Here is a 72089-nt window from a genome sequence, read left to right as displayed (position 1 = left end):
ACATTATCGTGACACAGCTGATCTGATCATGTGACCTGTGCACCTACCAGATGGGGGCGAAATCCCAATTTATCCATGACTGATAACAGGTTAAATGCCTGATCAATCAGCATGCACCCCCCAGAAGTGCGGCACTAACCCCGCCCATTGGCGCCCCTGTCACATGACCGCGGAGAGCTGTGGTTGTCACTGCAGATCTGTTATGAGCGCCCCCATGACCGGTGTTCGGCTATACAGGTGGCTTTAGCCCTGTGATCAGACGATCACAGCTTCAAGTCTCCTAACAAGAACATCGAAGGCCATAAAAAGTGTAAAAAAAACGTTTTAAAATATTAAAATATAAAAGTTCCAATCAGCCCACTTTTAAAACATACATACAGATTTGGTATCGCCGCGTTCAGAATCGCCCGCTCAAAATATCAAAATAATTAATCCGATCAATAAATGGCACAACGAGAAAAAAAAAAAAATCAAAATGCCAGAATTACGTTTCTTTTGGTCACCGCAACATGGCAATAAAATACAAGAACGAACGAAGAAAAAGATATAAAAAAACGCCAGCTCTTCATGTTTGATTTGTCAAAAGGTGGCGCCAGTGACGCCAGCGCTGATTGGTCGCCGGAGCCTCGGGGAGAGCGAGTGCCGACACCAGGGAACAGCAGCGGAGGAGCGCACAGGATCTACTGTATTATGGGGCCGGAGACATTTATATCAACAGGGAGAAAAACAATGAGCGAATCCCTGCAGGAAACAGTGAGAGCAGCGGGGCCCCGGGGCCACTACACGCAGGATTACTACTACCGCTATTACTAGTACTACTACCACCATCATTACTACCACCGCTACTACTAGTACTACTACCACCATTATTACTACTACTACCACCATCATTACTACCACCGCTACTACGAGTACTACTACCACCATCATTACTACCACCGCTACTACGAGTACTACCACCGCTATTACTAGTACTACTACCACCATCATTACTACCACCGCTACTACTAGTACTACTACCACCATTATTACTACTACTACCACCATCATTACTACCACCGCTACTACTAGTACTACTACCACCATTATTACTACTACTACCACCATCATTACTACCACCGCTACTACTAGTACTACTACCACCATCATTACTACCACCGCTACTACGAGTACTACTACCATCATTACTACTACCGCTATTACGAGTACTACCACCGCTACTACTAGTACTACTACCACCATCATTACTACAACCGCTACTACTAGTACTACTACCACCATTATTACTACTACCACCGCTACTACTAGTACTACTACCACCATCATTACTACCACCGCTACTACGAGTACTACTACCATCATTACTACTACTACCACCATTATTACTACCACCGCTACTACTAGTACTACTACCACCATCATTACTACTACCGCTATTACGAGTACTACTACCACCGCTATTACTAGTACTACCACCATCATTACTACCACCGCTACTACTACCACCATCATTACTACTACCGCTATTACTAGTACTACCACCACCATCATTACTACCACCGCTACTACTAGTACTACCACCATCATTACTACTACCGCTATTACTAGTACTACTACCACCATCATTACTACCACCGCTACTACTAGTACTACTACCACCATCATTACTACCACCGCTATTACTAGTACTACCACCACCATCATTACTACCACCGCTACTACTAGTACTACTACCACCATCATTATTACCACCGCTACTACTACCACCATCATCATTACTACTACCGCTATTACTAGTACTACTACCATCATTACTACTACCGCTATTACTAGTACTACTACCACCATCATTACTACCACCGCTATTACTAGTACTACTACCACCATCATTACTACTACCGCTACTACAAATACTACTACCACCATCATTACTACCACCATCATTACTACCACCGCTACTACTAGTACTACCATCATTACTACTACCACCATCATTACTACCACCGCTATTACTAGTACTACCACCACCATCATTACTACCACCGCTACTAATAGTACTACTACCACCATCATTACTACCACCGCTACTACTAGTACTACCATCATTACTACTACCACCATCATTATTACCACCGCTACTACTACCACCATCATCATTACTACTACCGCTATTACTAGTACTACTACCACCATCATTATTACCACCGCTACTACTAGTACTACTACCACCGCTATTACCAGTACTACTACCACCATCATTACTACTACCGCTACTACAAATACTACTACCACCATCATTACTACCACCGCTACTACTAGTACTACCATCATTACTACTACCACCATCATTACTACTACCAGTACTACTACCACCATCATTACTACCACCGCTACTACTAGTACTACCATCATTACTACCACCGCTATTACTAGTACTACCATCATTACTACTACCAGTACTACTACCACCATCATTACTACCACCGCTACTACTAGTACTACCATCATTACTACTACCACCATCATTACTACTACCAGTACTACTACCACCATCATTACTACCACCGCTACTACTAGTACTACCATCATTACTACCACCGCTATTACTAGTACTACCACCACCATCATTACTACCACCGCTACTAATAGTACTACTACCACCATCATTACTACCACCGCTACTACTACTACTACCACCATCATTACTACTACCGCTATTACTAGTACTACCATCATTACTACTACCACCATCATTATTACCACCGCTACTACTACCACCATCATCATTACTACTACCGCTATTACTAGTACTACTACCACCGCTATTACCAGTACTACTACCACCATCATTACTACTACCGCTATTACAAATACTACTACCACCATCATTACTACTACCGCTACTACGAGTACCACTACCACCATCATTACTACCACCGCTACTACTAGTACTACCACCATCATTACTACCACCGCTATTACTAGTACTACTACCACCATTATTACTACCACCGCTACTACCACCATCATTACTACTACCGCTATTACGAGTACTACTACCACCATCATTACTACCACCGCTACTACTACCACCATCATTACTACTACCGCTATTACTAGTACTACCACCACCATCATTACTACCACCGCTATTACTAGTACTACTACCACCATCATTACTACCACCGCTACTACTACCACCATCATTACTACCACCGCTACTACTAGTACTACTACCACCATCATTACTACTACCGCTATTACTAGTACTACTACCACCGCTATTACTAGTACTACCACCACCATCATTACTACCACCGCTACTACTAGTACTACTACCATCATCATTACTACCACCGCTACTACTAGTACTACTACCATCATCATTACTACTACCGCTATTACTAGTACTACTACCACCATCATTACTACTACCGCTATTACTAGTACTACTACCACCATCATTACTACCACCGCTACTACTAGTACTACTACCACCATCATTACTACCACCGCTACTACTACCACCATCATTACTACCACCGCTACTACTAGTACTACTACCATCATCATTACTACTACCGCTATTACTAGTACTACCACCATCATTACTACCACCGCTATTACTAGTACTACTACCACCATCATTACTACCACCGCTATTACTAGTACTACTACCACCGCTATTACCAGTACTACTACCACCATCATTACTACTACCGCTATTACTAGTACTACTACCACCATCATTACTACCACCGCTATTACTAGTACTACCATCATTACTACTACCACCATCATTACTACCACCGCTACTACTAGTACTACTACCACCATCATTATTACCACCGCTACTACTACCACCATCATCATTACTACTACCGCTATTACTAGTACTACTACCACCATCATTATTACCACCGCTACTACTAGTACTACTACCACCGCTATTACCAGTACTACTACCACCATCATTACTACTACCGCTACTACAAATACTACTACCACCATCATTACTACCACCATCATTACTACCACCGCTACTACTAGTACTACTACCACCATCATTACTACTACCACCATCATTACTACTACCAGTACTACTACCACCATCATTACTACCACTGCTACTATGAGTACTACTACCACCATCATTACTACTACCAGTACTACTACCACCATCATTACTACCACCGCTACTACTAGTACTACCATCATTACTACTACCACCATCATTACTACCACCGCTATTACTAGTACTACCACCACCATCATTACTACCACCGCTACTAATAGTACTACTACCACCATCATTACTACCACCGCTACTACAAATACTACCACCATCATTACTACCACTGCTACTACTAGTACTACTACCACCACCATCATTACTACTACCGCTATTACTAGTACTACCATCATTACTACTACCACCATCATTATTACCACCGCTACTACTACCACCATCATTACTACTACCGCTATTACTAGTACTACTACCACCATCATTACTACTACCGCTATTACTAGTACTACTACCACCATCATTACTACCACCGCTATTACCAGTACTACTACCACCATCATTACTACTACCGCTACTACAAATACTACTACCACCATCATTACTACTACCGCTACTACGAGTACCACTACCACCATCATTACTACCACCGCTACTACTAGTACTACTACCACCATCATTACTACTACTACCGCTACTACTAGTACTACTACCACCATCATTACTACTACCGCTATTACTAGTACTACTACCACCATCATTATTACCACCGCTATTACTAGTACTACTACCACCGCTATTACCAGTACTACTACCACCATCATTACTACTACCGCTATTACTAGTACTACTACCATCATTACTACTACCGCTATTACGAGTACTACTACCACCATCATTACTACCACCGCTATTACGAGTACTACTACCACCATCATTACTACCACCGCTACTACTAGTACTACTACTACCACCGCTACTACTAGTACTACCATCATTACTACTACCATCATTACTACTACCAGTACTACTACCACCATCATTACTACCACCGCTATTACTAGTACTACCACCACCATCATTACTACCACCGCTACTACAAATACTACTACCACCATCATTACTACCACCGCTACTACTACTACTACCACCACCATCATTACTACCACTGCTACTACTAGTACTACTACCACCATCATTACTACTACCGCTATTACTAGTACTACCATCATTACTACTACCACCATCATTATTACCACCGCTACTACTACCACCATCATCATTACTACTACCGCTATTACTAGTACTACTACCACCATCATTACTACTACAGCTATTACTAGTACTACTACCATCATTACTACTACCGCTATTACTAGTACTACTACCACCATCATTATTACCACCGCTACTACTAGTACTACCACCATCATTACTACTACCACCATCATTACTACCACCGCTATTACCAGTACTACTACCACCATCATTACTACTACCGCTACTACAAATACTACTACCACCATCATTACTACCACCGCTACTACTAGTACTACTACTACCACCATCATTACTACCACCGCTACTACTAGTACTACCATCATTACTACTACCACCATCATTACTACCACCGCTATTACTAGTACTACCACCACCATCATTACTACCACCGCTACTAATAGTACTACTACCATCATTACTACCACCGCTACTACTAGTACTACTACCACCACCATCATTACTATCACCGCTACTACTAGTACTACTATCATTACTACTACCACCATCATTAATACTACCACCATCATTACTACCACCATCATTACTACCACCGCTACTACTAGTACTACTACCACCATCATTACTACCACCGCTATTACTAGTACTACTACCACCATCATTACTACTACCGCTATTACTAGTACTACCACCATCATCATTACTACCACCGCTATTACTAGTACTATTACCACCATCATTACTACTACCGCTACTACCAATACTACTACCACCATCATTACTACTACTACCGCTATTACTAGTACTACTACCACCATCATTACTACCACCGCTACTACTAGTACTACCATCATTACTACCACTGCTACTATGAGTACTACTAACACCATCATTACTACCACCGCTACTACTAGTACTACCACCATCATTACTACTACTACCGCTATTACTAGTACTACTACCACCATCATTACTACCACCGCTACTACTAGTACTACCATCATTACTACCACTGCTACTATGAGTACTACTACCACCATCATTACTACCGCCGCTACTACTAGTACTACTACCACCATCATCATTATTACCACCGCTACTATGAGTACTACTATCACCATTACCATTATTACTATCATTAATAGTAATGTTACTATCAGTATTACTACCAGTATCATTAATATCATTACTACCAGTATTACCACCATTACTACCAGTATTATTACCATTAATATCATTACTACTAGTATTATTACCATTACTACCAGTACCATTAATATCATTACTACCAGTATTATTACCATTACTACCAGTACCATTAATATCATTACTACCAGTATTATTACCATTAATAGCATTACTACCAGTATTATTACCATTACTACCAGTATTACTACCATTACTACCAGTATTACCACCATTACTACCAGTATTATTCCCATTACTACCAGTATTACCACCATTACTACCATTATTACAATTACCATTACTACCAGTATTACCACCATTACTACCAGTATTACCACCATTACTACCAGTATTATTCCCATTACTACCAGTATTACCACCATTACTACCAGTATTACCACCATTACTACCAGTATTACCACCATTACTACCAGTATTATTACCATTACTACCAGTATTACCACCATTACTACCAGTATTATTACCATTACTACCAGTATTATTACCATTACTACCAGTATTATTACCATTACTACCAGTATTATTACCATTACTACCAGTATTATTACCATTACTACCAGTATTATTACCATTACTACCAGTATTATTACCATTACTACCAGTATTACCACCATTACTACCAGTATTACCACCATTACTACCAGTATTATTACCATTACTACCAGTATTATTACCATTACTACCAGTATTATTACCATTACTACCAGTATTACCACCATTACTACCAGTATTATTACCATTACTACCAGTATTATTACCATTACTACCAGTATTATTACCATTACTACCAGTATTATTACCATTACTACCAGTATTATTACCATTACTACCAGTATTACTACCATTACTACCAGTATTACCACCATTACTACCAGTATTATTCCCATTACTACCAGTATTATTACCATTACTACCAGTATTACCACCATTACTACCAGTATTATTACCATTACTACCAGAATTACCACCATTACTACCAGTATTACTACCATTACTACCAGTATTACCACCATTACTACCAGTATTATTACCATTACTACCAGAATTACCACCATTACTACCAGTATTACCACCATTACTACCAGTATTACCACCATTACTACCAGTATTACCACCATTACTACCAGTATTATTACCATTACTACCAGTATTATTACCATTACTACCAGTATTATTACCATTACTACCAGTATTATTACCATTACTACCAGTATTATTACCATTACTACCAGTATTATTACCATTACTACCAGTATTATTACCATTACTACCAGTATTACCACCATTACTACCAGTATTACCACCATTACTACCAGTATTATTACCATTACTACCAGTATTATTACCATTACTACCAGTATTATTACCATTACTACCAGTATTACCACCATTACTACCAGTATTACCACCATTACTACCAGTATTATTACCATTACTACCAGTATTACCACCATTACTACCAGTATTACCACCATTACTACCAGTATTACCACCATTACTACCAGTATTATTACCATTACTACCAGTATTATTACCATTACTACCAGTATTATTACCATTACTACCAGTATTATTACCATTACTACCAGTATTATTACCATTACTACCAGAATTACCACCATTACTACCAGAATTACCACCATTACTACCAGTATTACCACCATTACTACCAGTATTATTACCATTACTACCAGTATTACCACCATTACTACCAGTATTATTACCATTACTACCAGTATTACCACCATTACTACCAGTATTAGCACCATTACTACCAGTATTATTACCATTACTACCAGTATTACCACCATTACTACCAGTATTATTACCATTACTACCAGTATTACCACCATTACTACCAGTATTACCACCATTACTACCAGTATTACCACCATTACTACCAGTATTATTACCATTACTACCAGTATTACCACCATTACTACCAGTATTACCACCATTACTACCAGTATTACCACCATTACTACCAGTATTATTACCATTACTACCAGTATTATAATAATAATAATAATTTTATTTATATAGCGCCAACATATTCCGCAGCGCTTTACAAATTATAGTTTATATTATTACCATTATAGTATATTATTACCATTACTACCAGTATTACCACCATTACTACCAGTATTACAATTACCATTACTACCAGTATTACAATTACCATTACTACCATTATTACAATTACCAGTACTACCAGTAACATCTATTCCGGTGGGTGAGCATAGTAGATTAAAGAGAAGCTGCTCCAATGCAGAAGATCTGTTCACAGAATTTAGGGATTTACAAAGGAAAATGACTAAGAGGGAATATCGAATACGAACAATAGAAAGAGCAAAATATACAAGGAACCATTAATAAAACCGCAAAAAAAGCGCAATAATGTGAACAGAAATGAAAAACCTTATATATGTTTGCGCTACAGTCCACAATTTAATGAAATAACAGATGATCTATAAATGTCTACCTCTCCTATATGAGGACGATCGTTTAGCTAAAATCTTAGATTCTGGAATAAACGTCAGATCCAGACCTGCTCCAACTATAGGAAATGTATTATTATCGCCGGGATATTTCTCATCAAAATCAAAAGTGCAAAATTGGTTAAAATATAAAGGATGTGTTAAATGTGGAGCAAATAAATGTGCCGAAAATACCGAAACCTTCAATAATCAGGAAGGAACATACAACATCAATCAGGTTATAAACTGTAACAGAAAACGTGATAATGAAATAGAATGCGCCATATGCAAAAAAGATAAAACTAACGGTAAGAACAGAGAAGAGACACAAAAATAACAATATTAACAAGGAAGATTTCAGTGGCTTCAGGGCATTTTATTCATTGCCATAATGATAACACGTCATCGTTAAGATTCTCAGGAATGAGGAGGTCGGAGGATTCAGAAGAGGAGGCAATGTGAACAGACGTCTAATAGGGAGCACGGTGGATATACATAATAGGGAGGCACGGTGGATATACATAATGGGGAGCACAGTGGATATACATAATAGGGAGCACGGTGGATATACATAATAGGGAGCACGGTGGATATACATAATAGGGAGGCATGGTGGATATACATAATAGGGAGCATGATGGATATACATAATAGGGAGCACGGTGGATATACATAATAGGGAGCACGGTGGATATACATAATGGGGAGCACGGTGGATATACATAATAGGGAGCACGGTGGATATACATAATAGGGAGCACGGTGGATATACATAATAGGGAGGCATGGTGGATATACATAATGGGGGCACAGTGGATATACATAATGGGGAGCACAGTGGATATACATAATAGGGAGCACGGTGGATATACATAATGGGGAGCACGGTGGATATACATAATAGGGAGCATGGTGGATATACATAATAGGGAGCATGGTGGATATATATATAATAGGGAGCATGGTGGATATACATAATAGGGGGCACAGTGGATATACATAATGGGGAGCACAGTGGATATACATAATAGGGAGCACGGTGGATATACATAATGGGGAGCACGGTGGATATACATAATAGGGAGCATGGTGGATATACATAATAGGGAGCATGGTGGATATATATATAATAGGGAGCATGGTGGATATACATAATAGGGAGCATGGTGGATATACATAATAGGGAGCATGGTGGATATATATATAATAGGGAGCATGGTGGATATACATAATAGGGAGCATGGTGGATATATATATAATAGGGAGCATGGTGGATATACATAATAGGGAGCATGGTGGATATACAATGTAGGGAGTTGTCATCCTGACGGGTCAATAACAGAAGCGAGCTAATGTTTCACTACTGAGGGATACAATGTAAATCCCAAAGAAATCAAGAATGCTTGCTGTGTCTGCAGCTTAAGTCTTTGGGATTTTCCAGCCACTGCTGGACCCATCTGACACGGACTCATACGGACTTGTATGGACTTTTACGGACTGTCCTGCCTTGGACTACAGAGGGGACCTATTGGCATCTCCTTAATTGCATAACTCCCCTGATGATGCTCCCGCATTGGAGTTGAAACGCGTAGGGAGAAGAGAGACATTTAGGGCTATATTTTGGTTGGTGGGTTCCCATAGCAGGGCTCACTTGGGGCCTGTCCTTGTCAGGACAGGAGCTCTTCAAAGGGTTCACAGGGAAGACAGTGGCGGTGTACCTTTCCCTACCCTTGGCCCATAGCATCTGGAACCACCACCCTCATGGAATTTGAGGGATTTCCATGTGTCCGTCTAAATTGGTAAGACTGATCCAATTTTTTTATCTCGAGCACTGGTTCACCTGAGCACGTGTGTTTTGTTTATATATGTGTTGTGTTAGGATCTGAGTTTTTATTTATATTTATTAAAAGTTATGTTTTAATTTAGTGGGTATCCTCCATAGCTATTCCCATTACTATCATTACCAGTACCATTACTATCATTACCATTACTACCAGTACCATTATTACCATTATTACCATTACTACCAGTACCATTATTACCATTACTACCAGTACCATTATTACCATTACTATCATTACCATTACTACCAGTACCATTATTACCATTACTATCATTACCATTACTACCAGTACCATTATTACCATTACTACCAGTACCATTATTACCATTACTACCAGTACCATTATTACCATTACTATCATTACCATTACTACCAGTACCATTATTACCATTATTACCATTACTACCAGTACCATTATTACCATTATTACCATTACTACCAGTACCATTATTACCATTACTATCATTACCATTATTACCATTATTACCATTACTACCAGTACCATTATTACCATTACTATCATTACCATTACTACCAGTACCATTATTACCATTACTACCAGTACCATTATTACCATTACTACCAGTACCATTATTACCATTACTATCATTACCATTACTACCAGTACCATTATTACCATTACTATCATTACCATTACCATTATTACCATTATTACCATTACTACCAGTACCATTATTACCATCATTACCATTACTACCAGTACCATTATTACCATCATTACCATTACTACCAGTACCATTATTACCATTACTACCAGTTCCATTATTACCATTACTACCAGTACCATTATTACCATTACTACCAGTACCATTATTACCATTACTATCATTACTATCATTACCATTACTACCAGTACCGTTATTACCATCATTACCATTACTACCAGTACCATTACTACCAGTACCATTATTACCATTACTACCAGTACCATTATTACCATTACTACCAGTACCATTATTACCATTACTACCAGTACCATTATTCCCATTACTATCATTACCAGTACCATTATTACCATTACTATCATTACCATTACTACCAGTACCATTATTACCATTACTATCATTACCATTACTACCAGTACCATTATTACCATTACTACCAGTACCATTATTACCATTACTACCATTACCATTACTACCAGTACCATTATTACCATTACTACCATTACCATTATTACCATTACTACCAGTACCATTATTACCATTACTACCAGTACCATTATTACCATTACGACCAGTACCATTATTACCATTACTATCATTACCATTACTACCAGTACCATTATTACCATTACTACCAGTACCATTATTACCATTACTATCATTACCATTACTACCAGTACCATTATTACCATTACTACCAGTACCATTATTACCATTACTACCATTACCATTATTACCATTACTACCAGTACCATTATTACCATTACTACCAGTACCATTATTACCATTACTACCAGTACCATTATTACCATTACTATCATTACCATTATTACCATTATTACCATTACTACCAGTACCATTATTACCAGTACCATTATTACCATTACTACCAGTACCATTATTACCATTACTATCATTACCATTACTACCAGTACCATTATTACCATTATTACCATTATTACCATTACTACCAGTACCATTATTACCAGTACCATTATTACCATTACTACCAGTACCATTATTACCATTACTACCAGTACCATTATTACCATTACTATCATTACCATTATTACCATTATTACCATTACTACCATTACCATTACTACCAGTACCATTATTACCATTACTACCAGTACCATTACTACCAGTACCATTATTACCATTACTACCAGTACCATTATTACCATTACTATCATTACCATTATTACCATTATTACCATTATTACCATTACTACCAGTACCATTATTACCAGTACCATTATTACCATTACTACCAGTACCATTATTACCATTACTACCAGTACCATTATTACCATTACTATCATTACCATTATTACCATTATTACCATTACTACCAGTACCATTATTACCATTACTACCATTACCATTACTACCAGTACCATTATTACCATTACTACCAGTACCATTATTACCATTACTACCAGTACCATTATTACCATTACTACCAGTACCATTATTACCATTACTACCATTACCATTATTACCATTACTACCAGTACCATTATTACCATTACTACCAGTACCATTATTACCATTACTACCAGTACCATTATTACCATTACTATCATTACCATTATTACCATTACTATCATTACCATTACGACCAGTCCCATTATTACCATTACTACCAGTACCATTATTACCATTACTACCAGTACCATTATTACCAGTACCATTATTACCATTACTATCATTACCATTACTACCAGTACCATTATTACCATTACTACCAGTACCATTATTACCATTACTACCAGTACCATTATTACCATTATTACCATTACTACCAGTACCATTATTACCATTACTATCATTACCATTACTACCATTACTACCAGTACCATTATTATCATTACTACCAGTACCATTATTACCATTACTACCAGTACCATTATTACCATTACTACCATTACCATTATTACCATTACTACCAGTACCATTATTACCATTACTACCAGTACCATTATTACCATTACGACCAGTACCATTATTACCATTACTATCATTACCATTACTACCAGTACCATTATTACCATTACTACCAGTACCATTATTACCATTACTATCATTACCATTACTACCAGTACCATTACTACCAGTACCATTATTACCATTACTACCATTACCATTATTACCATTACTACCAGTACCATTATTACCATTACTACCAGTACCATTATTACCATTACTATCATTACCATTATTACCATTATTACCATTATTACCATTACTACCAGTACTATTATTACCATTACTACCAGTACCATTATTACCATTACTATCATTACCATTATTACCATTATTACCAGTACCATTATTACCATTACTATCATTACCATTATTACCATTACTACCAGTACCATTATTACCATTACTACCATTACCATTATTACCATTACTACCAGTACCATTATTACCATTACTACCAGTACCATTATTACCATTACGACCAGTACCATTATTACCATTACTACCATTACCATTATTACCATTACTACCAGTACTATTATTACCATTACTACCAGTACCATTATTACCATTACTATCATTACCATTATTACCATTACTACCAGTACCATTATTACCATTACTACCATTACCATTATTACCATTACTACCAGTACCATTATTACCATTACTACCAGTACCATTATTACCATTACGACCAGTACCATTATTACCATTACTATCATTACCATTACTACCAGTACCATTATTACCATTACTACCAGTACCATTATTACCATTACTATCATTACCATTACTACCAGTACCATTACTACCAGTACCATTATTACCATTACTACCATTACCATTATTACCATTACTACCAGTACCATTATTACCATTACTACCAGTACCATTATTACCATTACTATCATTACCATTATTACCATTATTACCATTATTACCATTACTACCAGTACTATTATTACCATTACTACCATTACCATTATTACCATTACTACCAGTACCATTATTACCATTACTACCAGTACCATTATTACCATTACTATCATTACCATTATTACCATTATTACCATTATTACCATTATTACCAGTACCATTATTACCATTATTACCAGTACCATTATTACCATTACTACCAGTACCATTATTACCATTACTATCATTACCATTATTACCATTACTACCAGTACCATTATTACCATTACTACCATTACTACCAGTACCATTATTACCATTACTACCAGTACCATTATTACCATTACTACCAGTACCATTATTACCATTACTACCAGTACCATTATTACCATTACTACCAGTACCATTATTACCATTACTACCAGTACCATTATTACCATTACTACCAGTACCATTATTACCATTACTACCAGTACCATTATTACCATTACTACCAGTACCATTATTACCATTACTATCATTACCATTATTACCATTACTATCATTACCATTACGACCAGTCCCATTATTACCATTACTACCAGTACCATTATTACCATTACTATCATTACCATTATTACCAGTACCATTATTACCATTACTATCATTACCATTACTACCAGTACCATTATTACCATTACTACCAGTACCATTATTACCATTACTACCAGTACCATTATTACCATTATTACCATTACTACCAGTACCATTATTACCATTACTACCATTACTACCAGTACCATTATTACCATTACTACCAGTACCATTATTACCATTACTACCATTACCATTATTACCATTACTACCAGTACCATTATTACCATTACTACCAGTACCATTATTACCATTACGACCAGTACCATTATTACCATTACTATCATTACCATTACTACCAGTACCATTATTACCATTATTACCATTACTATCATTACCATTACTACCAGTACCATTACTACCAGTACCATTATTACCATTACTACCATTACCATTATTACCATTACTACCATTATTACCATTACTACCAGTACCATTATTACCATTACTATCATTACCATTATTACCATTATTACCATTATTACCATTACTACCAGTACCATTATTACCATTACTACCAGTCCCATTATTACCATTATTACCATTACTACCAGTCCCATTATTACCATTACTACCAGTACCATTATTACCATTATTACCAGTACCACCAGTACCATTATTACCATTACTACCAGTACCATTATTACCAGTACCACCAGTACCATTACTATCAGTACCATTATTACCATTACTACCATTACTACCAGTACCATTATTACCAGTACCACCAGTACCATTACTATCAGTACCATTATTACCATTACTACCATTACTACCAGTACCATTATTACCATTACTACCAGTCCCATTATTACCATTACTACCAGTACCATTATTACCATTATTACCAGTACCACCAGTACCATTATTACCATTACTACCAGTACCATTATTACCAGTACCACCAGTACCATTATTACCATTACGACCAGTCCCATTACTACCATTACTACCAGTACCATTATTACCAGTACCATTATTACCATTATTACCATTACTACCAGTACCATTATTACCAGTACCACCAGTACCATTATTACCATTACTACCAGTACCATTATTACCAGTACCACCAGTACCATTATTACCATTACTACCAGTACCATTATTACCATTACTACCAGTACCATTATTACCAGTACCATTATTACCATTATTACCATTACTACCAGTACCATTATTACCAGTACCACCAGTACCATTATTACCATTACTACCAGTACCATTATTACCATTACTACCAGTACCATTATTACCATTACTACCAGTACCATTATTACCATTACTATCATTACCATTACGACCAGTCCCATTATTACCATTACTACCAGTACCATTATTACCATTATTACCATTACTACCAGTACCATTATTACCATTACTATCATTACCATTACTACCATTACTACCAGTACCATTATTACCATTACTACCAGTACCATTATTACCATTACTACCATTACCATTATTACCATTACTACCAGTACCATTATTACCATTACTACCAGTACCATTATTACCATTACGACCAGTACCATTATTACCATTACTATCATTACCATTACTACCAGTACCATTATTACCATTACTACCAGTACCATTATTACCATTACTACCAGTACCATTATTACCAGTACCATTATTACCATTATTACCATTACTACCAGTACCATTATTACCAGTACCATTATTACCATTATTACCATTACTACCAGTACCATTATTACCATTACTACCAGTACCATTATTACCAGTACCATTATTACCATTATTACCATTACTACCAGTACCATTATTACCATTACTACCAGTACCATTATTACCATTACTATCATTACCATTATTACCATTATTACCATTACTACCAGTACCATTATTACCATTACTACCAGTACCATTATTACCATTACTACCAGTACCATTATTACCATTACTACCAGTACCATTATTACCATTACTATCATTACCATTACGACCAGTCCCATTATTACCATTACTACCAGTACCATTATTACCATTACTACCAGTACCATTATTACCAGTACCATTATTACCATTACTATCATTACCATTACTACCAGTACCATTATTACCATTACTACCAGTACCATTATTACCATTACTACCAGTACCATTATTACCATTATTACCATTACTACCAGTACCATTATTACCATTACTATCATTACCATTACTACCATTACTACCAGTACCATTATTACCATTACTACCAGTACCATTATTACCATTACTACCAGTACCATTATTACCATTACGACCAGTACCATTATTACCATTACTATCATTACCATTACTACCAGTACCATTATTACCATTACTACCAGTACCATTATTACCATTACTATCATTACCATTACTACCAGTACCATTACTACCAGTACCATTATTACCATTACTACCATTACCATTATTACCATTACTACCAGTACCATTATTACCATTACTACCAGTACCATTATTACCATTACTATCATTACCATTATTACCATTATTACCATTATTACCATTACTACCAGTACCATTATTACCATTACTACCAGTACCATTATTACCATTACTATCATTACCATTATTACCATTATTACCATTACTACCAGTACCATTATTACCAGTACCATTATTACCATTATTACCAGTACCATTATTACCATTACTACCAGTACCATTATTACCAGTACCATTATTACCATTACTATCATTACCATTACTACCAGTACCATTATTACCATTACTACCAGTACCATTATTACCATTACTACCAGTACCATTATTACCATTATTACCATTACTACCAGTACCATTATTACCATTACTATCATTACCATTACTACCATTACTACCAGTACCATTATTACCATTACTACCAGTACCATTATTACCATTACTACCATTACCATTATTACCATTACTACCAGTACCATTATTACCATTACTACCAGTACCATTATTACCATTACTATCATTACCATTACTACCAGTACCATTATTACCATTACTATCATTACCATTACTACCAGTACCATTACTACCAGTACCATTATTACCATTACTACCATTACCATTATTACCATTACTACCAGTACCATTATTACCAGTACCATTATTACCATTACTATCAGTACCATCATTACCATTACTACCAGTACCATTACTACCAGTACCATTATTACCATTACTACCATTACCATTATTACCATTACTACCAGTACCATTATTACCATTACTACCAGTACCATCATTACCATTACTACCAGTACCATTACTACCAGTACCATTATTACCATTACTACCATTACCATTATTACCATTATTACCAGTACCATTATTACCATTACTACCAGTACCATTATTACCATTACTACCAGTACCATTATTACCATTACTATCATTACCATTACTACCAGTACCATTATTACCAGTACCATTATTACCATTATTACCAGTACCATTATTACCATTACGACCAGTACCATTATTACCATTACTACCATTACTACCAGTACCATTATTACCATTACTACCAGTACCATTATTACCATTACTATCATTACCATTACTACCAGTACCATTATTACCATTATTACCATTACTATCATTACCATTATTACCATTATTACCATTACTACCAGTACCATTATTACCAGTACCATTATTACCATTATTACCAGTACCATTATTACCATTACTACCAGTACCATTATTACCATTACTATCATTACCATTATTACCATTATTACCATTACTACCAGTACCATTATTACCAGTACCATTATTACCATTACGACCAGTACCATTATTACCATTACTACCAGTACCATTATTACCATTACTACCAGTACCATTATTACCATTACTACCAGTACCATTATTACCATTACTATCATTACCATTACTACCAGTACCATTATTACCAGTACCATTATTACCATTATTACCAGTACCATTATTACCATTACGACCAGTACCATTATTACCATTACTACCATTACTACCAGTACCATTATTACCATTACTACCAGTACCATTATTACCATTACTATCATTACCATTACTACCAGTACCATTATTACCATTATTACCATTACTACCAGTACCATTATTACCATTACTACCAGTACCATTATTACCATTACTACCATTACCATTATTACCATTACTACCAGTACCATTATTACCATTACTATCATTACCATTATTACCATTACTATCATTACCATTACGACCAGTCCCATTATTACCATTACTACCAGTACCATTATTACCATTACTACCAGTACCATTATTACCATTACTACCAGTACCATTATTACCATTACTACCAGTACCATTATTACCATTACTACCAGTACCATTATTACCATTACTACCAGTACCATTATTACCATTACTACCAGTACCATTATTACCATTACTACCAGTACCATTATTACCATTATTACCATTACTACCAGTACCATTATTACCATTACTATCATTACCATTACTACCATTACTACCAGTACCATTATTACCAGTACCACCAGTACCATTATTACCATTACTACCAGTACCATTATTACCATTACTACCAGTACCATTATTACCATTACTATCATTACCATTACTACCAGTACCATTATTACCATTACTACCAGTACCATTATTACCATTATTACCAGTACCACCAGTACCATTATTACCAGTACCACCAGTACCATTATTACCAGTACCATTATTACCATTATTACCAGTACCATTATTACCATTATTACCAGTACCATTATTACCATTATTACCAGTACCATTATTACCATTACTACCAGTACCATTATTACCATTACTACCAGTCCCATTATTACCATTATTACCATTACTACCAGTCCCATTATTACCATTACTACCAGTACCATTATTACCATTATTACCAGTACCACCAGTACCATTATTACCATTACTACCAGTACCATTATTACCAGTACCACCAGTACCATTACTATCAGTACCATTATTACCATTACTACCATTACTACCAGTACCATTATTACCAGTACCACCAGTACCATTACTATCAGTACCATTATTACCATTACTACCATTACTACCAGTACCATTATTACCATTACTACCAGTCCCATTATTACCATTACTACCAGTACCATTATTACCATTATTACCAGTACCACCAGTACCATTATTACCATTACTACCAGTACCATTATTACCAGTACCACCAGTACCATTATTACCATTACGACCAGTCCCATTACTACCATTACTACCAGTACCATTATTACCAGTACCATTATTACCATTATTACCATTACTACCAGTACCATTATTACCAGTACCACCAGTACCATTATTACCATTACTACCAGTACCATTATTACCAGTACCACCAGTACCATTATTACCATTACTACCAGTACCATTATTACCATTACTACCAGTACCATTATTACCAGTACCATTATTACCAGTACCACCAGTCCCATTATTACCATTACTACCAGTCCCATTACTACCAGTACCATTATTACCAGTACCATTATTACCATTATTACCAGTACCACCAGTCCCATTATTACCATTACTACCAGTACCATTATTACCAGTACCACCAGTCCCATTATTACCAGTCCCATTATTACCATTACTACCAGTACCATTATTACCAGTACCATTATTACCATTATTACCAGTACCACCAGTCCCATTATTACCATTACGACCAGTCCCATTATTACCATTACGACCAGTACCATTATTACCATTATTACCAGTACCATTATTACCATTACTACCATTACTACCAGTCCCATTATTACCAGTACCACCAGTACCATTATTACCATTACCACCAGTCCCATTATTACCAGTACCACCAGTCCCATTATTACCATTATTACCAGTACCACCAGTACCATTATTACCAGTACCACCAGTACCATTATTACCATTACCACCAGTCCCATTATTACCAGTACCACCAGTCCCATTATTACCATTATTACCAGTACCACCAGTACCATTATTACCAGTACCACCAGTACCATTATTACCATTACTACCAGTCCCATTATTACCATTACTACCAGTACCATTATTACCATTATTACCAGTACCACCAGTACCATTATTACCAGTACCACCAGTACCATTACTACCAGTACCATTATTACCAGTCCCATTATTACCAGTACCACCAGTCCCATTATTACCATTACTACCAGTACCATTATTACCATTACTACCAGTACCATTATTACCAGTCCCATTATTACCATTACTACCAGTACCATTATTACCATTATTACCAGTACCACCAGTACCATTATTACCAGTACCACCAGTACCATTACTACCAGTACCATTATTACCAGTCCCATTATTACCAGTACCACCAGTCCCATTATTACCATTACTACCAGTACCATTATTACCATTACTACCAGTACCATTATTACCAGTCCCATTATTACCATTACTACCAGTACCATTATTACCATTATTACCAGTACCACCAGTACCATTATTACCAGTACCACCAGTACCATTACTACCAGTACCATTATTACCAGTCCCATTATTACCAGTACCACCAGTCCCATTATTACCATTACTACCAGTACCATTATTACCATTACTACCAGTACCATTACGACCAGTACCATTATTACCATTACTATCATTACCATTACTACCAGTACCATTATTACCATTACTACCAGTACCATTATTACCATTATTACCATTACTACCAGTACCATTATTACCAGTACCACCAGTCCCATTATTACCAGTACCACCAGTACCATTATTACCATTACTACCAGTACCATTATTACCAGTACCATTATTACCATTACTACCAGTACCATTATTACCATTATTACCATTACGACCAGTCCCATTATTACCAGTACCACCAGTCCTGCAGTGGGTTTTCTCGGCCACGGTCCCAGCAGACGGAGCCGACCATTACTTCACATTTCTGCCTCATTTCTTTCAGATTTGTGTGATGCATCTGATGCAGTTTTAGGTCCAATTTATTTGAGGGGTTCACAAAGTTTCCAGCCCCCGCTCAGACATTTCAGGGTCTCGCTGGGAGATCAGCGGTGGTGGAGACGATCCCCAGATCTTTACTACACTAGGCAGCTTTTACATTACAGTGGGGGCGGTCACTAAAGGAGGGGGCGTGGCCCAACAATGCAGCCAGCACCGCCCCTGAGGAGCCGTCCTGTATGGTTATGGTGAACTACGGGCCCCTCTGTAGGGGCCACCTCTGCAGGGCGTCCATTCCAGGTTGTGTAGAATCATCTTTATACTCAGTTCATGGTGAATTAATCTCCTTCAGACGGAGATCCGTGGTGCTGGGCCCCGAGCTCTCGGCCACAGAGGTCCCACAGGAGTCCCGGGGACACTGCACAGCGAGGACATGCGCGGTAATCCCCAGCAAGGCTCCACCAGGTCAGGGTCTACCCCACTGACCGCCACTGCTGGACACATCCCAACCCCTCCCCCACTATTAGTCAGTGACCGAGGACCCCGTACATCACAGCGGGACCTGCTCTGCCTCATCATCATCGTCAGGCCTCTCCGACCGCCCAGTCACCTTCACCGGAGAAGTCCACAAACCCTTCACACTCATCGGGGGCGAACGCCCGGCCCTACTCCTCCATCGGGTCACAAATCTCCACCCGAGAACCACGAGCAAGATCAGAAGAAGCCCCGAGAAGAGCAACAAGACGGAGAGGAGCGCCGGAGAGGAGCAGATGTGAGCGCCGACCCCTGCGGAGAGAGCAGACAGGAGAACAGTGAGTGCAGCTCTGGAGGTGACTGGAGGATAAGGCATGATGTAACAGCAGAATAGTGAGTGCAGCTCTGCAGGTGACTGGAGGATAAGACACGATGTAACAGCAGAACAGTGAGTGCAGCTCTGGAGGTGACTGGAGGATAAGGCATGATGTAACAGCAGAACAGTGAGTGCAGCTCTGGAGGTGACTGGAGGATAAGACACGATGTAACAGCAGGATAGTGAGTGCAGCTCTGGAGGTGACTGGAGGATAAGGCATGATGTAACAGCAGAATAGTGAGTGCAGCTCTGGAGGTGACTGGAGGATAAGACACGATGTAACAGCAGAATAGTGAGTGCAGCTCTGGAGGTGACTGGAGGATAAGGCATGATGTAACAGCAGAATAGTGAGTGCAGCTCTGGAGGTGACTGGAGGATAAGACATGATGTAACAGCAGGATAGTGAGTGCAGCTCTGGAGGTGACTGGAGGATAAGGCATGATGTAACAGCAGGATAGCGAGTGCAGCTCTGGAGGTGACTGGAGGATAAGACACGATGTAACAGCAGAATAGTGAGTGCAGCTCTGGAGGTGACTGGAGGATAAGACACGATGTAACAGCAGAATAGTGAGTGCAGCTCTGGAGGTGACTGGAGGATAAGACACGATGTAACAGCAGGATAGCGAGTGCAGCTCTGGAGGTGACTGGAGGATAAGACACGATATAACAGCAGAATACTGACTACAGCTCTGGAGGTGACTGGAGGATAAGGCATGATGTAACAGCAGGATAGCGAGTGCAGCTCTGGAGGTGACTGGAGGATAAGACACGATATAACAGCAGAATACTGACTACAGCTCTGGAGGTGACTGGAGGATAAGGCATGATGTAACAGCAGAATAGTGACTACAGCTCTGGAGGTGACAGGAGGATAAGACATGATGTAACAACAGAATAGTAAGTGCAGCTCTGGAGGTGACTGGAGGATAAGACATGATGTAACAGCAGGATAGTGAGTGCAGCTCTGGAGGTGACAGGAGGATAAGACATGATGTAACAACAGAATAGTGAGCGCAGCTCTGGAGGTGACTGGAGGATAAGACATAATGTAACAGCAGAATAGTGAGTGCAGCTCTGGAGGTGACTGTAATAACAGACGTGCACCTGTTGTCTGGATGGTGACGGACATGTTCCCCCCGGTCTGCTCTCCTATCTGGTACCAGACCCCGCGGGGCGTCCTCGCCCACTCCTGGACCCTGCAGTAGTAGATCCCGGTGTCTGGCGGGTGTGCGCGGAGGATCCTCAGCTGGAACGTCTGCTCTGATGTCCGCTCATACTGGTAGCCGTCCTCAGCAGGGTGCACCCACTGGCCCAGGTGACTGGCATTGTACAGCAGCTGGTGCCCGGGGGCCGCGACCTTCCACCAGGTGATGGAGAAGGTGGAGCCGGGGACAGACGTGGACACCACATGACAGGGCAGGGCCAGGCTGGACCCTTCTGGGGCCGCAAGGGTTAATGTGGTGATGTTCACGAGCAGCCAATCATCTGGAAGAGAGAACAGAATCTGGGGGTCAGTATTCCACGAGACCCCCGGCCACCCTGAGCTGTGAGACCCCCGGCCACCCTGAGCCAAAGCAGCGAGACCCCAGGCCGCGAGAACCCTGTCACCCTAAGCCAGAGCTAGGAGACCCCCGACCACCCTGACCAGAGCAGAGAGACCCCTGGCCACCCTGAGCCAGAGTAGCGAGACCCCTGACCACAAGACCCATGTCACCCTGAGCTGCAAGACTCTCGGCCACCCTTAGCCAGGGCAGCGAGACCCCAGGCCACCCTGAGCCAAAGCAGCGAGACCCCAGGCCACGAGAACCCTGTCACCCTAAGCCAGAGCTAGGAGATCCCCGACGACCCTGACCAGAGCAGAGAGACCCCTGACCACAAGACCCCTGGCCACCGTGAGCTGCAAGACTCCTGGCAACCCTGAGCCAGAGCAGCGAGATCCCAGGCCACTCTGTGCCACGAGACCCCTGTCACCCTGAGCCAGAAGACGCCCGGCCAACCTGACCTGCGAGACCCCCGATCACAGCAGCGAGACCCCTGGCCACCCTGAGCCAGAGCAGTGAGACCCCTGTCACCCTGAGCCAGGAGACCACCCAGCCACCTTGAGCTGCAAGACCCCCGACCACCCTGAGCCAGAGCAGCGAGACCCCCAGCCATCCTGAGCTGCAAGACTCCAGGACACCCTGATCCAGAGTCGCAAGACCCCCGGCCACCTCGAGCCGGACCCTCCCGACAAGTGATAATGACCTAGACCCTCAGAGTCCACGATACAGTGATCTGGAGCCCACCCTCATGTCCTACAGATCTGGAGCCCACCCTCATGTCCTACAGATCTGGAGCCCACCCTCATGTCCTACAGATCTGGATCCCACCCTCATGTCCTACAGATCTGGAGCCCACCCTCATGTCCTACAGATCTGGAGCCCACCCTCATGTCCTACAGATCTGGAGCCCACCCTCATGTCCTACAGGTCTGGAGCCCACCCTCATGTCCTACAGATCTGGAGCCCACCCTCATGTCCTACAGATCTGGATCCCACCCTCATGTCCTACAGATCTGGATCCCACCCTCATGTCCTACAGATCTGGAGCCCACCCTCATGTCCTACAGATCTGGAGCCCACCCTCATGTCCTACAGATCTGGAGCCCACCCTCATGTCCTACAGATCTGGAGCCCACCCTCATGTCCTACATATCTGGATCCCACCCTCATGTCCTACAGATCTGGAGCCCACCCTCATGTCCTACAGATCTGGAGCCCAGCCTCATGTCCTACAGATCTGGATCCCACCCTCATGTCCTACAGATCTGGATCCCACCCTCATGTCCTACAGATCTGGATCCCACCCTCATGTCCTACAGATCTGGAGCCCACCCTCATGTCCTACAGATCTGGAGCCCACCCTGGTATTCTGGGGCTTCAGCGCCACACACTTTATTAGAGGGGATACATGACGTCATTGCGAGGTCAGAGCCCAGTGTCCGCCCTGATGACCCGGCCACACAGCGGGGGTCTCCTACCTGGGGCAGTCACCGTGAGCTGCAGGTACCCGGAGGTATCCGATGCCTCCAGCCTCCAGCCATCCTCCTGCAGCCTCCACTCCTCCAGCCGGCAGTGATAGATCCCAGCATCCTCCTGCCCCACAGCACTCAGGGTTAAGCTGTAATTCCCTTGTGCCACGGCCCCCACCTGCAGCCGCCCCGCCAGGGCCTCATTATACTCAGTGACCCCGTCCCACCGGGCCCTATACAGGAGGCTGGGGTACGAGGACGGCGCAGCCTGGTAGTACCAGGACACCGAAAAGATGGCGGCAGGGCCAGGAACCTCCTCCAAGGAGCAGCGCAGCAGCACGTCGCCCCCCGCAGGCTCCGCGCGGCTAATGTTCTCCTTACAGACGCTCAACGTTGTATCTGCAATAGGAAAAATAATGTGTCACTGACAGACGGGGCAGGAGACGGAGACAGAGACAGACGGGGCAGGAGACGGAGACAGAGACAGACGGGGCAGGAGACGGAGACAGAGACAGACGGGGCAGGAGACGGAGACAGAGACAGACGGGGCAGGAGACGGAGACAGAGACAGACGGGGCAGGAGACGGAGACAGAGACAGACGGGGCAGGAGACGGAGACGGAGACAGACGGGGCAGGAGACGGAGACGGAGACAGACGGGGCAGGAGACGGAGACGGAGACAGACGGGGCAGGAGACGGAGACGGAGACAGACGGGGCAGGAGACGGAGACGGAGACAGACGGGGCAGGAGACGGAGACGGAGACAGACGGGGCAGGAGACGGAGACGGAGACAGACGGGGCAGGAGACGGAGACGGAGACAGACGGGGCAGGAGACGGAGACGGAGACAGACGGGGCAGGAGACGGAGACGGAGACAGACGGGGCAGGAGACGGAGACGGAGACAGACGGGGCAGGAGACGGAGACGGAGACAGACGGGGCAGGAGACGGAGACGGAGACAGACGGGGCAGGAGACGGAGACGGAGACAGACGGGGCAGGAGACGGAGACGGAGACAGACGGGGCAGGAGACGGAGACGGAGACAGACGGGGCAGGAGACGGAGACGGAGACAGACGGGGCAGGAGACGGAGACGGAGACAGACGGGGCAGGAGACGGAGACGGAGACAGACGGGGCAGGAGACGGAGACGGAGACAGACGGGGCAGGAGACGGAGACGGAGACAGACGGGGCAGGAGACGGAGACGGAGACAGACGGGGCAGGAGACGGAGACGGAGACAGACGGGGCAGGAGACGGAGACGGAGACAGACGGGGCAGGAGACGGAGACGGAGACAGACGGGGCAGGAGACGGAGACGGAGACAGACGGGGCAGGAGACGGAGACAGACGGGGCAGGAGACGGAGACAGACGGGGCAGGAGACGGAGACAGACGGGGCAGGAGACGGAGACAGACGGGGCAGGAGACGGAGACAGACGGGGCAGGAGACGGAGACAGACGGGGCAGGAGACGGAGACAGACGGGGCAGGAGACGGAGACAGACGGGGCAGGAGACGGAGACAGACGGGGCAGGAGACGGAGACAGACGGGGCAGGAGACGGAGACAGACGGGGCAGGAGACGGAGACAGACGGGGCAGGAGACGGAGACAGACGGGGCAGGAGACGGAGACAGACGGGGCAGGAGACGGAGACAGACGGGGCAGGAGACGGAGACAGACGGGGCAGGAGACGGAGACAGACGGGGCAGGAGACGGAGACAGACGGGGCAGGAGACGGAGACAGACGGGGCAGGAGACGGAGACAGACGGGGCAGGAGACGGAGACAGACGGGGCAGGAGACAGACGGGGCAGGAGACGGAGACAGACGGGGCAGGAGACGGAGACAGACGGGGCAGGAGACGGAGACAGACGGGGCAGGAGACGGAGACAGACGGGGCAGGAGACGGAGACAGACGGGGCAGGAGACGGAGACAGACGGGGCAGGAGACGGAGACAGACGGGGCAGGAGACGGAGACAGACGGGGCAGGAGACGGAGACAGACGGGGCAGGAGACGGAGACAGACGGGGCAGGAGACGGAGACAGACGGGGCAGGAGACAGACGGGGCAGGAGACGGAGACAGACGGGGCAGGAGACGGAGACAGACGGGGCAGGAGACGGAGACAGACGGGGCAGGAGACGGAGACAGACGGGGCAGGAGACGGAGACAGACGGGGCAGGAGACGGAGACAGACGGGGCAGGAGACGGAGACAGACGGGGCAGGAGACGGAGACAGACGGGGCAGGAGACGGAGACAGACGGGGCAGGAGACGGAGACAGACGGGGCAGGAGACGGAGACAGACGGGGCAGGAGACGGAGACAGACGGGGCAGGAGACGGAGACAGACGGGGCAGGAGACGGAGACAGACGGGGCAGGAGACGGAGACAGACGGGGCAGGAGACGGAGACAGACGGGGCAGGAGACGGAGACAGACGGGGCAGGAGACGGAGACAGACGGGGCAGGAGACGGAGACAGACGGGGCAGGAGACGGAGACAGACGGGGCAGGAGACGGAGACAGACGGGGCAGGAGACGGAGACAGACGGGGCAGGAGACGGAGACAGACGGGGCAGGAGACGGAGTCAGACGGGGCAGGAGACGGAGACAGACGGGGCAGGAGACGGAGACAGACGGGGCAGGAGACGGAGACAGACGGGGCAGGAGACGGAGACAGACGGGGCAGGAGACGGAGACAGACGGGGCAGGAGACGGAGACAGACGGGGCAGGAGACGGAGACAGACGGGGCAGGAGACGGAGACAGACGGGGCAGGAGACGGAGACAGACGGGGCAGGAGACGGAGACAGACGGGGCAGGAGACGGAGACAGACGGGGCAGGAGACGGAGACAGACGGGGCAGGAGACGGAGACAGACGGGGCAGGAGACGGAGACAGACGGGGCAGGAGACGGAGACAGACGGGGCAGGAGACGGAGACAGACGGGGCAGGAGACGGAGACAGACGGGGCAGGAGACGGAGACAGACGGGGCAGGAGACGGAGACAGACGGGGCAGGAGACGGAGACAGACGGGGCAGGAGACGGAGACAGACGGGGCAGGAGACGGAGACAGACGGGCAGGAGACGGGGATGGAAACGACAGGAGACGGGGATGGAAACGACAGGAGACGGGGAAGGAGATGGAGACGAAGAACTGTCCAGGGATGACGTCAGGTGGATTTTGCAGAAGACTCATTCTTGGGTGGTACCTGAGGTGCGGAGCATCACTCGTGTGACCCCGGACGTCCGCTCCGCCAGGGTGAGCCACTCTCCGCTCTCCGGCAGCAGCTCGCGCACCGCGCAGTAGAAGGACCCCAACAGTTGCGGGCGCAGGAGGCGGAGGATGATTTTATAAAGGGAGACGCGTTCACTCAGGAACCAGGGAAATCCGGGCTGGTGAGAGGTCAGACCCTCGTGGGTCACATTCACAATGTTCACTGCAGAGGGCGAGGCGGGCGACACCAGGAACCACCCAACATGGAGGACGGCGCCCGGAGTCAGAGCCCTGATGTCACAGGACACGGCCGCCTCATCCTGACCAGCGGTCACCAACACGGTGCGATCAGCGGAGTCCACCATGAGACGAGCGGCTGCGGGGAGAGATAGAATAAAGCATGTATCTAATCCCATCTGTGTGACACTGACTGCTGAGCCGTGTATCTAATCCCATCTGTGTGACACTGACTGCTGAGCCGTGTATCTAATCCCATCTGTGTGACACTGACTGCTGAGCCGTGTATCTAATTCTCTCCTGTGTGATACTGACTGCTGAGCCGTGTATCTAATCCCGTCTGTGTGATACTGACTGCTGAGCTGTGTATCTAATCCTCTCCTGTGTGATACTGTCTGCTGTGCCGTGTATCTAATCCTCTCCTGTGTGATACTGACTGCTGAGCTGTGTATCTAATCCTCTCCTGTGTGATACTGACTGCTGAGCCATGTATCTAATCCTCTCCTGTGTGATACTGCCTGCTGAGCTGTGTATCTAATCCCATCTGTGTGACACTGTCTGCTGAGCCATGTATCTAATCCCATCTGTGTGATACTGACTGCTGAGCTGTGTATCTAATCCTCTCCTGTGTGATACTGCCTGCTGAGCCGTGTATCTAATCCTCTCCTGTGTGATACTGACTGCTGAGCCGTGTATCTAATCCTCTCCTGTGTGATACTGTCTGCTGAGCCGTGTATCTAATCCTCTCCTGTGTGATACTGACTGCTGAGCCGCGTATCTAATCCTCTCCTGTGATACTGACTGCTGAGCCGTGTATCTAATCCCGCCCTGTCTGATACCGTGCTGAGCTGTGTATCTAATTCTCTCCTGTGTGATACTGTCTGCTGAGCCGTGTATCTAATCCCATCTGTGTGATACTGTCTGCTGAGCCGTGTATCTAATCCTCTCCTGTGTGATACTGTCTGCTGAGCCGCGTATCTAATCCTCTCCTGTGATACTGACTGCTGAGCCGTGTATCTAATCCCGCCCTGTCTGATACCGTGCTGAGCTGTGTATCTAATTCTCTCCTGTGTGATACTGTCTGCTGAGCCGCGTATCTAATCCTCTCCTGTGTGATACTGTCTGCTGAGCTGCGTATCTAATCCTCTCCTGTGTGATACTGTCTGCTGAGCCGCGTATCTAATCCTCTCCTGTGATACTGACTGCTGAGCCGTGTATCTAATCCCGCCCTGTCTGATACCGTGCTGAGCTGTGTATCTAATTCTCTCCTGTGTGATACTGTCTGCTGAGCCGTGTATCTAATCCCATCTGTGTGATACTGTCTGCTGAGCCGTGTATCTAATCCCGTCTGTGTGACACTGACTGCTGAGCCGTGTATCTAATCCTCTCCTGTGTGATACTGACTGCTGAGCCGTGTATATAATCCCATCTGTGTGATACTGACTGCTGAGCCGTGTATCTAATCCTCTCCTGTGTGATACTGACTGCTGAGCCGTGTATATAATCCCATCTGTGTGATACTGACTGCTGAGCTGTGTATCTAATCCTCTCCTGTGTGATACTGTCTGCTGTGCCGTGTATCTAATCCTCTCCTGTGTGATACTGACTGCTGAGCTGTGTATCTAATCCTCTCCTGTGTGATACTGACTGCTGAGCCATGTATCTAATCCTCTCCTGTGTGACACTGTCTGCTGAGCCATGTATCTAATCCCATCTGTGTGATACTGACTGCTGAGCTGTGTAGCTAATCCTCTCCTGTGTGATACTGTCTGCTGAGCCGCGTATCTAATCCTCTCCTGTGATACTGACTGCTGAGCCGTGTATCTAATCCCGCCCTGTCTGATACCGTGCTGAGCTGTGTATCTAATCCAGCCCTGTCTGATACCGTGCTGAGCTGTGTATCTAATCCCGTCCTGTCTGATACCGTGCTGAGCTGTGTATCTAATCCCGCCCTGTCTGATATCGTGCTCAGCTGTGTATCTAATCCAGCCCTGTCTGATACCGTGCTGAGCTGTGTATCTAATCCAGCCCTGTCTGATACCGTGCTGAGCTGTGTATCTAATCCCGCCCTGTCTGATACCGTGCTGAGCTGTGTATCTAATCCAGCCCTGTCTGATACTGTGCTCAGCTGTGTATCTAATCCCGCCCTGTCTGATACCGTGCTGAGCTGTGTATCTAATCCTATCCTGTGTGATACTGTGCTGAGCTGTGTATCTAATCACGCACTGTCTGATACCGTGCTGAGCTGTGTATCTAATCACGCACTGTCTGATACCGTGCTGAGCTGTGTATCTAATCCCTCCCTGTCTGATACCGTGCTGAGCTGTGTATCTAATCCCTCCCTGTCTGATACCGTGCTGAGCTGTGTATCTAATCCCGTCCTGTCTGATACCGTGCTGTAGGTACCTGGTAGTTGGACCTTTATGCTCATGGTGATGGAGGCGGCTGAGGCGCGGGGGACACTGGCGCTTTGGCTCAGGACCTGGACCCTGCAGCGGTACGCCCCCTGGTGGTGCTGGCGCTGCACCTGGTGTATGGTCAGTGTGCTGGTGGCCCCCACTATGGAGAGCTGGGCTTTTCCTTGGAGTCCGGGGTTGGCCGCCCCCCAGGATACGTCACCCTCCCCGGACACATTCACCAGCTTCTGGAAGGACCCGGAATCCGGCTGGAAGTCCCAAGACCACGAGAGCCGCCGATCCCGAAAACTGTATGGAGCCTTCACCACGCAGAAGAGGCGAGCGGAGGAGCCGGACATCACCTGCTGATCCCGGGACATGAGGACGACCTCCAGCGAGGAGTCTGCGGAGACCAAGAAGACTGAGGGCGGAGGAGGACAGAGGGCGAGCGAGAAGAGGATAGAGAGGCGAGCGAGAAGAGGAGCAGGAGGACAGAGGGCAAGCGAGAAGAGGAGCAGGAGGACAGAGGGGCGAGCGAGAAGAGGAGCAGGAGGAGGTGAGAGGGGCGAGCGAGAAAAGGAGCAGGAGGAGAACAGAGGGGCGAGCGAGAAGAGGGAGCAGGAGGAGGACAGAGGGCGAGTGAGAAGAGGATAGAGAGGCGAGCAAGAAGAGGAGCAGGAGAAGGACAGAGGGCGAGCGAGAAGAGGAGCAGGAGGAGGACAGAGGGCGAGCGAGAAGAGGAGCAGGAGGACAGAGGGGCGAGCGAGAAGAGGAGCAGGAGGAGAACAGAGGGCGAGCGAGAAGAGGCAAGCGGAGGAGCCGGACATCACCTGCTGATCCCGGGACATGAGGACGACCTCCAGCGAGGAGTCTGCGGAGACCAAGAAGACTGAGGGCGGAGGAGGACAGAGGGCGAGCGAGAAGAGGATAGAGAGGCGAGCGAGAAGAGGAGCAGGAGGACAGAGGGCAAGCGAGAAGAGGAGCAGGAGGACAGAGGGGCGAGCGAGAAGAGGAGCAGGAGGAGGTGAGAGGGGCGAGCGAGAAAAGGAGCAGGAGGAGAACAGAGGGGCGAGCGAGAAGAGGGAGCAGGAGGAGGACAGAGGGCGAGCGAGAAGAGGATAGAGAGGCGAGCAAGAAGAGGAGCAGGAGAAGGACAGAGGGCGAGCGAGAAGGGGAGCAGGAGGAGGACAGAGAGGCGAGCGAGAAGAGGCGAGCGGAGGAGCCGGACACCACCTGCTGATCCCGGGACATGAGGACGACCTCCAGCGAGGAGTCTGCGGAGACCAAGAAGACTGAGGGCGGAGGAGGACAGAGGGCGAGCGAGAAGAGGATAGAGAGGCGAGCGAGAAGAGGAGCAGGAGGACAGAGGGCAAGCGAGAAGAGGAGCAGGAGGACAGAGGGGCGAGCGAGAAGAGGAGCAGGAGGAGGTGAGAGGGGCGAGCGAGAAAAGGAGCAGGAGGAGGTGAGAGGGGCGAGCGAGAAAAGGAGCAGGAGGAGAACAGAGGGGCGAGCGAGAAGAGGGAGCAGGAGGACAGAAGGCGAGCGAGAAGAGGATAGAGAGGCGAGCAAGAAGAGGAGCAGGAGAAGGACAGAGGGCGAGCGAGAAGAGGAGCAGGAGGAGGACAGAGGGCGAGCCAGAAGAGGAGCAGGAGGACAGAGGGCGAGCGAGAAGAGGCGAGCGGAGGAGCCGGACATCACCTGCTGATCCCGGGACATGAGGATGACCTCCAGCGAGGAGTCTGCGGAGACCAAGACTGAGGGCAGATGAGGACAGAGGGCGAGCGAGAAGAGGAGCAGGAGGACAGAGGGGCGAGCGAGAAGAGGAGCAGGAGGAGAACAGAGGGCGAGCGAGAAGAGGCGAGCGGAGGAGCCGGATATCACCTGCTGATCCCGGGACATGAGGACGACCTCCGCGGAGACCAAGAAGACTGAGGGCGGAGGAGGATAGAGGGGCGAGCGAGAAGAGGAGCAGGAGGAGGACAGAGGGCAAGCGAGAAGAGGATAGAGAGGCGAGCGAGAAGAGGGAGCAGGAGGACAGAGGGCAAGCATGAAGAGGAGCAGGAGGACAGAGGGGCGAGCGAGAAGAGGAGGAGGAGGAGGAGGAGGAGAGAGGGGCGAGCGAGAAAAGGAGCAGGAGGAGGACAGAGGGGCGAGCGAGAAGAGGAGCAGGAGGAGGACAGAGGGGTGAGCGAGAAGAGGAGCAGGAGGAGGACAGAGGGGCGAGCGAGAAGAGGAGCAGGAGGACGACAGAGGGGTGAGCGAGAAGAGGAGCAGGAGGAGGACAGCGGGGTGAGCGAGAAGGAGGACAGATGGGCGAGCGAGAAGAGGAGGATAACAGAGGGGTGAGCGAGTAGAGCATGAGGACAGAGGGGCGAGCGAGAAGAGAAGGAGGAGAAGGAGGATGACAGAGGGGCGAGCGAGAAGAGCAGGAGGATGACAGATGGGCGAGCGAGAAGAGGAGGATAACAGAGGGGTGAGCGAGTAGAGCATGAGGACAGAGGGGCGAGCGAGAAGAGAAGGAGGAGAAGGAGGATGACAGAGGGGCGAGCGAGAAGAGCAGGAGGATGACAGAGGGGCGAGCGAGAAGAGAAGGACGACAGAGGGGCGAGCGAGAAGAGGAGGCGGGCACGTCACACCTCCTATCACTATGGAGTCTCCGCTCACATCTCTCTTTATATCTTTATCCCTTTTTAACTATAGTTCTTTCTTTTACTAAATACAGTACCTTTTTCTTCAAATCACTGGGTTTTTAATACAGAATTCATATCCCGGATCCATCTCATAATTATCTCTCGTCTCTACCTAATATCCGTCTGTATCCATCACCTACTTACATTTATCGCCCTTTGTCCCCCCTTCCCTCCCTCACTTTCCCTTCCTCCTTTTTCTTCTAGGTTCGCGCTCCTCCCTGCTGTCCCTCTTTCTCTCCTTACTCATGTCCTCTCAGTCCTTCCCCACTCGTTCCTCTCCTTTTCCCCACTCTCCTTTCCTATGTCTTCCCAGTCCTTGCCCACTCATCCAACTCCCTCCCTGTCCCTTTTACTCCAGCCAATACCTCTCCTTCCCTCGTGCCGCCGCCGTCACTCCTCTCCCCCTTGCTTGCCATCCCTCTCCCTCAGGCACACTGCCCCTCAACCCTCTTTCGCACCGTCATTTCCCCCCATCCCACTCCCTAAGACCTGCCAGCCATCCCTCCCCCTCAATATTCCTCTCGCCCTCCATCCCTCCCCCCTCTTTGGTGCCATCCCTCCCACCCACTGTCCCTCCATCCCTCTTGTCTACAGTCCCTCCCCCGATCCCTGTTCCTCAGGCCTGCTCGCCCCCTCGCTGTCCCTCTCACCCTCCCCCCCTCTTTGGTGACGTCCATTCCTCCGTCCTTCCATCTCACTAGCGCCCCGTCCCTCCCCCCATTCCTCTCCCTCAGGCCTGCCCGCCGTCCCTCCCCCTCGTCCTTCTCTCCAACATACCTCTCGCCCGCCGTCCCCACACCCCCCCTTTCGTGCTGTCCCTCCCCCATCCCTCTCTCCATATCTCTCGCCCACCGTCCCTCCTCCTCGCAGTCCCCCTCTTTCGTGCCGTCTCGCTTGCCCACCTACCTTTCCCTTCGTCGTCCCTATCGCCCACTGTCTCTCCAACCAGCTCCCCCTCTTATGTTGTTCCTCCATCCCTCTCGCAAACTGTTCCTCCCCTATCCTTCAAGCTTGCCCACCGCCTGTCCCCCTCCAACCCCTCTTTCGCGTCATCCCTCCCTTCATTCCTCTTCCTCAGGCCTGCCCGTCGGTCCCTCCACCTTTTTCACATTGTCCCTCCATCCCATTCCTCTCACCTTATTCTCCCTCATGCCTGCCCACCATCCTTCCTCCCCCTCTTTTGCTCCATCCCTCCCTCTCACTCGCTGTCCCTCCCTGTCACCCTCTTTTGCTCCATCCCTCCCTCTCAGTCCTTCATTCCCACCATCACTCACACGCTGTCCGTCCCTCCCTGTCCCCCTTTCGCTCCGTCCATCCCTGTCCCCCTCTATCGCTTCGTCCCTCCTTCCCCCTCAGTCCTTCATTCTCACCGTCCCTCTCACTCGCTGTCCCTCCCTGTCCCCTCTTTCGCTCCATCCCTCTCCTTTCCCACCATCCCTCTCACTCGCCGTTCCTCCCTCCGTCCTTCTTTCCCACCCTCTCACTCGCTGTCCCTCCCTCCGTCCCTCCCTGTCCCTCTTTTTCGTTCTGTCCCTCCCTCAGTCCTTTCCCACTGCCCCTTTCACTCGCCGTCCGTCCCTGTCCCCCTCTTTCGCTTCATCCCTCCCTTCCGTCCTTCTTACTCTGTTCCTCTGTCCCCCTCTTTCGCTCCATCCCTCACTCCGTCCCTTCCTGTCCCCCTCTTTCGCTCTGTCCTTCTTTCCCACCATCCCTCTCACTCGCCGTCCCTCACTCCGTCCCTCACTCGCTGCCCCTCCGTCCCCCTCTTTTGCTCCGTCCATCCCTCCCCTTCCGTCCTTTATTTCCACCATCCCGCTCACTCGCCGTCCCTCCCTCCGTCCCTTCCTGTCCACCTTTCATGTTGTCCCTCCTTCTGTCCCTCTTGCCCACCGACCTCCAGCCCTCTTTATCTCACCATCTCTCTCCCCTTTCCTCCCCTTCCGTCTCGGTCAGCGGTTAAGGCCATACTTCATGGTTTCCTTCCAGTCTTGTCTTATAGACATTTCTTCGCGGGCGGTGATGTCTGCCACATTTTTTACTGTACAGCCGCCACGCTTAGTATTCATAGAATCTAATGCCACAAGCCCACACCGCCTCCTGGAGTTACCCCACGGGACCGCTTAGTTTCTTTTGTTACCCTTCACTTCTAACACAAAACTTTCTACTGCTCCCTGTTATCAGCCATCTTATCAGATTTCTGCCGTTCACAGAACAGACATTTACAGAAGAGAGGATCGGCCAACGCGGACACTCACCGAGGCGCCGGATATCAATGTGGATGGAGTTACTGTTGTACGTCCTGTTCGTCCGCTCGTCATGTGTCTCCTGCGACCATTCTGTGAGGCGGCAGATGTATGAACCGCTGTCCCCCTGCACCAGACTGTCCAATGTCAAAGAGTGGCGGCCATTCTCCAATCTCTGCGCTGTCAGGTAACCGGACTTCTGTTTCTGGACATATTCACCCAACACGACCACCTCACCGTCGTGTCTCAGCGAAGCTACCGCCTCCCACCGACCAGACGGACGCAAGGTGAGCCACGTCATATCTAGAGAAGGAGAGGGGCTAGAAACCTGACAAAAGAGCGCTACCGAATCCCCTTCATAAAGCTCCGAAGCCTCAATGCTCAGTGTGACGTTCTGAAAGCGGAAAACTGCAGAGAAAAATACAACCTATATAATACTGCCCCTATATACAAATATATAACTACTATAATACTGCTCCTATGTACAAGAGTATAACTACTATAATACTGCCCTTATGTACAAGTATATAACTACTATAATACTGCCCCTATGTACAAGAATATAACTACTATAATACTGCTCCTATGTACAAGAGTATAACTACTATAATACTGCCCCTATGTACAAGAATATCACTACTATAATACTGCTCCTATGTACAAGAATATCACTACTATAATACTGCCCCCTATGTACAAGTATATAACTACTATAATACTGCCCCTATGTACAAGAATATAACTACTATAATACTGCTCCGATGTACAAGAATATAACTACTATAATACTGCTCCTATGTACAAGAATATAACTACTATAATACTGCTCCTATGTACAAGAATATAACTACTATAATACTGCCCTTATGTACAAGAATATAACTACTATAATACTGCTCCTATGTACAAGAGTATAACTACTATAATACTGCGCCCTATGTACAAGAATATAACTACTATAATACTGCCCCTATGTACAAGAATATAACTACTATAATACTGCTCCTATGTACAAGAATATAACTACTATAATACTGCCCTTATGTACAAGACTATAACTACTATAATACTGCGCCCTATGTACAAGAATATAACTACTATAATACTGCCCCTATGTACAAGAATATAACTACTATAATACTGCGCCCTATGTACAAGAATATAACTACTATAATACTGCTCCTATGTACAAGAGTATAACTACTATAATACTGCCCTTATGTACAAGACTATAACTACTATAATACTGCGCCCTATGTACAAGAATATAACTACTATAATACTGCTCCTATGTACAAGAGTATAACTACTATAATACTGCCCTTATGTACAAGACTATAACTACTATAATACTGCGCCCTATGTACAAGAATATAACTACTATAATACTGCTCCTATGTACAAGAATATAACTACTATAATACTGCTCCTATGTACAAGATTATAACTACTATAATACTGCCCTTATGTACAAGACTATAACTACTATAATACTGCGCCTATGTACAAGAATATAACTACTATAATACTGCTCCTATGTACAAGAGTATAACTACTATAATACTGCCCTTATGTACAAGACTATAACTACTATAATACTGCGCCCTATGTACAAGAATATAACTACTATAATACTGCCCCTATGTACAAGAATATAACTACTATAATACTGCCCCTATGTACAAGAATATAACTACTATAATACTGCTCCTATGTACAAGAATATAACTACTATAATACTGCTCCTATGTACAAGAATATAACTACTATAATACTGCCCTTATGTACAAGAATATAACTACTATAATACTGCCCCTATGTACAAGAATATAACTACTATAATACTGCTCCTATGTACAAGAATATAACTACTATAATACTGCTCCTATGTACAAGAATATAACTACTATAATACTGCTCCTATGTACAAGAGTATAACTACTATAATACTGCCCTTATGTACAAGAATATAACTACTATAATACTGCCCCTACAGGGGTGGATTAAGGGTAGCCAGGGCCCCGGGCTGTTCAGACACTGTGGGCCCCCCGGATCATGTGACGGGGGTCATGTGACGGGGGTCATGTGACGGGGGTCATGTGACGGGGGTCATGTGACATACCCGAGCCAGATTATTCCAGAAAAATGGCCGGGTCCTACTCTACTGTAACCTATTAAATATTTGTTAAAATCTGCAATACAATTTAGGTATATTTTGACCAATAATATCACATACAAGGAACAAATACCACCGCACCATGACCAGACCACAAATTACAACCCCAGTGATCGAATAATATCACATACAAGGAACAAATACCGCTACACCATGTCAAGAGCACATATTACCACCACTTGGTGACCAAATAGCACACACAAGGGACAAATACCACAACACCATTTCCAGACCACATATTACCACCACATAGTGACTGAATACTACAATCCTGACAGTAATAAATAAATAAAAAAACAAAATACTGTCACCATAAGTGCCAGTATTCACAGGAGATCTGTAATTGGTATGCAGTGTCTGTGTAGAGGTTATACAGCGATCACTGGCGACATTATACACAGGAGCTCTGTATATGGTTTACAGCAGGGGTGTCAAACTGCATTCCTCGAGGGCTGCAAACAGGTCATGTTTTCAGGATTTCCTTGTATTGCACAGGTGATAATTTAATCACCTGCACAGAATGATCCCAGCGCCTTGTGTAACGCAAAGGAAATCTTGAAAACACGCACGGTCTGAGCTGAGGCCCTCGACGAATGCAGTTTGACACCCCTGGTTTACAGTGTATAGTGTCAGTATAGGTAACACTGACTCACCAGTGACGTCTCTAGCGGTGAAGTCCTTCATCTGTCATGAAGCACAGACCGCCATCATTTATTCCAGCCAGGGCTTGTTTGTTGTTTCTGCAGGAAATAACACAGTTATCTCGAGCTCCGCTTGCAGAACACATTACTTAAATTTTCACAATTTCAACATTACACCACATGAAGAAAAAAAGGTGATATAGTGTCACTCTGCACAGTAACAGGACCACCCCCCCATTTAAAAAAAGTATACGCAAAAAATAAAATAAATACATCACTGCAGTAATAATATCCCTTAATTAGCCCCTACGGAAATAATATTCCCCACCCTGGCCCCCGTTTATCTCATTCCTGGCTCCTGCAATATATTCTCGCATCCTGCACTCATGAGTATCCATCCTGCCCCATATGATTTACCCATCCTGCCCCATCTGTCTCCATCCTGTCCCATGACAGTATGTTCAACAATCTGCCCCAGTGTGGCCAGCATATTACCCCCAGTGTGTCCAGCATATTACCTCCACACAGTGTATCCAGCAATCTGCCCCAGTATGTCCAGCATTGCCCCCAGTGTGTCCTGTCCAGCAATATGCCCCAGTATGTCCAGCAATCATCTGCCCCAGCCAGACTGTGTCCTCAGGCTCCAGCATTGCCCCAGTCAGTGTCTCCAGCAATCATCTGCCCCAGACTGTGTCCTCCTCCAGCATTGCCCCAGTATGTCCAGCAATCATCTGCCCAGCCAGTCCCCAGACTGTGTCCTCCAGCATTTCCCCCCCAGTGTCTCCTGCATTGCCCCCCCCCCCAGTGTCCAGCAATAGCAATGCAATCATTTGAGGCCCCCAGTCCCGACTGTGTCCTCCTCCTCCAGCATCATTGCACCAGTATGTCCAGCAATCATCTGCCCAGCCAGTCCCCAGACTGTGTCCTCCAGCATTTCCCCCCCAGTGTCTCCTGCATTGCCCCCCCAGTGTGTCCAGCAATAGCAATGCAATCATTTGAGGCCCCAGGCCCCAGTCCCGACTGTGTCCTCCTCCTCCTCCAGCATCATTGCACCGTGACCAGTATGTCCAGCAATCATCTGCCCACAGCCCAGCCAGTCCCCAGACTGTGTCCTCCAGCATTCCCCCCCCCCCAGTGTCTCCTGCATTGCCCCCCACCAGGCCCCAGTGTCCAGAAATAGCAATCATTTGAGGCCCCCCCAAGTCCCGACTGTGTCCCCTCCTCCTCCAGCATCATTGCCCCCCCAGACCCAGTGTGTCCAGATATCAGACTGCCCCAGTCCCAGACTGTGTCCTCCTGCTCCCAGCATTCTGCACCTGCCACCCCCCCCCCCCCAATCACACACCCCCATCACCCCCACTCCCGACTTCTCCACCGTTATATTTATTATATCTCCACTCAGATTATTAAAAAAAAAAAAAAAATTCTCCAGTCCTCACCTTACCAACGATCCAGGCGGTGAGCTCCCTCCCCTCCAGCAGCGCGCACTCGCCGGCGACTGACAATGACGTCAGACGCCGGCGACGTGTGCGCTGCGCCTGCGGCCGACGTTATCTATTGCCAATAGGAAACTAACCGACGCAGGCAGCGCCGCTAGGGGCCCGGTGAGGGCCCCCTCTCTCTGCCCACCGGGTCCGGGGGGGCTCCCGGCACGGCATGGGCAGTGTCCTCAGTGATCGAGAGTGACGGCACGGCAGGGGCACGGCGGCCGGCCGCACGGGCCCGGCACTCGCGCCGGCGGCGGCAACACATACAAACAAACCAGTCTTCTGACAGGGGCAGCAGGCGGGCGGCTGGGTGGGTGGGTCACGGCCGGGGGTGCCACTGCACTGTGTCAGTGAGACAGTGACTCACTGTGTGCACTGTGCTGAGTCACTGTCATATGATGATGAGACTTGCTGCGAGTGCCCTGATGATGGCGGCGGCCAGCGGGCAATCTGTGTGCGGTAGCCCAGGGCCCCCCCACACCACTGGGCCCTGGGCTACCGCCCAGATTGACCCTCTTATAATCCGCCCCTGTGCCCCTATGTACAAGAATATAACTACTATAATACTGCTCCTATGTACAAGAATATAACTACTATAATACTGCCCCCTATGTACAAGAATATAACTACTATAATACTGCACCTATGTACAAGAATATAACTACTATAATACTGCTCCGATGTACAAGAATATAACTACTATAATACTGCACCTATGTACAAGAATATAACTACTATAATACTGCTCCTATGTACAAGAATATAACTACTATAATACTGCTCCGATGTACAAGAATATAACTACTATAATACTGCTCCTATGTACAAGAATATAACTACTATAATACTGCCCCTATGTACAAGAATATAACTACTATAATACTGCACCTATGTACAAGAATATAACTACTATAATACTGCTCCGATGTACAAGAATATAACTACTATAATACTGCACCTATGTACAAGAATATAACTACTATAATACTGCTCCGATGTACAAGAATATAACTACTATAATACTGCTCCTATGTACAAGAATATAACTACTATAATACTGCTCCGATGTACAAGAATATAACTACTATAATACTGCACCTATGTACAAGAATATAACTACTATAATACTGCTCCGATGTACAAGAATATAACTACTATAATACTGCACCTATGTACAAGAATATAACTACTATAATACTGCTCCTATGTACAAGAATATAACTACTATAATACTGCCCCTATGTACAAGAATATAGCTACTATAATACTGCCCCTATGTACAAGAATATAACTACTATAATACTGCTCCTATGTACAAGAATATAACTACTATAATACTGCTCCGATGTACAAGAATATAACTACTATAATACTGCTCCTATGTACAAGAATATAACTACTATAATACTGCCCCTATGTACAAGAATATAACTACTATAATACTGCTCCTATGTACAAGAATATAACTACTATAATACTGCTGATATGTACAAGAATATAACTACTATAATACTGCTCCTATGTACAAGAATATAACTACTATAATACTGCTGATATGTACAAGAATATAACTACTATAATACTGCTCCTATGTACAAGAATATAACTACTATAATACTGCTCCTATGTACAAGAATATAACTACTATAATACTGTCCCTATGTACAAGAATATAACTACTATAATACTGCTCCTATGTACAAGAATATAACTACTATAATACTGCTCCTATGTACAAGAATATAACTACTATAATACTGCCCCTATGTACAAGAATATAACTACTATAATACTGCTCCTATGTACAAGAATATAACTACTATAATACTGCCCCCTATGTACAAGAATATAACTACTATAATACTGCCCCCTATGTACAAGAATATAACTACTATAATACTGCCCCTATGTACAAGAATATAACTACTATAATACCGCTCCTATGTAGAGGAATATAACTACTATAATACCGCTCCTATGTACAAGAATATAACTACTATAATACTGCTCCTATGTAGAGGAATATAACTACTATAATACTGCTCCTATGTACAAGAATATAACTACTATAATACTGCCCCTATGTACAAGAATATAACTACTATAATACTGCTCCTATGTAGAGGAATATACCTGCTATAGTCTCTCACCTGGTGTTTGTATGGTGACAGATACTGGTGAGGATTGTCTTCTCCTCCGGGTCTCCTCCTCGGTGACTTCGCACATGTATGAGCCAGTCTCTTGTTCTGTGGTGTAGCTGATCCTTAGTGTCCAAGTGTCCTGGTCTTGTCTCCTCACAGATATTTGCCCCTTCTCCTCTCGGATTCTGTACGGTATATTAATGTTGCTTACACCAGATGGGTTCCAGGTTACCACCACAGCTCCATCCAGCAGCCAGGAGACACGAAACTGGCCTCCTATGAGATTGTATCTGGAGATGGAGCAGGTGACCTCCAGAAGGCCCCAGATCTGGATGGTGGTGTCTGGACTCTGCACCTGAACCTGGAAATCTCCACCTAGATGAGAATTTGGATGTGTATGTTGAGATCATAAGCACTCGTCTAATGCAGCCTAGAACATTACACCAAGGAACCAGCTAGGAATTATCTAGAAACCTAGAACAGGAGACTGGGGCAACCAGGTGGCATCCAGAAATACCTGAGTTATCAGTCATTATCTGGAACCACCAATAAGTACATGTCAGGAGTTTTATTCTAGAGAATCAGCCATTGTCCGGAACAGGCAAGTTAATATCAGCCACCAGAGTAACCTGATGTTACGTAGAACAGGCTCCAGGCTGCATTCAGAACAAAGGACCAGACTCCCCCATACACAGGAACGCTTGGCCTCTTTTTTTCTCCCTCCCCTACTGTCCAACCTCAAGACTTCTCCATCCTCCTCGCTTACCAACTGTTTTCTGGTTCCTAAACCCTGTAACCACCTCACTCCGGACCCCTGTCATACTCCCTAACCCACTATCCTCCCTTCAGACCCCTCCCCTCAACCCTGTGGACCCTTCAATCCTCCTACCTTCTATATTCTCCACCCTCCTGACCCTTCCAACCTCCCCTACTGTTTTAACCTCTAGAACCCTCAGTTCTCGCTCTAGACTCATGCTTTCCATATTGTCCACTCTCCGGAGCTCTCAGTCCTCCCTCCAGACCGCTCCCATGTTGTCCACCATCCAAAGCCCTCAGTCCTCCTCACTCCCTCACTGTTCTTCCTCTAGACCCCTTCCTACCATATTGTCCACCCTCCGGAGACCTCAGTTCTCCTCCCATATAGTCCACCCCTCTTTCCTCTTCGTCTCATAATGCCCACCCTCTGGACCCCTCTCTTCTCTCCGCCTCATCATGCCCACATTCTGGACCCCTCTCTCCTCTTCGCCTCATCATGCCCACATTCTGGACCCCTCTCTCCTCTTCGCCTCATCATGCCCACATTCTGGACCCCTCTCTTCTCTTCGCCTCATCATGCCCACATTCTGGACCCCTCTCTCCTCTTCGCCTCATCATGCCCACATTCTGGACCCCTCTCTTCTCTTCGCCTCATCATGCCCACATTCTGGACCCCTCTCTCCTCTTCGCCTCATCATGCCCACATTCTGGACCCCTCTCTCCTCTTCGCCTCATCATGCCCACATTCTGGACTCCTCTCTCCTCTTCGCCTCATCATGCCCACATTCTGGACTCCACTGTCCTCTTTGCCTCATAATGCCCACCCTCTAAACCACTCTGTCCTCTTCACCTACTAATGCCCATCCTCTAGACCAGTGGTCCCCAACCATTCCGACCTTGAGAGCCACATTCAGCTCTGCAAGAGGGTCGAGAGCCACATCCAGCTTCTGTCCCCCTCACAGTAGTGGCAAAAAAAAGCCCCCATTATGAGTATAATGATAACCAAAGCTTTTCCACACAAATCACCCCGAAGCAGTATACCAAGATCCAGGGGTTTCCACCACACCCCACCAAATTCAGCATTCTCCCATCACGCACTCCCAACAACAGTCACATCCAGCTTCAACCGCCTCCTCTGACCGGTAGCATCATGCTGTCTCCAGTGTTCCATACCAGAATTATCTCTAAACCCCCAAGACCTGTAGATGTGCACCCACATCTGCTCTTCTGTGCAGGGCTACTCAAAGTTCACCATTTTCAGATGTGCTCTTCATACCGGTTTACTAAATCTGGAGCTAATGCACCAAGCTGGCAGACAGCCGCGAGCCACAATTCATGGGACCGCGAGCCACATGTGGCTCCCGAGCTACAGGTTGGGGACCCCTGCTCTAGACCCATCTGTCCTCTTCACCTCATAGAGCCCACCCTCTAGACCCCTCTGTCCTCTCTCCAGATTACTTTGGCAGTAGTTTAGAGGAAAAAAAAAGGGGTTGGCTAGTGGATTTTGGACGTGCCTGATCCAGTTACCCTTATCTCCACCCATCTGTCGGAGGAAGACTCAGGGCGCCCAATACACAGACTTGTGGCCAATCCTGCAGATATGTTGCTATCGCCCGACTTTTATTTATGTATGTTTTATTTAGACATTTTGTAGAAGTTATGAAGAGATGCACATTTCACCGCAGTAGCTAGACCTTATATAGACCATCACAAGTAGATATCTGGTTTTCTGGAGTAAACTTTCTATCATCTTGACGTCATGTTCACACTTACCCTGCAGTGCAGAAACCTTGACCATGGTATTTTCTGACTTCTTCTCCATTATCTGTGTCCATGTTCCATCACGATCCTGGATCCACTCCGATCCTCGGCAGAAGAGATCTCCTTGGTCTGACAGCCGCAGCTGCTTGATGGTCAGTTTATAATCAGAGTCGCTGAGCTTGTCCAAGCGAATATCTCCAGACCTGAACCTCTCAGAGAAGGATTTTCCAGGAACCTGAACAAAGTCCCGGGACAAGGACAAGATGACATCTTGAGGGTCCAGAAGCCAGGAGACAGAGAGGTGGGTGTGCTGAGAGGAGGCCCGAGACACCCTACAGGTCATCTCCAGAGAAGAACCCTCTGTCCTCTCCAGCTCTTCATGGGGCATTGTGACTAACAGAGTGTCTGGAAGGACTAAGGAGAAAACAGAAGTCATGGAGGTACCACATCTACACAAAGTATCTGGAAGGGGCACCTAATGAATGATTATCCAGAAATCTTAAGTCCTCACCACAGTATTGATACACTCAGCTCTGGGAACAGAACTCTAGAACACACTGCAATCTAAGATAAAAACTAGAAATCACAAACCATCTAGGAAAACTGTAGAACATGCGCCCAGATATCCAAGACAAGTTTCAACATCTCAGCCAGTCCTTACAACATGGATTGTAGAGTACCGAGTTAAGATTCATAGCACAGGTCCCACGTTAGCAGGTAGAACATTTTCTAGAATGACCTGAATAAGCTCTGTAAAAACCATTTTATATCTCAAATCTCCAGATGGTCCAGAAGGCGGCTCCAGGATCTGTTACTGATCAAGAACAAGACCGTAGAGTCGCTAAAGCTGACTGTCAGCAGAGGTCTCTAGCCACAATCATCTTGACGGACATGATCACACTTTGGGTTCTGGATTTCCACAATTCACCTAGAATGTCTGTGACCGGTGGACTTACCTCTCAGGATGACTTTGGCGCTGTAGCTGCCGTAGAACTGTGGGTCGGTGTTGGGCGTGTGACACTCGTACTCTCCCGCGTCCCGTTCCTGCAGCTGGCGGATGTGGAGGACGGTGTGATCGCCCGCCAGCCTCTCTATGTAGATGTCCCCACGGCTGACACGCGAGCTGTAGATGGCATAGGAGAAGCCGGGGTCTTTGGTGCTCACGATCTGGACCTCCCTGTCCGGGGAAGTCGGCAGGTAGATGGAGAACTGGAAGTTCTGCTCGGAGGGGCCCTGGTAGCCACTGACCTTACACCAGATGGTAACGTCGGAGCCCACGGTGCGGTACAGGGGCCCCTGCTGGACGGTCACCTCCCGCTGAGCCCAGGAGACACCTGTCAGGAAGACATTCTCTATGAAATATCTATATTGAGGACTGGGGATATTGGGGCCGAGGAGAGGACTCTAGGGAAGGACTGGGGCGGTCTACTGATGGGGCTCATGGTGCAGCTCCTGGGCCCCGGAGGATCCTCTACTGGGTCACTGCTGGCTAATCTTTGGTCCCCTCGCTGTGCATTTCTAGGGAATGTTTGGGGCAATATTTGGACATTTCGGGGCGGTCACATGTGACCAGAGGATTTTGGTCCTCAGATCTCCTGCTTTGTCCCAACCGCAGTGTTTGTAGTAATGCCGCCCCGCGCGCTCACATAATTTAACTGTTACCCCACAGCTCGCTCTTACCCACAATGATGACCCAGTGCAGCCAGTGGGTGACCGTGTGCAAGGGACGAGGCTCTGCGCTCCGCTCCATCGTGCCGAGGTCTGCAGCGCTGCTCAGAGAGGAGCAGCATTTAGCGCAGCTCTCACATTGCACACAGGAAACCACAGTCTGACAGAGGCGAGACAAAGCAGAAGTGGTCTCAAATCATAGCGGGAGCGGCTCTACTGGGTGACTGGCGGGCTCCTGGGCCCCCGAAATGAGCTGGGTACAAGCACTGAATACACTTTATACTAGTTATCACTGGAGACCGTCAGCAAGCCTGTGGGCAGACTGATCATTAACATGCCCCAGCTGCCAGTCAGGGGAAAGTGGACACTTCTCAGAAAAAGTCAGCCAAGCTCAGCGCAGACTCTGAACACGCAGGGGATGCTGGGAGATGCCAGTTCTGGAGATTTAAGAACCACCTGTGCAGCTTTCCACATTACAGCAGCCGGCGGATCTCATCTCCTGGACTGATGCACATCAGGAAGCGGCAGTCAAATCAAGGAGACTCTTCTGCGGACATCGTCTTCCTCCGTCAGCACGACGCCAAGTCCTCCTCCGTCAGCAAGGCGCCAAGTCCTCCTCCTCCTCTGTCAGCAAGGCACCAAGTCCACCTCCTCCATCAGCAAGGCGCCAAGTCATCCTCCTCCGTCAGCAAGGCGCCAAGTCCTCCTCCTCCATCAGCAAGGCACCAAGTCATCCTCCTCCGTCAGCAAGGCACCAAGTCATCCTCCTCCATCAGCAAGGCGCCAAGTCCACCTCCTCCTCTGTCAGCAAGGCACCAAGTCCACCTCCTCCTGTCAGCAAGGCACCAAGTCCACCTCCTCCATCAGCAAGGCACCAAGTCCTCCTCCTCCGTCAGCAAGGCGCCAAGTCCTCCTCCTCCGTCAGCAAGGCGCCAAGTCCTCCTCCTCCGTCAGCAAGACGCCAAGTCCTCCTCCTCCTCCGTCAGCAAGGCACCAAGTCCGCCTCCTCCTGTCAGCAAGGCACCAAGTCCACCTCCTCCTCTGTCAGCAAGGCACCAAGTCCACCTCCTCCATCAGCAAGGCACTAAGTCCTCCTCCTCCGTCAGCAAGGCGCCAAGTCCTCCTCCTCCGTCAGCAAGACGCCAAGTCCTCCTCCTCCTCTGTCAGCAAGGCACCAAGTCCACCTCCTCCTGTCAGCAAGGCACCAAGTCCACCACCTCCATCAGCAAGGCACCAAGTCATCCTCCTCCGTCAGCAAGGCGCCAAGTCATCCTCCTCCATCAGCAAGGCACCAAGGCCGCCTCCTCTGTCAGCAAGACGCCAAGTCATCCTCCTCCGTCAGCAAGGCACCAAGTCCTCCTCCTCCCTCAGCAAGACGCCAAGTCATCCTCCTCCATCAGCAAGGCGCCAAGTCCACCTCCTCCTCTGTCAGCAAGGCACCAAGTCCACCTCCTCCTCTGTCAGCAAGGCACCAAGTCCGCCTCCTCCTCTGTCAGCAAGGCACCAAGTCCGCCTCCTCCTCTGTCAGCAAGGCACCAAGTCCACCTCCTCCATCAGCAAGGCACCAAGTCCTCCTCCTCCGTCAGCAAGGCGCCAAGTCCTCCTCCTCCGTCAGCAAGGCGCCAAGTCCTCCTCCTCCGTCAGCAAGGCGCCAAGTCCTCCTCCTCCGTCAGCAAGGCGCCAAGTCCTCCTCCTCCGTCAGCAAGGCGCCAAGTCCTCCTCCTCCGTCAGCAAGGCGCCAAGTCCTCCTCCTCCATCAGCAAGGCACCAAGTCAACCTGCTGGACTTCTTGCCATAAGAATGGGACCCCCCCATGCTTTTTTTTCACCATACCAGCAAGACCCCTCATCCCCTTCTCCCCCACACACAAGACTGTAAATAAAAAATAGATTTTATTTCTGGGCGGAGGGCACGGACAGGACACCACACGGCGATTCATCCGCTGCTCAGGAGTGCAATTAAATAGGCTGTTATGGAAGACAAAGGGATAACCCAGGGCCCGAGGTTATGGCGGGGGCCCCAGGACATGGGGGGGAACAACAAACATACAAGATTTCTGTATAAAACCAACATTTCTACTAGAAACAAAACATTGATGTTCTGTGGGGGCGTGTACTAATGTCCACCGCGAGTCCTCAGGGGAGGAGCTACATCAGTGTGGCACAGCCAGGGATAGCTCCTCTATCCACAGCCATGAGTCCCCCTTATTGCATTGGTTTGGTCCACAGTCCAGGACTCACAATATACACATGGGGTGGATCCATTCAGCAGCGTGGAGGGGAGTTGCATCACATTTATTGCTTTGTTGCAGGGTGGCCGCCATCTTGCTGCCCCCATTGTACCGTGGCTGTAATCCTTTTGATCAGGTGGGGCAAGTGCAGAAAGTGGGAGAGACCCCATCCCCGACCTGAGTGGCTCCATCCTTGGGAGAGTCCTGTAATCCCCCTGGATCGGAGGACACGGCTTAGTCCCTGGTCTCTCCCAGGTCAGTCCATCTCCATGGACATGAGGCGGCGGTGCTCCCGGCGCTTCTCCTGGACCGGTGGCGCCTTACAGCAGAAGCGGGAACTGCAGTATCCGATGAGGCAGGACAAGAGGCCGGCGAGGAGCGACAGTCCGACTCCGATCAGCAGCGGAACCTGGAAGGCGCTGAGCACTGCGCAGAAAACACAGGGTTACTCCACAAGCAGAAACAGGACGCCACCTGCAGGACGGGAGAGGAACTGCCCAGCACCATAGGAAAGCACCGGCAGGGGGCACCCCTGTGACCGGGGGCTGTGATATTACACCCCCCATTGTGCAGGTTACGGGGGCTCCACTGTGACCGGGGGCTGTGATATTACACCCCCCATTGTGCAGGTTACGGGGGCTCCACTGTGACCGGGGACTGTGATATTACACCCCCCATTGTGCAGGTTACGGGGGCTCCGCTATGATATTATACCCCGTCGCTGTGCTGGTTACGGAGGCTCCGCTATGACATTATACCCCCTCGCTGTGCTGGTTACGAGGGGTTCCGCTCTGATATTATACCCCCTCGCTGTGCTGGATACGGGGGCTCCGCTCTGATATACCCCCTCGCTGTGCTGATTACGGGGGGGCACCGCTATGATATTATACCCCCTCGCTGTGCTGGTTTCGGGGGCTCTGCTCTGATATTATACCCCCTCGCTGTGCTGGTTACGGGGGGCTCCGCTCTGATATTATACCCCCTCGCTGTGGTGATTACGGGGTTCCGCTCTGATATTATACCCCCTCGCTGTGCTTGTTACGGGGTTCCGCTCTGATATTATACCCCCTCGCTGTGGTGATTACGGGGTTCCGCTCTGATATTATACCCCCTCGCTGTGCTGGTTTCGGGGGCTCTGCTCTGATATTTTACCCCCTCGCTGTGCTGGTTACGGGGGGCTCCGCTCTGATATTATACCCCCTCGCTGTGGTGATTACGGGGTTCCGCTATGATATTATACCACCTCGCTGTGGTGATTACGGGGTTCTGCTCTGATATTATACCCCCTCGCTGTGCTGGTTACGGGGGGCTCCGCTCTGATATTATACCCCCTCGCTGTGGTGATTACGGGGTTCCGCTCTGATATTATACCCCCTCGCTGTGCTGGTTTCGGGGGCTCTGCTCTGATATTTTACCCCCTCGCTGTGCTGGTTACGGGGGCTCCGCTATGATATTATACCCCCTCGACGTGCTGATTACGGGGGGCTCCGCTATGATATTTTACCCCCTCGCTGTGCTGGTTACGGGGGCTCCGCTCTGATATTATACCCCCTCGCTGTGCTGGTTACGGGGGCTCCACCACTTTCACACCCTGCGCTCAGTGACTTACAGTCCATCCTGACACTGAGGGACATCATGGCGGAGGTGACCGTCTCCTGCTGGCTCCAGCCGCCCTCACGGCTGCGCACCCAGGGTGTGACGATACAGTAATGGCCGCCGGCGTCCTCCTCCTGGCAGCCGTACACCCGCAGCCTGTACTCCATGTCGCTGACGCGCTCCAGGGACACCTCGCTGCTGCTGTTCCTCCGACTGTGCCGGACCTGAGCGCTGCGATCCGCGGATGCCAGGAAGACGGAGGAGCCGCCCGGCCGCTGCACGAACCACGAGACCTCGAACGCCATGTTATCTGTGAGGGAGAGAGGGGGACAGCCGACGTCACACGGTGGAGGGAGAGAGGGGGACAGCCGACGTCACACGGAGGAGGGAGAGAGTGGGACAGCAGACGTCACACGGAGGAGGGAGAGAGTGGGACAGCAGACGTCACACGGAGGAGGGAGAGAGTGGACAGCAGACGTCACACGGAGGAGGGAGAGAGTGGACAGCAGACGTCACACGGAGGAGGGAGAGAGTGGACAGCAGACGTCACACGGAGGAGGGAGAGAGTGGGACAGCAGACGTCACACGGAGGAGGGAGAGAGTGGGACAGCAGACGTCACACGGAGGAGGGAGAGAGTGGACAGCAGACGTCACACGGAGGAGGGAGAGAGTGGACAGCAGACGTCACGCGGAGGAGGGAGAGAGTGGACAGCAGACGTCACACGGAGGAGGGAGAGAGGGGGACAGCAGACGTCACACGGAGGAGGGAGAGAGGGGGACAGCCGACGTCACACGGAGGAGGGAGAGAGTGGGACAGCCGACGTCACACGGAGGAGGGAGAGAGTGGGACAGCAGACGTCACACGGAGGAGGGAGAGAGTGGGACAGCAGACGTCACACGGAGGAGGGAGAGAGTGGACAGCAGACGTCACACGGAGGAGGGAGAGAGTGGACAGCAGACGTCACACGGAGGAGGGAGAGAGTGGACAGCAGACGTCACACGGAGGAGGGAGAGAGGGGGACAGCCAACGTCACACGGAGGAGGGAGAGAGGGGGACAGCAGACGTCACACGGAGGAGGGAGAGAGGGGGACAGCCAACGTCACACGGAGGAGGGAGAGAGGGGGACAGCCGACGTCACACGGAGGAGGGAGAGAGGGGGACAGCCAACGTCACACGGAGGAGGGAGAGAGGGGGACAGCCAACGTCACACGGAGGAGGGAGAGAGGGGGACAGCCAACGTCACACGGAGGAGGGAGAGGGGGACAGACGTCACACGGAGGAGGGAGACAGACGTCACACGGAGGAGGGAGAGAGGGGGACAGCCGACGTCACACGGAGGAGGGAGAGAGGGGGACAGCCGACGTCACACGGAGGAGGGAGAGGGGGACAGCCGACGTCACACGGAGGAGGGAGAGAGGGGGACAGCCGACGTCACACGGAAGAGGGAGAGAGCGGGACAGACGACGTCACACGGAGGAGGGAGAGGGGGACAGACGACGTCACACGGAGGAGGGAGAGAGGGGGACAGACGACGTCACACGGAGGAGGAAGAGAGGGACAGCCAACGTCATACGGAGGAGGGAGAGAGGGACAGCCAACGTCACACGGAGGGAGAGGGGGGGACAGACGTCACACGGAAGAGGGAGAGAGCGGGACAGACGTCACACGGAGGAGGGAGAGGGGGACAGACGACGTCACACGGAGGAGGGAGAGGGGGACAGACGACGTCACACGGAGGAGGGAGAGGGGGACAGACGACGTCACACGGAGGAGGGAGAGGGGGACAGACGACGTCACACGGAGGAGGGAGAGGGGGACAGACGACGTCACACGGAGGAGGGAGAGAGGGGGACAGACGACGTCACGGAGGAGGGAGAGAGGGGGACAGACGACGTCACACGGAGGAGGGAGAGAGGGGGACAGACGACGTCACACGGAGGAGGAAGAGAGGGACAGTCAACGTCACACGGAGGGAGAGGGGGGGACAGACGTCACACGGAGGAGGGAGAGAGCGGGACAGACGACGTCACACGAAGGAGAGAGGGGGGAAGACGACATCACACAGACGACGTCAGAGGGAGAGAGGGGGGACAGATGACACACGGAGGAGGGAGAGACGGAGACACACGACGTCACACGGAGGAGGGAGAGAGGGGAACACACGACGAGACACTAGGAGAGTGATGTGACATCACACGGACGGGGTGGGGGGCACTTACCTGGCTCCACAGCCGGCCCGTCTATGGTGATGATGCACCACACCTCCGCTCTCTCGCCGCGGTACACGCTCAGGCTGTCGGACCGCGCACTCACATTAAATACTGGACCTGAAGGGAAAATGGGAAGGGTCAAACTCCGCCCAATTAACATAAGCCCGCCCCAGCGGATCTCACCTGCCGTTTGGAACTCCAGCAGCACCGGATTGGTGGTTTTGTTCTGCGCCCTCCTCCAGGCTCCGCCTCCCCCCTGCATCCAGGCCGTGATGTCGCATTGGTACGTGCCGAGGTCCTGGTTCTGCGCTTGGTACAGTCTGAACAGGTAGGACCCCTCCTTGGCCTTCTCCAGCACCACGTTACTGAGCGCGCCCGGCCGCCGGCGTACCACCCCATCGCGGCTCAGCGAGATCACCATGACGGGTGCTGCACCTTCCTGGGGGGGCCTCCGCGTCACCTGCACAGAATACTGTGGGGTAGGGAGGCTCTGCGGCTGCACCGTGCACATCATCTCAAAAGTCCCACCAGCCGCGGACACCATCGTTATCAGCTGCGCGCCCACCGAGATGGAGGAGTCTGCGGAGAGAGAGACACTGAGGCCCGGCTGCTCCACCCCTAACACTGCACAGAACAGAGACCGCAGCTCTGGAGGTGACTGGAGGATAGGAGACACGGACAACAAAATAGAGAACACAGCTCTGGAGGTGACTGGAGCATAAGACAAGATGTAAAAGCAGAAGTGAGTGCAGCTCTGGAGGTGACCGGAGGATAGGAGACACTGACAACAGAACAGAGAACACAGCTCTGGAGGTGACTGGAGCACAAGACAAAGATGTAAAAGCAGAAGTGAGTGCAGCTCTGGAGGTGACCGGAGGATAGGAGACACTGACAACAGAACAGAGAACACAGCTCTGGAGGTGACTGGAGGATAGGAGACACGGACAACAAAATAGAGAACACAGCTCTGGAGGTGACTGGAGCACAAGACAAAGCTGTAAAAGCAGAAGTGAGTGCAGCTCTGGAGGTGACTGGAGGATAGGAGACACTGACAAAATAGAGAACACAGCTCTGGAGGTGACTGGAGCACAAGACAAAGATGTAAAAGCAGAAGTGAGGGCAGCTCTGGAGGTGACTGGAGGCCAGGTTCCTCACCTTCGCTCTTCCAAAATAGGGTGATGGGTGCGGATGAGGCTTCGCCCGCGGGGGTCCAGCTGTGGTTGCGCAGCTGCTTCCAGCTTGTGCCCGTGCAGTGATAGCGCCCCTGATCCTCCTCCGTCGTCCACTGTATACGCAGTATGAAACTCTGGGGGTCCCGGCGCAAGAGGATCAGCACCCCCTGCTCCAGCCGCTGCTGGTAGTTGCCCCCGACCTCCAGGCTCCCGTCCTGATGCTGGGACCCCATCAATATCGGGGAGTCCTGCCCCTGAAAGGGAGTGAAATACCAGGACACAGACAGGTGGGGGGCTCCGACCACCTCACACCACAGCTCCACGGGCTCCTCTGCCATATGGGGGGCCACAGACATGTTCAAAGACATCGCAAGATCCGTGGCTGATTTATAAAAAAAATAAATAAGATTGTGAGGAGTTGGCGGGGGGGGGGGAGAAGGCAGGACACGGGAGGAGGAGGTCGGGGATGGAGAAGGCAGGACACGGGAGGAGGAGGTCGGGGATGGAGAAGGCAGGACACGGGAGGAGGAGGTCGGGGATGGAGAAGGCAGGACACGGGAGGAGGAGGTCGGGGATGGAGAAGGCAGGACACGGGAGGAGGAGGTCGGGGATGGAGAAGGCAGGACACGGGAGGAGGAGGTCGGGGATGGAGAAGGCAGGACACGGGAGGAGGAGGTCGGGGATGGAGAAGGCAGGACACGGGAGGAGGAGGTCGGGGATGGAAGGGGCAGGATGCGCTCCGTTACTCACCGTTTTGGGTCACGCGGACACTCACTGGCAGCGACGTCCCTTCGGCAGCACGGTGCCAGGTCCCGTTCCTCAGCAAGGTCCAGGCCTCGGCCCGGCAGCTGTACTCCCCGGAGTCCCATGCTTGGGTCACCAGCAGCTGGTAGGTCACGTTGGCCCCTTGGTCAGGATCGGGGTCCAGGCCATTGGGCAGCGGGTGAAGCCCGCCAGGATGAGAGAAGAACCAGCGCACTCGGGTGATGAGGGGGGCACTTGAGTCTGCGGATACCAGGCAGGACAGCGTGAAGGAGGAGCCCTCTGACACAACGAGGGCTGGCGCCAAGATGGACACTGCCAGCTCTGGGGGAGAGAAAAGATCACGTTAAAAATGGCAACCTGCATCCTGATCCGGCTACAGAGGGAGGAAAACACGAAGCACAAGAACGAACAAACTCAGAGCAAGTGTCCGGACCACAACACTGAAAAGCAACTGTGCTAACCACTGAGCCACTGACTGCTGACCACCGAGCCACCCAACCACGGAGCTTACGTCTGCCAGCGGCCCTCGCCTCCCGTCTGCCCTTGGTACTGGGCCCCACCTTCTCCCAGCTGCCCTTGGTACTGGCCCCCACCTTCTCCCAGCTGCCCTTGGTACTGGCCCCCACCTTCTCCCAGCGCCCGGCTGCCCTTGGTACTGGCCCCCACCTTCTCCCGGCTGCCCTTGGTACTGGCCCCCACCTTCTCCCGGCTGCCCTTGGTACTGGCCCCCACCTTCGCCCGGCTGCCCTTGGTACTGGCCCCCACCTTCGCCCGGCTGCCCTTGGTACTGGCCCCCACCTTCTCCCGGCTGCCCTTGGTACTGGCCCCCACCTTCTCCCGGCTGCCCTTGGTACTGGCCCCCACCTTCTCCCGGCTGCCCTTGGTACTGGCCCCCACCTTCTCCCGGCTGCCCTTGGTACTGGCCCCCACCTTCTCCCGGCTGCCCTTGGTACTGGCCCCCACCTTCTCCCGGCTGCCCTTGGTACTGGCCCCCACCTTCTCCCGGCTGCCCTTGGTACTGGCCCCCACCTTCTCCCGGCTGCCCTTGGTACTGGCCCCCACCTTCTCCCGGCTGCCCTTGGTACTGGCCCCCACCTTCTCCCGGCTGCCCTTGGTACTGGCCCCCACCTTCTCCCGGCTGCCCTTGGTACTGGCCCCCACCTTCTCCCGGCTGCCCTTGGTACTGGCCCCCACCTTCTCCCGGCTGCCCTTGGTACTGGCCCCCACCTTCTCCCGGCTGCCCTTGGTACTGGCCCCCACCTTCTCCCAGCTGCCCTTGGTACTGGCCCCCACCTTCTCCCAGCTGCCCTTGGTACTGGCCCCCACCTTCTCCCAGCTGCCCTTGGTACTGGCCCCCACCTTCTCCCAGCTGCCCTTGGTACTGGCCCCCACCTTCTCCCAGCTGCCCTTGGTACTGGCCCCCACCTTCTCCCAGCTGCCCTTGGTACTGGCCCCCACCTTCTCCCAGCTGCCCTTGGTACTGGCCCCCACCTTCTCCCAGCTGCCCTTGGTACTGGCCCCCACCTTCTCCCAGCTGCCCTTGGTACTGGCCCCCACCTTCTCCCAGCTGCCCTTGGTACTGGCCCCCACCTTCTCCCAGCTGCCCTTGGTACTGGCCCCCACCTTCTCCCAGCTGCCCTTGGTACTGGCCCCCACCTTCTCCCAGCTGCCCTTGGTACTGGCCCCCACCTTCTCCCAGCTGCCCTTGGTACTGGCCCCCACCTTCTCCCAGCTGCCCTTGGTACTGGCCCCCACCTTCTCCCAGCTGCCCTTGGTACTGGCCCCCACCTTCTCCCAGCTGCCCTTGGTACTGGCCCCCACCTTCTCCCAGCTGCCCTTGGTACTGGCCCCCACCTTCTCCCAGCTGCCCTTGGTACTGGCCCCCACCTTCTCCCAGCTGCCCTTGGTACTGGCCCCCACCTTCTCCCAGCTGCCCTTGGTACTGGCCCCCACCTTCTCCCAGCTGCCCTTGGTACTGGCCCCCACCTTCTCCCAGCTGCCCTTGGTACTGGCCCCCACCTTCTCCCAGCTGCCCTTGGTACTGGCCCCCACCTTCTCCCAGCTGCCCTTGGTACTGGCCCCCACCTTCTCCCAGCTGCCCTTGGTACTGGCCCCCACCTTCTCCCAGCTGCCCTTGGTACTGGCCCCCACCTTCTCCCAGCTGCCCTTGGTACTGGCCCCCACCTTCTCCCAGCTGCCCTTGGTACTGGCCCCCACCTTCTCCCAGCTGCCCTTGGTACTGGCCCCCACCTTCTCCCAGCTGCCCTTGGTACTGGCCCCCACCTTCTCCCAGCTGCCCTTGGTACTGGCCCCCACCTTCTCCCGGCTGCCCTTGGTACTGGCCCCCACCTTCTCCCGGCTGCCCTTGGTACTGGCCCCCACCTTCTCCCGGCTGCCCTTGGTACTGGCCCCCACCTTCTCCCGGCTGCCCTTGGTACTGGCCCCCACCTTCGCCCGGCTGCCCTTGGTACTGGCCCCCACCTTCTCCCGGCTGCCCTTGGTACTGGCCCCCACCTTCTCCCGGCTGCCCTTGGTACTGGCCCCCACCTTCTCCCGGCTGCCCTTGGTACTGGCCCCCACCTTCTCCCGGCTGCCCTTGGTACTGGCCCCCACCTTCTCCCGGCTGCCCTTGGTACTGGCCCCCACCTTCTCCCGGCTGCCCTTGGTACTGGCCCCCACCTTCTCCCGGCTGCCCTTGGTACTGGCCCCCACCTTCTCCCGGCTGCCCTTGGTACTGGCCCCCACCTTCTCCCGGCTGCCCTTGGTACTGGCCCCCACCTTCTCCCGGCTGCCCTTGGTACTGGCCCCCACCTTCTCCCGGCTGCCCTTGGTACTGGCCCCCACCTTCTCCCGGCTGCCCTTGGTACTGGCCCCCACCTTCTCCCAGCTGCCCTTGGTACTGGCCCCCACCTTCTCCCAGCTGCCCTTGGTACTGGCCCCCACCTTCTCCCAGCTGCCCTTGGTACTGGCCCCCACCTTCTCCCAGCTGCCCTTGGTACTGGCCCCCACCTTCTCCCAGCTGCCCTTGGTACTGGCCCCCACCTTCTCCCAGCTGCCCTTGGTACTGGCCCCCACCTTCTCCCAGCTGCCCTTGGTACTGGCCCCCACCTTCTCCCAGCTGCCCTTGGTACTGGCCCCCACCTTCTCCCAGCTGCCCTTGGTACTGGCCCCCACCTTCTCCCAGCTGCCCTTGGTACTGGCCCCCACCTTCTCCCAGCTGCCCTTGGTACTGGCCCCCACCTTCTCCCAGCTGCCCTTGGTACTGGCCCCCACCTTCTCCCAGCTGCCCTTGGTACTGGCCCCCACCTTCTCCCAGCTGCCCTTGGTACTGGCCCCCACCTTCTCCCAGCTGCCCTTGGTACTGGCCCCCACCTTCTCCCAGCTGCCCTTGGTACTGGCCCCCACCTTCTCCCAGCTGCCCTTGGTACTGGCCCCCACCTTCTCCCAGCTGCCCTTGGTACTGGCCCCCACCTTCTCCCAGCTGCCCTTGGTACTGGCCCCCACCTTCTCCCAGCTGCCCTTGGTACTGGCCCCCACCTTCTCCCAGCTGCCCTTGGTACTGGCCCCCACCTTCTCCCAGCTGCCCTTGGTACTGGCCCCCACCTTCTCCCAGCTGCCCTTGGTACTGGCCCCCACCTTCTCCCAGCTGCCCTTGGTACTGGCCCCCACCTTCTCCCAGCTGCCCTTGGTACTGGCCCCCACCTTCTCCCAGCTGCCCTTGGTACTGGCCCCCACCTTCTCCCAGCTGCCCTTGGTACTGGCCCCCACCTTCTCCCAGCTGCCCTTGGTACTGGCCCCCACCTTCTCCCAGCTGCCCTTGGTACTGGCCTCCACCTTCTCCCAGCTGCCCTTGGTACTGGCCTCCACCTTCTCCCAGCTGCCCTTGGTACTGGCCTCCACCTTCTCCCAGCTGCCCTTGGTACTGGCCTCCACCTTCTCCCAGCTGCCCTTGGTACTGGCCCCCACCTTCTCCCAGCTGCCCTTGGTACTGGCCCCCACCTTCTCCCAGCTGCCCTTGGTACTGGCCCCCACCTTCTCCCAGCGCCCGGCTGCCCTTGGTACTGGCCCCCGCCTCACTTCAGCTTCTGTGGCATCCACCAGACATCACAGACATGGAGTCACCGCTGCGCACACTCACCGATTGGCCGCACCTCCACCTGGGCCACGGCCGCCCTCTTCTCCAGGATCTTCTCCCAGCCGTTGGCCCCTTGCACCCAGGTTTGGGCCACGCAGCTGTACTGTCCAGCATCTCCGGCCCGTGCAGCGTCCACCGTTAGCGTGTAAGTGTCGGGCTCCGCCGTGTCCACCCGTAGATCCCCGCCGCTGTAACGGGAGGCGTACTCCGCCCCAGGCTGCAGCCGCCCGAGGTGTGTGAGTGTCAGGACATCAGAGACGGAGCCGCCGGACTGGCGCTGCCATGTGACGGACAGGTGGACGTGAGTTGGTGCATCCGCTAGGGACGCCAGGCACTGGACCTGGAACCAGCCGCCCTCTGTGATGTTCTGGATGCCGGCCCGCCGACCTTTAGGGACCTGGAGGCGGAGGGAGTCGGAGATCACTGTGAAGAGAGGGGCATTGTTATATGGAGGGAGGGCGGCCGATGAAACCTAGAAGGTGTCCATTATCACCTGGATGGCGAGGAGCCCTGTGAGAGCCGAGGAAGACAGCCGGCACCAATCACTGGAATATGGCACCACAGGGGCAGGAGAGGGGCGCAGGCGGCACCCCAGGAGGGAAAAAGGAGACAGGAGAGGGTGAAGGCGGCACCCGGGGGAAAAAAGAAGACAGGAGAGGGGCGAAGACGGCACCCAGGAGGGAAAAAGGAGACAGGAGAGGGGCGCAGGCGGCACCTGGGGGAGAAAGGAGACAGGAGAGGGGCGAAGGCGGCACCCGGGGGAGAAAAAGGAGACAGTAGAGGGGCGCAGGCGGCACCCGGGGGAGAAAAAGGTGACAGGAGAGGGGCGCAGGCGGCACCCAGAAGGGGAAAAGGAGACAGGAGAGGGGCGCAGGCGGCACCCAGGAGGGAAAAAGGAGACAGGAGAGGGGCGCAGGCGGCACCTGGGGGAGAAAGGAGACAGGAGAGGGGCGCAGGCGGCACCTGGGGGAGAAAGGAGACAGGAGAGGGGCGCAGGCGGCACCCGGGGGAGAAAAAGGTGACAGGAGAGAGGCGCAGGCGGCACCCGGGAGGGAGAAAGGAGACAGGAGAGAGGCGCAGGCGGCACCCGGGAGGGAGAAAAAGGAGACAGTAGAGGGGCGCAGGCGGCACCCGGGGGAGAAAAAGGAGACAGTAGAGGGGCGCAGGCGGCACCCGGGAGGGAGAAAGCAGAGGGGCGCAGGCGGCACCCGGGGGAGAAAAAGGAGACAGGAGAGGGGCGCAGGCGGCACCCGGGGGAGAAAGAGGAGACAGGAGAGGGGCGCAGGCGGCACCCGGGGGAGAAAAATGAGACAGAGGGGCGCAGGCGGCACCCGGGGGAGAAAAATGAGACAGTAGAGGGGCGCAGGCGGCACCCGGGGGAGAAAAAGGTGACAGGAGAGGGGCGCAGGCGGCACCCGGGAGGGAGAAAGGAGAGGGGCGCAGGCGGCACCCGGGGGAGAAAAAGGAGACAGGAGAGGGGCACAGGCGGCACCCGGGGGAGAAAAAGGAGACAGGAGAGGGGCGCAGGTGGCACCCGGGGGAGAAAAAGGAGACAGGAGAGGGGCGCAGGTGGCACCCGGGGGAGAAAAAGGAGACAGGAGAGGGGCGCAGGCGGCACCCGGGGGAGATCAAGGAGACCGGAGAGGGGCGCAAGTGGCACCCGGGAGGGAGAAAGGAGACAGGAGAGGGGCGCAGGCGGCACCCGGGGGAGAAAAAGGAGACAGGAGAGGGGCGCAGGTGGCACATGGGAGGGAAAAAGGAGACAGGAGAGGGGCGCAGGCGGCAGGTGGACAGCGGCATCTATTCACTGCATTTCTGATTTTTTCTACATTTACATAATTTCAGTGAGGAAGGAGAGCGGCCCGAGACCCAGATAACATCCAGACAGCATTGTAGTGCAGTACCCAATGTGACCACAGGACAGTGGAGGAGGGACTGATAGCTGCCAAGAAACACAGACCAGCAACAAGGGTGGGGATGTACTCAGCTCTCCGCCGGGATCTAGGGTTGGTGGGTTACAGGACTCCCCTCCCTGTGGTGCAGCGTATGGGGGGAGGTGAGGTGGAGCATCTGATCAGGGGTGGTACCTTTCAACCTGGACCATCCATAATTGGTTACAGGAGCTCCCCTCCCAGTGGTGCAGCGCATGTTGGGCGGGGGTGGTACCTTTGCCCTGGACCATCTAGAATTGGTTACAGGAGCTCCCCTCCCAGTGGTGCAGCGCATGTTGGGCGGGGGTGGTACCTTTGCCCTGGACCATCTAGAATTGGTTACAGGCCCTCCTAGTGGTGCAGCGCATGTTGGGTAGAGTATCTGGGCGGGGGTGGTACCTTTGCCCTGGACCATCTAGAATTGGTTACAGGAGCTCCCCTCCCAGTGGTGCAGCGCATGTTGGGCGGGGGTGGTACCTTTGCCCTGGACCATCTAGAATTGGTTACAGGCCCTCCTAGTGGTGCAGCGCATGTTGGGCAGAGTATCTGGGCGGCGGTGGTACCTTTGCCCTGGACCATCTAGAATTGGTTACAGGAGCTCCCCTCCCAGTGGTGCAGCGCATGTTGGGCGGGGGTGGTACCTTTGCCCTGGACCATCTAGAATTGGTTACAGGAGCTCCCCCTCCCAGTGGTGCAGCGCATGTTGGGTAGAGTATCTGGGCGGGGGTGGTACCTTTGCCCTGGACCATCTAGAATTGGTTACAGGAGCTCCCCCTCCCAGTGGTGCAGCGCATGTTGGGTAGAGTATCTGGGCGGGGGTGGTACCTTTGCCCTGGACCATCTAGAATTGGTTACAGGAGCTCCCCTCCCAGTGGTGCAGCGCATGTTGGGCGGGGTATCTGGGCGGGGGTGGTACCTTTGCCCTGGACCATCTAGAATTGGTTACAGGAGCTCCCCTCCCAGTGGTGCAGCGCATGTTGGGCAGAGTATCTGGGAGGGGGTGGTACCTTTGCCCTGGACCATCTAGAATTGGTTACAGGAGCTCCCCTCCCAGTGGTGCAGCGCATGTTGGGCGGGGTATCTGGGCGGGGGTGGTACCTTTGCCCTGGACCATCTAGAATTGGTTACAGGAGCTCCCCTCCCAGTGGTGCAGCGCATGTTGGGCAGAGTATCTGGGAGGGGGTGGTACCTTTGCCCTGGACCATCTAGAATTGGTTACAGGAGCTCCCCTCCCAGTGGTGCAGCACATGTTGGGCGGGGTATCTGGGCGGGGGTGGTACCTTTCAGCAGGACGTGGGCCTCATAGTTGCCGCTGTAGGTGGCGTCGGTGCTGGGCGTGGAGCAGGTGTAATTTCCCTCGTCGGCCGCCCGCAGCTGGTGAATGTGGAGCTGCACCTCGCTGTTCCCCGTCCTCAGCAGTTGGAGATCCCGGGAATCCACCCGTTCCTTGTAGGAGGTGTGTGTAAAGGTCGGGTCCCAGGTGCTGAGCAGCTGCACTGAAGACCCCACCCCCGAGGAGTACGTCCACTCAAAGTTCTGCTCTCTGGGGCCCTCATAATCACTAACGTCACAGGAAATTAAGACATCGGTACCTTCCACCCGCAACAGGGGTCCATATGGGACACGGACTACACGGCCCAGCACTGTACCTGCGGGAGGAGAAAACATCACATGACCAAGGAGTCCAATCACAGCACACTCTGAGGGGTGGGGAACAAAGCTGCAGCTTTGGATGTGACTGGAGAACACAGCAGAATACTTGGTGACCGCGGCAGTCAGGCAGCCCCCGGCCCGGAGGGCACCATTACAGGGGTACAATAGACGGTACTTGACCCCCGGCCTCAGTGAGTCTGACACCCCGGGGTTAGACTGTGAGGAGTCGGTGACCCCGGCGCGGCCTGTGATGCCATCGGTGTGGCGCTCCCGATAACAGCCGCTCCATTCACGTCTAGCCTGCAGTAATGAATTCTGGGAAATGGTTCATAAAACTGCAAGAGGTCGGAGGGTTAACTCTATCCCTGCTACATGCGCCATTAACCCTTCCATAGCCATAGACAAGCAGGTGACGCCCGTCAGCCCTACGTTCGGACAGGTCACACGGTTCTGGCGGCTGTAATACGGCACGACAGCAGCTTAATACGACCGCCGGCCGTGCACCGCCAGGTCAGACGCTCTGCCGCCAACTGACCACGGCTCTTCAGCAGCGACCCCGGAGGTCAACAGGACGATCCTCCTCCGCGGCACCGCTGATCTCCGCCGTCACCAGAACTGCACTATGAAGAACGAACCGTCCAGGGGTCCTAGCAGCCCCCACAGGCCGGACCGCATGGCAGCCAGCCCCCCAATACACAGCCGCTCCACGTGACCCGCTCAGACAGGACGACCCCAGAGCAGAGAGGACACGACCATCAGGGGGAGCCACGGGTCACACGGAAATGGCTCCCCCCCCCCTCCCTCCCCCCCCCGACAGTCCCTGCCTGCAATATCCCAGTATGGCTGAGGAGGGCGCCCTGGGCATGGGGCAGTGATTGGCCCCTGGGTGCAGAGGTCTTCTCCTGGCTGTGGTGGGGCACAGAGCGACGGGCGGCCGCCATGACTGTACGATGCCTTTCCCAGCAGCGTTTGTCACCCAGGACGGGTCTGAACACGCCGACAAGACAAGCTGTCACCCTGCCAGACCGCGCCCCGGAGAGCTGACAGTGGGCGACTGCTCCAGAGCCTGCGGGGTTAACAATCCCAGACATCAGAGGAACCTCAGCGCCCCCAGATTAACCTGCTGTGCGGGGAGATCGGGGGTCTCACACCCTACAGCGCAGCCACAGAAGGGTTAACGCATGGTGCTGCCGGGGGAGGGGAGCGCTCAGCAGCGGGTGATGGGTCCTTGTAGGGACAAATCAGTAAGGGGCCACCCCACACCCTGCTGAGACCCCCAGTCACCAACTCCAGGCTCAAATCCCCCCCCAGTCACACTACCCATCTCACAACAAGCCCAGGACCCCACAGCTCCAGCACTCCAGGTTTAGCAGGAACATTTGGCCCCGACTGTCCTCCTCCCCGAGCACGCCATACGTGCGCCGTCTCCACAGCACTATACAGGGACAGGATTGGCACTAGATACATCGCCCTCCTGCTTTCCTTTTTTTTTGCCATGAATGTACACACTTCTGGAGACCACGTAACCCCATGAATAAGACCCCGGTGGGGCGAAACGTTGGCTTTGGTCTGATGTGAACACGTTTGCTCCTATTTATTCTACGGCTATCCCTTTTGTTATAATAACTTTGTTGAACACTGCTTGCAGCATAGTCGGAGTGTGCGGTAATGTTCTATATGAGACTTTCCTGCCTCCGGGTCTCTCACCAGCACCTCGAGTTATTTTTTGATCATTGCCATTATTCTCCTTATATCCTTGTTTGCCAGCAGTAGTGGGATCTGGACCCTCACACGCTCGGGGGCCCCCAGCACGGTGCTGTGTGTTATACCGGGACCCCTCAGCACAGGTGGTGCAGTTATGGGGGCTGCACAGGGCGGCCGGTGATGATGATGATGGTGGTGGTGGTGCTCTGCAGCACAGATCCTGGCTGTGGGGGAGGGGCTGGGGAAGTTTGGGCAGTAGACGGGGGAGGGGATGTGGGGTCTTTGTGTAGAAATGTGAGACCCCCTTCCCCCAGTGTTAGGGACATGTGACCAGAGGATGCACAGACCCCAGCACTAAAGACTGGGGGGTATGAGGAGGGGCAGCGCTGCAGGGTGAAAGTTTATGAACCCCCAGAAGTTTCCGTATTTTTCCATAAAGTTCATCTAAAATTACATCAAATATTAACAAAAATCCAAAGAGAAAAAAACAAGTAAAGTATGTGCCCCCCCTCCCTGTATATCAGTGCCCCCCCCTGTATATCAGTGCCCCCCCTCCAGTATATCAGTGCCCTGTATAAGTATGTGCCCCCCCCTGTATATCAGTGCCCCCCCTCCAGTATATCAGTGCCCTGTATAAGTATGTGCCCCCCCCTGTATATCAGTGCCCCCCCTCCTGTATATCAGTGCCCTGTATAAGTATGTGCCCCCCCCGTATATCAGTGCCCTGTATAAGTATGTGCCCCCCCTCCTGTATATCAGTGCCCCCCCCTGTATATCAGTGCCCTGTATAAGTATGTGCCCCCCCTCCTGTATATCAGTGCCCCCCCCCTGTATATCAGTGCCCCCCCTCCTGTATATCAGTGCCCCCTCCTGTATATCAGTGCCCTGTATAAGTATGTGCCCCCCCTCCTGTATATCAGTGCCCCCCCCCTGTATATCAGTGCCCTGTATAAGTATGTGCCCCCCCCGTATATCAGTGCCCTGTATAAGTATGTGCCCCCCCTCCTGTATATCAGTGCCCCCCCCTGTATATCAGTGCCCTGTATAAGTATGTGCCCCCCCTCCTGTATATCAGTGCCCCCCCCTGTATATCAGTGCCCTGTATAAGTATGTGCCCCCCCCCTGTATATCAGTGCCCTGTATAAGTATGTGCCCCCCCCTGTATATCAGTGCCCTGTATAAGTATGTGCCCCCCCCTGTATATCAGTGCCCCCCCTCCTGTATATCAGTGCCCCCCCTCCTGTATATCAGTGCCCCCCCTCCTGTATATCAGTGCCCTGTATAAGTATGTGCCCCCCCCTGTATATCAGTGCCCCCCCTCCTGTATATCAGTGCCCCCCCTCCTGTATATCAGTGCCCTGTATAAGTATGTGCCCCCCCCCTGTATATCAGTGCCCCCCCTCCTGTATATCAGTGCCCCCCCCCTGTATATCAGTGCCCTGTATAAGTATGTGCCCCCCCCGTATATCAGTGCCCTGTATAAGTATGTGCCCCCCCCGTATATCAGTGCCCTGTATAAGTATGTGCCCCCCCCCGTATATCAGTGCCCTGTATAAGTATGTGCCCCCCCCCGTATATCAGTGCCCTGTATAAGTATGTGCCCCCCCCCTGTATATCAGTGCCCCCCCTCCTGTATATCAGTGCCCCCCCCCGTATATCAGTGCCCTGTATAAGTATGCGCCCCCCCCCGTATATCAGTGCCCTGTATAAGTATGTGCCCCCCCCCGTATATCAGTGCCCTGTATAAGTATGTGCCCCCCCCGTATATCAGTGCCCTGTATAAGTATGCGCCCCCCCCCGTATATCAGTGCCCTGTATAAGCATGCGCCCCCCCCGTATATCAGTGCCCTGTATAAGTATGTGCCCCCCCGTATATCAGTGCCCTGTATAAGTATGCGCCCCCCCCCGTATATCAGTGCCCTGTATAAGCATGCGCCCCCCCCCGTATATCAGTGCCCTGTATAAGTATGCGCCCCCCCCGTATATCAGTGCCCTGTATAAGCATGCGCCCCCCCCGTATATCAGTGCCCTGTATAAGTATGTGCCCCCCCGTATATCAGTGCCCTGTATAAGTATGCGCCCCCCCCCGTATATCAGTGCCCTGTATAAGCATGCGCCCCCCCCCGTATATCAGTGCCCTGTATAAGTATGTGCCCCCCCGTATATCAGTGCCCTGTATAAGTATGTGCCCCCCCCGTATATCAGTGCCCCCCCCTGTATATCAGTGCCCTGTATAAGTATGTGCCCCCCCCCTGTATATCAGTGCCCCCCCCTGTATATCAGTGCCCTGTATAAGTATGTGCCCCCCCTCCTGTATATCAGTGCCCCCCCCTCCTGTATATCAGTGCCCCCCCCCCCCGTATATCAGTCCCCTGTATAAGCATGCGCCCCCCCCGTATATCAGTGCCCTGTATAAGTATGCGCCCCCCCGTATATCAGTGCCCTGTATAAGTATGCGCCCCCCCCGTATATCAGTGCCCTGTATAAGTATGTGCCCCCCCCCTGTATATCAGTGCCCCCCCCTGTATATCAGTGCCCTGTATAAGTATGTGCCCCCCCCCTGTATATCAGTGCCCTGTATAAGTATGTGCCCCCCCCCTGTATATCAGTGCCCCCCCCTGTATATCAGTGCCCTGTATAAGTATGTGCCCCCCCCTGTATATCAGTGCCCTGTATAAGTATGTGCCCCCCCCTGTATATCAGTGCCCTGTATAAGTATGTGCCCCCCCTCCTGTATATCAGTGCCCCCCCCTGTATATCAGTGCCCTGTATAAGTATGTGCCCCCCCCCTGTATATCAGTGCCCTGTATAAGTATGTGCCCCCCCCCCTGTATATCAGTGCCCCCCCCTGTATATCAGTGCCCTGTATAAGTATGTGCCCCCCCTCCTGTATATCAGTGCCCCCCCTCCTGTATATCAGTGCCCTGTATAAGTATGTGCCCCCCCCCGTATATCAGTGCCCTGTATAAGTATGTGCCCCCCCCCGTATATCAGTGCCCTGTATAAGTATGCGCCCCCCCCGTATATCAGTGCCCTGTATAAGTATGCGCCCCCCCCGTATATCAGTGCCCTGTATAAGTATGTGCCCCCCCCGTATATCAGTGCCCTGTATAAGTATGTGCCCCCTCCCGTGCAGTGTATAAGTATGCGCCCCCTCCTGTGCAGTGTATAAGTATGCGCCCCCTCCTGTGCAGTGTATAAGTATGCGCCCCCCCTCCCGTGCAGTGTATAAGTATGTGCCCCCTCCCGTGCAGTGTATAAGTATGCGCCCCCTCCTGCGCAGTGTATAAGTATGTGCCCCCTCCCGTGCAGTGTATAAGTATGCGCCCCCTCCCGTGCAGTGTATAAGTATGCGCCCCCTCCCGTGCAGTGTATAAGTATGCGCCCCCTCCCGTGCAGTGTATAAGTATGCGCCCCCTCCCGTGCAGTGTATAAGTATGTGCCCCCTCCTGCGCAGTGTATAAGTATGTGCCCCCTCCTGTGCGGTGTATAAGTATGCGCCCCCTCCTGTGCGGTGTATAAGTATGCGCCCCCTCCCGTGCGGTGTATAAGTATGCGCCCCCCCTCCTGTGCGGTGTATAAGTATGCGCCCCCTCCTGTGCGGTGTATAAGTATGCGCCCCCTCCCGTGCAGTGTATAAGTATGCGCCCCCTCCCGTGCAGTGTATAAGTATGCGCCCCCTCCTGTGCGGTGTATAAGTATGTGCCCCCTCCTGTGCGGTGTATAAGTATGCGCCCCCCCTCCTGTGCGGTGTATAAGTATGTGCCCCCCCCCTCCTGTGCGGTGTATAAGTATGCGCCCCCTCCTCTGTATCTGGTGACCTGTGCACCAATTACAGCATCTAAGTGTCTCCAGTAATGGCAGATTATAGCGAGCGCTCAGGTATGGTGTGAAGAGGCGTTATCTGAGCATGCTCATGTCTGAGTCCCGGCGGCTGCATGTCTGTTAGCCTCATCACATGCAGGGATTGCCCAACGCTAACATCTCTAACACGTCATTATCTCCTATAAATTCGCCGAGTTCTAGGTGCGGATTCACCGGCACAATCACATTACAATCCGAAAACTGGTCCTACATGAGCCGGTCCTGGGGCAGCACGGTGCGAACCCTCAGTGCAAACAGTGGGGTGATGGCAGGAACACGCCGCACACAAGGAGCCTTATACTGGAGGAACGAACATCACGGACCAGAAACTGCTGCAAATCAGCAAGGAAAGGATAACGAGCAGGAGACGCCAGGAAGCGACCGCCACCGGTACTGAGGCGATGGGCCGGACACCGATCCGCGGCCCCTACATCTGACCCGAGACGTCTCCTCTGCTCGCACCTCCACACGTCCGGAGATCGGGCTGACGGCCCCGTGTCATCAGTAGCCCACCGTCTCCAGATTCTCATCCCATTCTCTGCAGAGGTCGGAGCCGATAATGGTGTAATGTGAACAGAGGCGAGCGACCAAACCAGAACAGCTCCATCATCAGCATCAAGTCAGTCCGGAGAGGAAAAGTTATAGAAATGGAGATTGTTCAACGACGTCACTAAGAAAAATGGAGAAATTCAAGTCCTAGAGATGCGACCGCGCTGAGGAACAGATGGCAGAACTCTGAGCGACCATGCACAAGATCAGCGGGATCCACCGGACACAAGGAATTCACGTCCAGGAGACTTATCACCGGGGAGAGCGGTGCGACGCTCTGTGAGAACAGCGCCCAGTGTCTGACGCCGCGTCTGCTCTGATGTCACCGGCGGCTCCTGCCGATCTGCCTCCAATCACGGGCCTGTCGACCCGATGCCACAGCCTCAAACACAAGAAGCTCCGGCCAGGGGAGTCAGGGCCGCAATGAGGGCCCCGCCGCAATCAGGGCCCCGCCGCAATCAGGGCCCCACCGACCCGATGCCACAGCCCCAAACACGAAGCTCCGGCCAGGGGAGCCAGGGCCGCAATCAGGGCCCCGCCGCAATCAGGGCCCCACCGACCCGATGCCACAGCCCCAAACACGAAGCTCCGGCCAGGGGAGCCAGGGCCACAATCAGGGCCCCGCCGCAATCAGGGCCCCACCGACCCGATGCCACAGCCCCAAACACGAAGCTCCGGCCAGGGGAGCCAGGGCCACAATCAGGGCCCCGCCGCAATCAGGGCCCCACCGACCCGATGCCACAGCCCCAAACACGAAGCTCCGGCCAAGGGAGCCAGGGCCGCAATCAGGGCCGGGCGACTGCAGCAGCGCTGGGTGGGGTGGGGGGGGGGCTTCTACTTTTTCCCCTCACAGACAGCGGACACTGCAGCATCAAACATCGCCGGGAATCACACAGAGACGTCTCCGCACAACTCTCACTGTAGTCTGAGGTTACTCGGCCAAATTACTGCCAAAATGTGGAACATTCTGAAGGGGTCACAAACTTCTGCACCACAGCGGTGTCCCCCCAGTCACTACACCACTCCGATGCCTCCCCCGGAATCCTATCCCGCCCCCCCAACTACACCGTTCCGGTGCCTCCCCCGGAATCCCCCCCCCCCCCAACTACACCGTTCCGGTGCCTCCCCAGGTATCACCCCCCCAACTACACCGTTCCAGTGCCTCCCCCGGTATTCCCCCCCCCCCAACGACACCGCTCCGGTGCCTCCCCCCGTATCACCCAACTACACCGTTCCAGTGCCTCCCCCGGTATTCTCCCCCCCCAACGACACTGTTCCGGTGCCTCCCCCCGTATCACCCCCCAACTACACCATTTCAGTGCCTCCCCCGGTATTTCCCCCCCCCCACTACACCGTTCCGGTGCCTCTCCCAGTATCACCCCCAACTACACCGTTCCAGTGCCTCCCCCGGTATTCTCCCCCCCCCAACGACACTGTTCCGGTGCCTCCCCCCGTATCACCCCCCAACTACACCATTTCAGTGCCTCCCCCGGTATTTCCCCCCCCCCACTACACCGTTCCGGTGCCTCCCCCAGTATCACCCCCAACTACACCGTTCCAGTGCCTCCCCCGGTATTCTCCCCCCCCCAACGACACTGTTCCGGTGCCTCCCCCCGTATCACCCCCCAACTACACCGCTCCGGTGCCTCCCCCCGTATCACCCCCCAACTACACCGCTCCGGTGCCTCCCCCCGTATCACCCCCCAAATCACCCCCCAACTACACCGTTCCGGTGCCTCCCCCCGTATCACCCCCCAACTACACCGTTCCGGTGCCTCCCCCCGTATCACCCCCCAACTACACCGCTCCGGTGCCTCCTCCCGTATCACCCCCCCCCCCCCACTACACCGTTCCGGTGCCTCCCCCCCTACACCGTCCGGTGCCTCCCGCGCCCTCCAGTTCCCGGGTCAGGACCCGCACTGACCGGTGAGGAGGAGGAGCAGCAGCAGTAGCGGCGGGGCTGGAGCTCCGGGGCTCCCCGGAATCCTCATGCTGCGCGCACGTCCGTCCCGCCGGCTCCACACAACTGAACGCGAGGAATAAGCGCCTGAGGGAGGAGCCACAACGCCACGCCTACGGAACGCCCATCAGACACACCTCGTACTGACGTCACCCGTAGGTGAGCGCTCACACCTGCGCGACAGCAGCCACTCAGCGGCCGCCATAGTAACCTGTGCTGCTGTGTGATTGGTTGCCCACAAAGTAGGGGCGGAGCTTCTACTTGATTCAGGTGAAACTGAGGCGAAGAACTGGAGACGAGACCAGAAACCAGAGCGGCCGAGCACCGTAATCACCCGGAGAGAAGCGCAGCACCCGGCCGGCCGTAATTATAGTGATACAGGCGCACAAGGCTCTACTACTGCTGTATCTAATCCTCTCCTGTGTGATACTGACTGCTGAGCTGTGTATCTAATCCTATCCTGTGTGATACTGACTGCTGAGCCGTGTATCTAATCCTCTCCTGTGTGATACTGACTGCTGAGCCGTGTATCTAATCCTCTCCTTTGTGATACTGACTGCTGAGCCGTGTATCTAATCCTATCCTGTGTGATACTGACTGCTGAGCTGTGTATCTAATCCTCTCCTGTGTGATACTGTCTGCTGAGCCGTGTATCTAATCCTCTCCTGTGTGATACTGTCTGCTGAGCCGTGTATCTAATCCTCTCCTGTGTGATACTGTCTGCTGAGCCGTGTATCTAATCCTATCCTGTGTGATACTGACTGCTGAGTCATGTATCTAATCCTCTCCTGTGTGATACTGACTGCTGAGCCGTGTATCTAATCCTCTCCTGTGTGATACTATCTGCTGAGCCGTGTATCTAATCCTCTCCTGTGTGATACTGTCTGCTGAGCCGTGTATCTAATCCTATCCTGTGTGATACTGACTGCTGAGCCGTGTATCTAATCCTCTCCTGTGTGATACTGACTGCTGAGTCATGTATCTAATCCTCTCCTGTGTGATACTGTCTGCTGAGCCGTGT

The 72089-nt window shown here is 50.7% G+C and overlaps 2 protein-coding genes and 1 long non-coding RNA gene across 3 annotated transcripts; all 3 read right to left on the bottom strand.

The window, feature by feature from the left end:
* Positions 1–9307: 9307 nt before the first annotated feature.
* LOC138672448 (uncharacterized) lies at positions 9308–11192 on the bottom strand. The gene is made up of 2 exons (XR_011319736.1): positions 9625–11192; positions 9308–9422 (listed from the first exon to the last, which is right to left on the bottom strand). It is a non-coding gene; the product is annotated as an uncharacterized lncRNA (long non-coding RNA).
* A 10721-nt stretch (positions 11193–21913) lies between these two features.
* On the bottom strand, positions 21914–47526 carry LOC138672446 (immunoglobulin superfamily member 3-like). Its single transcript, XM_069760417.1, has 10 exons — positions 47311–47526; positions 46587–46964; positions 45643–46044; positions 43123–43488; positions 36681–37076; positions 31746–32138; positions 29098–29478; positions 25896–26285; positions 23981–24361; positions 21914–22812 (listed from the first exon to the last, which is right to left on the bottom strand). The coding sequence occupies exons 1-10, from the start codon at positions 47378–47380 to the stop codon at positions 22577–22579; spliced, it is 3393 nt and encodes a 1130-aa protein (XP_069616518.1). The 5' UTR covers positions 47381–47526; the 3' UTR covers positions 21914–22576.
* Positions 47527–49177: 1651 nt separating this feature from the next.
* On the bottom strand, positions 49178–71174 carry PTGFRN (prostaglandin F2 receptor inhibitor). The gene is made up of 9 exons (XM_069760418.1): positions 71033–71174; positions 62619–62987; positions 59411–59830; positions 55258–55593; positions 54491–54889; positions 53519–53914; positions 53345–53452; positions 51138–51434; positions 49178–49954 (listed from the first exon to the last, which is right to left on the bottom strand). Exons 1-9 carry the CDS (start codon positions 71097–71099, stop codon positions 49785–49787), a joined length of 2562 nt encoding a protein of 853 aa, XP_069616519.1. The 5' UTR covers positions 71100–71174; the 3' UTR covers positions 49178–49784.
* Positions 71175–72089: the final 915 nt, after the last annotated feature.

This window comes from Ranitomeya imitator, chromosome 3 (genome assembly GCF_032444005.1).
Source record: "Ranitomeya imitator isolate aRanImi1 chromosome 3, aRanImi1.pri, whole genome shotgun sequence".
NCBI lineage: Eukaryota > Metazoa > Chordata > Amphibia > Anura > Dendrobatidae > Ranitomeya > Ranitomeya imitator.
The sequence above is the reverse complement of the archived record's forward strand: the minus strand, read 5'-3'. Positions and strand labels throughout refer to the sequence as shown.

Excerpts from the sequence above, each read along its gene's own strand:
- LOC138672446 (XM_069760417.1), bottom strand. The coding sequence starts at position 47,380 with ATGGAGCGGAGCGCAGAGCCTCGTCCCTTGCACACGGTCACCCACTGG. Across the intron at positions 43,489-45,642 it reads CAAGGTTTCTGCACTGCAGG|GTGGAGATTTCCAGGTTCAG; the intron begins GTAAGTGTGAAC and ends ATTCTCATCTAG. Across the intron at positions 32,139-36,680 it reads CATTGATATCCGGCGCCTCG|ACTCCTCGCTGGAGGTCGTC; the intron begins GTGAGTGTCCGC and ends TGGTCTCCGCAG.
- PTGFRN (XM_069760418.1), bottom strand. The coding sequence starts at position 71,099 with ATGAGGATTCCGGGGAGCCCCGGAGCTCCAGCCCCGCCGCTACTGCTG. Across the intron at positions 59,831-62,618 it reads GGCCCACGTCCTGCTGAAAG|TGATCTCCGACTCCCTCCGC; the intron begins GTACCACCCCCG and ends CTCTCTTCACAG. Across the intron at positions 53,453-53,518 it reads GCTGGAGTTCCAAACGGCAG|GTCCAGTATTTAATGTGAGT; the intron begins GTGAGATCCGCT and ends TTTTCCCTTCAG.